Raw genomic sequence first — 71,702 nt, 5'->3', positions numbered from 1 at the left:
CAGTTCAGTGGTTAAGACTCTGCTCTTTCACTGCAGGGGGTGCAAAGGAGGAACTCAGATCCCACATATAGTGTGGCATGAGGTGAGGGCTGGGGGGGTATAGCCAAGTGTGAGTACTTATCGTTGGTATCATGAAGGGGATTTTACCAGACAGGGAGACATTTAAACCCTACCAAACATGGACCAGTTAAGGAGAAAAAAAAAATCGAGGAAGAGAAGTACTAAGTCACATGGGAGACTACAATTGCAGGGGCCTAAATTAATGTATATATTACATGTAATAATAGTTTCATTTAAAAATAGCCAAGTCTGAAGGATCCATCCACGTTGGATGTACTTATTTCATAGTAAGCACAGCACAATTTACTCTGGGGCTGTATACACGCTTCTAAATTTCTACAATGAATATGTACTGCTATAATACATTTTAAAGGATTTTTAAATAAACTGACAAAATTAAGGAATAGGCAAAATTTAAAAAGTAAATCCTAAGAGTATTTAAAGAAAATTTTAGGTTATAACCCAAGAGGCAGAAACAGGTATGTTTACCTAATCTGTAGAAATCATTAGAAATACTCATAGTCTAAATTCTTACAAATTAGTAAATCAAAAACACACCTATTCTTTACCCCAACAGTTCATAAGAAACTATCCCCAATGATAGTTTTAAGCAAATACAAAATGAAGAATTAATATAATTAATCAAAATAGAAAAGTGGCTCAGAACTCACCTTTGTCAATATGAACTTCTAAAATTTTCTTTTCTCGAACTATCTTCCTTCCGTTGCAGCTTTTACATCTATCTTTAGGACTGATCCGTTCCCCATGGCCCTGGCACTCCATGCAGACAGACTGAATTTGCTGAACCATTCCAGGTCCTATCTGATGAATTCTTATTTGCATTCCAGTACCTCGGCAATTGGGACAGCATTCTACCGCTCCTTTCTTACCACCTCGGCCTAAACAGTTTAAAAAGAATGTTTGAATTTAGTGTTGGACATAGTGATTAATGCTCTTGTGAGATAGTCCCTGAACACGCCACTTCATTAATACTGTCAAAGGCTGATGGAATGCTGCTTTAAAAAACTACAATTCAGGCTTTTTGATAAAATATCGCCACATCAGCTTATCATTATAAACATCCTGACTGCTATTTTTCTCAATGAACTATTTCAGTATTTTGGATTTTAAACATATGCTCCCAAAGCACAATTCTTAAGAGTACTTCAACTGTGAAATGAGAACATTTTAGTTTCCTTTCATTAGAAAACATTGCATTTTCAAAAAATAACTTGTATTTATTAAAAAAAAAAAAAAAACCTAAAGATTCACATCACAGCCAATAATTTCACAGTTGACTACCCCCAAAAGAGAATATTGCTAAGATTATGAAGCCACTGGAGTGCCTCAAGTTCTACAGGGGATAAGAAGTACTCATTTCTGAACAAAATTGAGTAGAAAGACACCAAATTACATCAATTCCACCCTGCATGCAAAACACAAAGATGAAAGTGCTGATAATTTGCTGTTATTTCTGAAAGAGGTTCAGGTGGTTTGCATATTTGTACAGTGCAGTATCTGCCAGTTTTATATATCCAGAAAGGTTTCAGTTCCATTTTGAACTATGAATGTTAAGACATACCTTCACATTTGTCACAAATCACATTCTTTTGCAGAGCTAGTTTTCTTGTTGCACCATTATATAAATCTTCTAAAGTTACTGTAAGTTGATGCACAACGTTTTTACCTATAACAAAACATTCCTCATTTAAAATACTACTAGCAAATAGCCCTTGCAGCAACGAAGACCCAGCACAGCCAAAAATAAGTAAAATTTTAGAAAGCTGCATCCTGTTTTCAATGCACTATAAAAACAGTAAACGAAAGGTGAGCCTTATGGGTTCACATATAATCTAACTGTGGTGTAACTTCAAATAAGGAAAATCAGGTGAGATTAAGTAACACATATGGATATAGTTGGGGCCCTCCTACATTTATGGCAACCAAAAACATTAACTGCAAAAATCACTTGAAAAAACTCACGTTATTTGAATAGACACGTTTCACAATAGTTTAACCCAAACTGTTTTTCTGTCCTAGTATATTCCTTGACTCATGTATTATATTGAGTGACATGACCAATTACATCATCCAAAAACTCTTCAGCGCACTAAAGTTCCAAAAACTAATCAAGTTTGGCCAGGAAGCCGATATAATTATTCAGTCTCCAAAGAATATCAATTCCTTGAAGTAGGAATAGCACATTTACTGCTGAGCTGACTGTGTAAAGGCTAGATTTCTCATTCTTTACCACAGTGCTTTCCAACAGAACTTTCTGCAGTAAGGGAGAAGTTTTATACCCTGTGCTAGCCAATACAATAGCCAGTAGTCACTCATGGTTACTGAGCATGTAAATATGGCTATTACAAACTAAATAACTGAATTTTCATTTTTCTTTGAAGAAATCTAAATTTTATATTGCTAGGAGCTACAAAGGAGTGGCATATGGGAAGTGGAAGGTGGAGATTATGTAAGAACAGAGGCTACCTAAATGTAGCGACCTGTCAATAGTTAATAAGTTCCTAGCTAGTGATTCTTTCACAATGACTTTATCCACCAGGAAATACTATCTTTCGGTTAAGTTAAAGAAGATCTTGAACTATCTCCACAATATGTATAATGAACATTTTTAGTTTCCAATCAAAAGTGAAGTACCATTAACTATAATCTTCTGCTCCTGGACCCACCTTTTGTTTCTGTTTCACAAATTCCATATAATTGGTTCTGCCATGCTAAAAGCTGCCCTTCTTCAGTGATTTATAGGCTTTAAAGTACAGGGAAGGAATAAAACTTCTGAAATTTAAGCAAATTTTTTTCAATATCATACTACAGAAAATGACCTTTCATCAATTTAGACATGTAGTAGTTCGCCAATTGACTTTGATTGGCAACTGTTTAAATTTCTTAAAAAAATACTAAAACATACCCCTTTTAAGAAAATCTGAATAACAATGTCCAGTCATGAGACTTCTCTGGTAGTCCAGAGGCCAAGATTCCGTGCTCCCAATGCAGGGGGCCTGGGTTTGATCACTGATCAGCAAAACTAGATCCTACAAGCCACAACTAAAAAAGATCCTTCATGCTGCAACTAACACCCTGTGCAGCATTAAAAACACACACACAATTCACAATCTTTCTGAATACAAAATCACTCAAAGAAGAAAATTTAATAGCCTGCCCATTCCTTCTAGAATGGCTCTACACATTAGTTTGTTTGTATAAACCACAGTGGGAACAGAGTAAGATGAACTCTGACCAGAACACTGTACTGCTATGAGCAGTATTTCTACAGTCCAGAAATCACATGTTAAAGGGACGTATTCTGATGTAATAAAACTGAAGAAAGATTAAACAGACAGCAGGCCATTTGGAGGCAATGAACCTGTGTTCCAGTGAAGACTGATGCATGGCTATATATGACCTTGATAAAAATTTAGAATTCTGACACATAATTTACTTTCGACAGAATAAAACCACTGCACTTCCCACTGGGGTTGAGGATCAAATAATATCTGTGAAAAAGGTTTTGAAAATTATGTTCTTATACTTCATGAAGCCGTATATACTCCCAACAACTTTAGATACACTTTTTAGTACTTGACTGGCTTAGTTATTTTTAGTTTCATCAATACTCATTTAAAAAAACTATTACCATAAGTTAGTGTACATTATACTAACAAGTAAACAAGCGTTTAATAGTTGAATTCTCAAGAATCTGCTTTAACTAAAAGGGCTAACTTTAGTTTGCTACATGTAGACTAGATTATTCTTACCTCTCCTCTCTCTCTGCATCCTGCCTCCTCCTCCGAAAAACATATCAAAGATGTCCATGGGGGAGCCAAAACCACCACCTGCTCCACCTTCTTTAATTGCCTGTTCTCCTCCTTTGTCATATAATTCCCTTTTCTTTGCATCAGAGAGCACTTCGTAAGCTTGAGAAATCTGTTTAAACTGAGAAAAAGGGGATAAATTTCACTCAAAAAGGACAGCTACTATATTACACATAATTTCACGCTGTAATTGAAATACTATACACCTGACAAGAAGGATTCAACTATGTTATGGGTGTACTACTTACCTTCTCGCCTTCATTTGGATTCTTATCAGGGTGGTACTTCAAGGCCAGTTTCCTGTAAGCCTTTTTCAATTCTTCTTGGGTGGCATTGGGTTTGACTCCCAAAACATCATAGTAAGTGGTTTCCTTCACCATTTTCTACAGCCTAAAACAAGAAAGCTCAATTTTAACCGACTTTCAACTCTTAATTAATAAAATCAAAGAGTTCAGGCAGAGAAGTCTGTTCTCTGACAAATCTGGTAAGACCACCACCTTCCTTAAGTTTCACAGAGAAAGTAACAATTCCTTTGGTAACTCACCGGTAAATCCTAACAGATTAAATATAACCTAACAATTATCAGGGAATAATTCAAAAACCTCCTGTAGTGCTGGTTTCCACCTGGAAGAGTCCATACTAAACTCGACTACTATCTGGATTCTGTTTCCCTTCCCAAGTAGCGAGAGAGGGCAGTACAGAAAAGGGGCATTAACAGGTTCAGTCCACTATTATTCTCTTTGGTAAACCTAATAAATCATACATTTCCAAGAAAAAACACTTGGGCACAAAGCGGGGGGTAGTGTTTTACGAAACTGGTAAAGAACACCAGCTCCCCTCCCCGCTCGGTCTCTTTCTCAATCACAGAAAAGAGTAGCTCCTCTGTTTTGACCGAACCCCTCTCGCCCCCATAAGCCAGCATAGTTTACACGTTGTTAGGTTTTCCCTTGCATTCAGGGCCGACCGTTACGGTTTCCTTCCTTTCCCCTTCCGGGATGGAAGGGGTGGGAGAAACCCAGCACTCAACAAAGAGGAGGAGGAGAGACCAGAGAAACGAAAGCCGCAGCCTCCGCCCGGCTCCTCCCGCAGCCCCTCGCCCCATGGGTCCTTTCGCGCGTGCGCGCAGGGTCGCCCCCCCCCCACTCCCCCCCACCCCACAGCGAGCGCCGGCTGAGGGGAAGCCGGAGGCGGCAGATCCTCGGAAACCTCAAGGAGGGGTGGAAAAGGCTTCAGGAAAGGTCTCGGGCCCACTCGCTGCGCTCCGGCAAGGGTTGCCGGGGCACCCCGCCCCCAGCCCTTGAGAAGGGGGACTCGAGCATACAGGAGCCGACAACCCTCCCGCCCACGCGGAGCCAACCGCCTCCCGACCGCGGCTCTATCGAGCTTCCCGGCGCCGCCTGTGGCGCCAGGCTTGGGACGAGGGAACGCGCGAGGGCTGAAACTCACCGGTGAGCGGGCCGATGCCGGTGTGGGGGAGCGGGAAGGAGCGGGTTGCTGTGCGCAGCTCGGGCAGCCGCCGCTCCTCCGCCTTTCACCGAGCGTTCTGGAAAGTTCCGGCCGGCGCACCGCAGCAGTCTCCTTTTGTAGCCGAGCCCAGGCGCGTCACCCGCCGGAAGTTCCGCCCCTCCCGCCGCTGCCACCGCCCCGCGGTTACCTGGGCAACGGCGCGGGGGGGGAGCTCGGGCGGGGAGGGGATGGGCGCAAGCCTGGGTTCGCAACGCTCGTGGAACTTTCTGGATCCCCTTCTTCCAGCTAGTGGGCCCGCGGGATCCGGGATTGCCCGGGAGCGGGGATTGCCCGGGAGCGCTGCAATTCTGTGTCAGCTCGGGATTCCCAGATCAGTGGGGCCGCCGCCGATGGCTAGAGCGCACAACACTTGGGAACAGGGCCCCGGGTAGGGGCCGTGTGCTGCAATGGAACCTCTCAGAACAAAGCCGTGTTGCTCCGCCTCCCCGCCAGCGCCTCATTAGTCTCTTTCCCCTCAAACCGGCTTAGTTTCTTAACCTTGAGGTTCTGGGAAACCGCCGGCATGAAATGCTAAGCAGGACGGGCTTGGGACCCCGAGCGATCAGCCGCGCAGTCTATGGCCTCGTAATTTGCGAAACGGCGAAGTTGAAGAGCTCTTAGTGCGAGTCTAGACCCCTGTATACACTTTATTTTCATATATCGGGGTATGTTTTCAACATACGTTGGGCTCAGTCAGCACTAAATGAGGAAACGTTTGCAATACTATGGTGCAAACCTTGGGCCATGGAGTTTCTGGCCTGTCGTTCCTCCGGTTTGGTTAGCCCAGGACACAGTAACACAAAAGAATGACTAGCAAGTGCCACCAGTCTGTGAATTTGGAAATACAGCCTGAAATGAGTCCTTGAGGCTTTCTAGTCTTGAGCGCAGGACACAGTGGAAATTGGGCTCTGTGCTTCAACAGCAAACATGGAATGACCTGGCACCGAGGAAGATGGAGATGCAAAGTTGAAAAAGCCCGCTTCATGTCGTTTTAGATGTTAGTAGGGAGACACGCACGGAGAAGACAATGGCAACCCACTCCAGTGTTCTTGCCTGGAGAATCCCAGGGACAGAGGAGCCTAGTGGGCTGCTGTCTATGGGGTCGCACAGAGTCGGACACGACTGAAGCGACTTAGCAGCAGTAGCAGCAGGGAGACACGCAAGTCAACGAACTGTAGGGGAACCCCAAGATAGAGGTCAGCATGGGAGAGGGCTGATGGGACGGAGGAAGCTGTGGGGAAGTCGCAGTAGAGTTGTGAAGAAAGGAGTGTTCCCAGCAAGGACGCAGTGCAGGGGAAGGCTGAGGTTAAGGTGTGAAAGAATATGATATTTTTAGGAAATTGCAGACACTTGAATATAGACAGGACTGATGCTAAAGCTGAAACTCCAATACTTTGGCCACCTCATGCGACGAGTTGACTCACTGGAAAAGACTGATGCTGGGAAAGGTTGGGGGCGGGAGGAGAAGGGGACGACCGCGAATGAGATGGCTGGATGGCATCACTGACTCTGTGGACATGAGTTTGAGTGAACTCCGGGAGTTGGTGATGGACAGGGAGGCCTGGCATGGGGTCGCGGAGAGTCGGACACGACTGAGCGACTGAACTGAACTGAACTCAACTGAACTTGCATCAAGAGGTCTTTGAGTTCCTCTTCACTTTCTTTCATAAGGGTGGTGTCATCTGCATATCTGAGGTTATTGATATTTCTCCCGGCAATCTTGATTCCAGTTGGTGCTTCTTCCAGCCCAGCGTTCCTCATGATGTACTCTGCTGCTGCTAAGTCACTTCAGTCGTGTCCGACTCTGTGTGACCCCATAGACGGAAGCCCACCAGGCTCCCCCCGTCCCTGGGATTCTCCAGGCAAGAACACTGGAGTGGGTTGCCATTTCCTTCTCCAATGTGTGAAAGTGAAAAGTGAAAGTGAAGTCGCTCAGTCTTGTCCAACCCTTAGCGACCCCACGGACTGCAGCCTACCAGGCTCCTCCATCCATGGGATTTTCCAGGCAAGAGTACTGGAGTGGCTTGCCATTGCCTTCTCCGGATGTACTCTGCATATAAGTTAAATAAGCAGGGTGACAATATACAACCTTGACGTACTCCTTTTCCTATTTGGAACCAGTCTGTTGTTCCATGACCAGTTCTAACTGTTGCTTCCTGACCTGCATACAGGTTTCTCAAGAGGCAGGTCAGGTGGTCTGGTATTCCCATGTCTTTCAGAATGTTCCACAGTTTATTGTGATTAGCATATTCAAATGTTTACTGACTCTTCTTCTGTCGTGTCTGTTCTTGTCATTTGACGGTTTTTCTGTGGTGTCCCTCCATTGTTTTAATGATATATGATAGCACTTTTATATTAAGAATAGTAGTGTTAATGTGTCATATGTGGCAGTTATTTTTTTGTAGCTTTTGACTTAGTACCTATATATACTTTGACCATGTAAAGTTTTTAAACTTTTTTGCCATGCCATACAGCTTGCAGGATCATAGTTCCCCAACCAGGGCTTGAACCTAGGCCCTATTCAGTGCAAGAGTGAAGTCCAAACCACTAGACTGCCAGGTAATTTCTTGAAGCATTTAATTTTTATGTAGGTAAGTTTCAATTCTTTCTTTTTGCCTTCTCATTTCTTTTCTTCTCTCTGCTTTTCCCCCTCATACTTCTCCTTCATTTCCTATGTTTAAAAGCCTTCACCAATCCAACCTTGTAAATATGTTCTCCCAGGTTTTCCTCTGGTACTTTTCATGGTTTCATTTTTCATATTTAAATCTTTATTCCATCTGGAAGTCCTTTTAATATAAGGACTGAGGATTATTTGTAATTAGCTGAACTTTGTTTTTCTCCAAATGGTGAACTGGTTTGTCTATTTTAATATTCCATTTCTCTTAATTCATGTGAAATGCCATTTTTATCATGTACTAAATTTCCTTAAAATACATTTTAGTGTCTGGTAGTCCTCTTTTCCCTCATTGCTCCTTTTTACAATTTTCCTGGCATTTTTTAATATTTTTTTCTTCTCCATGAGCTTAGGAATATTTCTGGCAGATTCCCCTAACATCCCAGTGTGATTTTGATTGTGATTATAGTGCTTTTAAATATCAGTCAGTTTGGAAAGAATTAACTTGTTCATAATGTTGAATCTTCCTCTCTGTAAACAAGATATCTTACTGTGTCTTCTGCATTGGTAGGTGGATTCTTTACCACTGAGCCACCAGGGAAGCCCTTGTTATAGTTTGATTTGCATTTATTAGTGATGTTGAACATCTTTTCATGTGCCTACTGGGCATTTATATGTCTTCTTTGGAGAAATGTCTAGTAACATCTTCTGCCCATTTTTCAATTGGGTTGTTTGTTTTGTTGTTGTTGTTGTTGTTGAGTTGTTTGAGCTGTTTATTTATTTTGAGAGTAAGCCCTTGTCAGTCACATCACTCACAAATATTTTTTCCCATTTTGTAGGTCTATTTCTTTTTATGGTTTTCTTTTCTGTGTAAAAGTTTGGAAGTTTGATTAGGTCCCATTTGTTTGTTTTTATTTCTATAGCTTTGGGAAACTGCCCTAAGAAAATATTTGTGTGATTTATGTCAGAGAATGTTATGCTTTCTTCTAGGAGTTTTATGGTACCACATCTTATGTTTAAGTCTTTAAGTAATTTTTGAGTTTATTTTTGAGCATGGTGTGAAAGTGTGTTGTAACTTCAGTGATTTGCACCCAGCTGTCCAACTTTCCCAGCACCACTTGCTTAAGAGATTCTCTTTTTCCCCTTTGCTATTGTTGCCTCCTTTGTCGAAGATTAATTGACCGTAGGTGTGTGGACTTATTTCTGGGCTCTTTTTTCTGTTCCAGAGATCCCTATGTCTATTTTTATACCAATACCACACTGTTTTGATTGCTGTATACTTAAAAAAAAAAACAGGTCCTGATCATTTCTTCTTAAAGGTGCTTTTTGTTGCTATCACAGATGAGTTGTATGAGCTTTTGGTCTCCTTTCTTACCATTATAATTTATTTCAGTAGTGTACTCTGTAACTCTCACCAGATCACAGGTATCCATGGAGATAGCTGGAAATAACTGGAGGCATGATAGGAGCCAGTTTCATAAGGGCTTGAGAATTACGCTAGAGTTTTTTCTTGAAAGCTCTTGAGAGATACTGGAAGAGTTTAGGGACAGGGTGTTATAACATCTAACAGCTAATTTTTCAGGGGGAGTGCCTGTTGAGGCACTGTGCTAAACTCTCTATAAATGTCATATTTTAGTCACAGCAACTTTGTTTTACGTATGATTTAATCATATTTACATTTTAGAACAACCATTTGGATGTTAATTTGGAGGATGGATTCATAGGAAGCTTTTATGATGAGAGATTAGATTAAAATTGGTAAGGCTGGAATTTCCCTGGTGGTCTAGTAGTTAGGACTCCATGCTGCTAATGCTGGGGGCACAGGTTCGATCCCTGGTTGGGAAACTAGGATCCTACAAGCTGTGCAGTGTAGGCAAAAAAAAAAAAGTAAGGTCTATATAGTAAAAATGGAGAGAGAGGGAAATATAAATATAAAGGTAGAATCTGCAGGTCATGGTGACAGGATGCTAAGTTGATGGAGAAGGAGTCATGGCTGACTTTCAGCTCTCTGTCCTGAGCAAGAGGATGGTTGGGGACGCCCTTTCTGAGATGGGGAGACCTAAAAGATGAGAAAGAGGAGACTGTGATGGGGTCAGAGTTGGAGGGGAGGAAAGATGAGGGGAGTTTTGGGTGTGTAGAATTACTGCTATACTTGTTTTCTTTGAAAAGGAAAAAAACATTTTATTAGAAAGCACAAAATGGAAAGTAAATTCTAGCTAAAATGCAATTTTAAATGCTTGTATGAATTAAATTAAGTTTCTTACAACACTTAGGTTTCAACTGACTGTGAGGCCTAGAGGGGTTGGAAAGTTTATTTTTTTTTGAGTGTCACTGATTTGTTCTGGTTTTCCTCTTTATCTCTAGGACTACACATGGCCTCAGTCTTCTTTATGAACTGTGCTCCCTCCCAGCCCCCAGGTCCCCAGTTGTTAGTTTGTAAATAAACTTTTAATTTTGAAACAGTTTTACATTTACAGAAATGTTGCCAGGATACCTGTATACCTAACACCCAGTGTTCCCTATTATTAATTAAAATGGTACAATTGTCTCAACTAACGATCTAACACTGTTATTGATACATTATTATTAACCAGAGCCCATTCTTTTTTTAAATTGAGACATAGTTGACATATTATATTAGTTTCAGGGGTATAACAGAATGTTTTTATAATTGTATACACTGAAAATTGATCACCATAGCATCACCATACAAAGTTAAAATTTTTCTTTTTTTTAAAAAAAAACATTTAGTTATCTATCTGCATCTGGTCTTAGTTATGGCACTCAAGACCTTTAATTTTGGCATGTGGGATCCAGTTCCCTGCTTGTGTGCCGTGCTAAGTCGCCTCAGTTCAGTTCAGTTCAGTTCAGTCGCTCAGTCGTGTCCGACTCTTTGCGACCCCATGGATCACAGCACGCCAGGCCTTCCTGTCCATCACCAACTCCCGGAGTTCACTCAGACTCATGTCCACAGAGTCGGTGATGCCATCCAGCCATCTCATTCTCTGTCGTCCCCTTCTCCTCCCGCCCCCAACCTTTCCCAGCATCAGAGTCTTTTCCAGTGAGTTAGCTCGTCTCATGAGGTGGCCAAAGTATTGCAGTTTCAGCTTTAGCATCAGTCCTTCCAATGAACACCCAGGATTGATCTCCTTTAGAATGGACTGGTTGGATCTCCTTGCAGTCCAAGGGACTCTCAAGAGTCTTCTCCAGCACCACAGTTCAAAAGCATCAATTCTTTGGTGATCAGCTTTCTTCACAGTCCAACTCTCACATCCATACATGACCACTGGAAAAACCATAGCCTTGACTAGATGGACCTTTGTTGGCAAAGTAATGTCTCTGCTTTTTCATGGCCAATTCTGTGATTCTAAGTACTGTAACCAGTCAGGCTCCCCTGTCCATGAGATTCTCCAGGCAAGAATACTGGAGTGGGTTGCCATTCCCTCCTATAGAGGATCTTCCAGACCCAGGGATGGAGCTCGCATCTCTTACACCTCCTGTGTTGGCAGTTGGGTTCTTTACCACTAAAGTCAACTGGGAAGCCTCCAGTTCCCTGACCAGGGATAAAACCTGGGCCCCCAGGTTCACTCCCTGATTGGGGAACTAAAATACTACAAGCCGCAATGCATGGTTGGTAAAAAATAATTGAGAATTTCAGGATAGTGACAGCAGAGCATTAAACCAAGCATGAGGCCCTTCTGAGCATGAGACCCTGTGTGACAGCACATCATACAGCATGTAACTGGCCCTGAGTAGAAGTAGTAAGTAAAGAGGGCCAATATTAAAGCAGTGGAAGTGGGATTGGAGACTAGAGAGCTGTAATGCAAGATACTAAAGAGTTAAGCCTAAGGAATTGATTGATGATTAGATGTGGCAGGTGAGTAGGTGGATAAAATATGGAATGTTAAGTTTCAGATGGGATAATGCTATTCACTGACAAGGAAATCAGAGAACCAGGTTAGCTTTGAGGGGAAAATAATGAGTTCAGTTTTAAACATAGTAATATTTAATATACAAGTATCTATAGAAAAAGAACAGGAGAATACAATTGGAACTGACAGTACTTACTTATCTCTGATGTTGAGGACCAGGTAAGAGGTGGTCCTTGGTTGGGGATGTTAGCCTTTTAAAGAAAGAGTCCATGTGCTTCTTGTATAATTAAGAAATAATACTTTTATTAATGAAAATCGAGTCACAAAGTATTATCATGTTTGTAAGAGAAATGGGTTGAGTCTGAAAGCAAAAGTTTATAAAAGTTTGTAGTAAAAGAAAGGCATTTATGATAGAAATAGATTTATAACCACGTATTTTCTGTTTCCAGTAATACACAAAATTCAAAATAGGCTGTTAGTGTCCTGTTCTGTAATTTATTTACTGAGCGCCTACAGTCTATGAGTTGCTCTACAGGGTGTATAATTTTAAAAATTTACATTAAATTTTTCTCTTACATTGTATCTCTGTGTGATCTTGGGAAAATCACCAAGTTTCTCTGAGTATAGTTTCCTTATTGGTAAAATGGAGGTGAAACTAACTTTACTGGGAATGTGAGACTTAAATAGGACTATAAGAAAAAGTTCTTTGTAAACTGTAAATTTTGTAAATTCATAGTATGTAGCTCTGCACCCTTCTTATGAGTCTCCTATCTCCTTCCCAGTTTCATCTCCCACAGCCTTCCTTCTCAAGCTGGTTTTCTTACCACTTCCTGAACATGCCTTGGCACCTCACCCCCCTCAAGGCTTTGTTTAAATCTCACCTTCTCAGTGAGGTCTACAATGTGTACCTTATTCAAAACCGCAGTCTGCTCTTCCTCTTTAGCTCTTCATCCCCAATCCCACTTAACTTTTACTCACCTTCACACTCATAACAGATTCCTTACCTGTTGTCTCTTCCTCCTCTACCCCCTTCCCAATAGAAAGGAGATTTCATTTGGGTAGAGATCTTTTTCTGTTTCTTTTATGATGTATCCCAGGCTTCCCTGGTGGCTCAGATGATAAAAGAATCTGCCTCCAGTGTGGGAGACCCAGGTTCGATTCCTGGGTTGGGAAGATCCCTTGGAGAAGAGAATGGCTACCCACTCCAGTATTCTTACCAGAGAATTCCATGGACAGAGGAGCCTGGCAGTCTATAGGCCATGCGGTCACAAAGAGTCGTGATGTGACTGAGCGACTAAGCACAGCCCAGCAGCAATCGATTGTCACTTTACTTTTTTCAGGCATATAGACCACTGCCTGGTACAGATTAGGTACTTAATGCATATTTATTGAATGAATGAATGCATGAATATGCATTGTACCAGACTTTAAGCCAGGCACCAGGTAGATGTGAAAAAGCAAAGATGGTTCCTGCCCTCATGGAATATCCAGCGTAGCACTATAGTGGTTTTTCTGCCTGTCTGGGCTGCCCTCCTGCAGGAAATGTCAGAGTGACTAATTGCTGAGTTCAGAGCAGGCTTTCCTCTCATCAGTAAGCATTTTTCAGATAATTTTGCTTTTAAGTTGTTTTTTTGTTTGTTTGTTTAATTCTAATAGGAAGAGGAGGGAAAAAGAAATGTCTTCTCTTTGTGTTAGTCGCTCAGTCGTGTCCGACTCTTTGTGATCCATGGACTATAGCCCACCAGGCTTCTCTGTCCATGGGATTTCCCAGGCAAGAATGCTGGAGTGAGTAGCCATTTCATTCTCCAGGGGATAGTCCCAACCCAGGGATCAAACCCGAGTCTCCTGCATTGCAGGTAGATTATTTACCATTCAGTTCAGTTCAGTTCAGTCCCTCAGTCGTGTCCAACTCTTTGCGACCCCATGAATCACAGCACGCCAGGCCTCCCTGTCCATCACCAACTCCCAGAGTTCACTCAGATCTAAATTAAAAGTCAACAATTTCCCCCAATGCAAGGCAGAATAGTATCCAGGCCTTATAAATAAATTTCAATAGACCTTGAAAGAGGTCATGGAGTAGAGCTGGTTTACTTTTTTGTTCTTTTTTTTTCAACCTGAATATAAAAGGTGGTTGTAATTTTTCATGCTATTGAAGAATGAAAAGATATGCAGTAAACATGTTTATTGGGGCTCCCCAAATGGCTAAGTGGTAAAGAATCTGCCTGCTAATGCAGGAGCTGCAGGAGACCCAGGTTTGATTCCTGGGTTGGGAAGAGTCCCTGTAGGAGGAAATGGCAACCCACTCCAGTATTCTTGCCTGGGAAATCTCATGAACAGAAGAGGCTGGTGGGCTACAGTCTATGGGTTGCAAAGAGTCGACTAAAACTGAGCATGTATGCACAAACATGTTTATTGCTGTCTTTTTTTAAATTACGAAATGCTTCATCTATGAGATCCTGACCTATTTCCTAAGGTCCCCTATATGTAGTTGGTCAATATGAGTTTTTATATTGCTCGAAATCTTTTTTTAAGAAAAGAGGGAAAAAAGAGCTCAAACTGAGTGTATTTAAAAATAATCTGCGGATCCAGCACACTTAAAACAATATGCCAGCAACTATTGTTTCTCTCACCCTTTTCTCATTCAGGTAACCACAATCCAGGGAAAGTCCAATGCTGGGTGTCTGCCTGCAAGATGGAATAAAGAATTAAGGAAGAACACTGCTGCACAGGTATGCAACTGAAATAAATGATTTTTAATAGCCCTTCCAAATGGAGACTATTGACTTTGATAATTTAAATTCTTAAATCCTGTTTATCCTCATTTATTTGAATAATCCAGTTGATAACATTTTGTGTATATATGTCTTCTAGATAACTATTTTAATTCTTCACCTTACTTTGCTATAAAATATCTTCTAACTTGAGTTTGACATTCCATCTTAATTTCTTTGTCTGTAAGTAAATTTTGATATAAGCATTATAAGCATGAATTATTTTTCCCATGATCTTTTTGTCAGAAAAAAAATGAGAGGAAGCTCTTGTGGAAGTAGCCTTGATCTCTTGTCAACAATTTCTATGGTGCCCCATAAACTGATGATATGATGTAGAAATTTACTGTGCAAGATTTTAGTGTTATCTTATACTAGGTAATAACTTAATTTTGTTTAACAGTTGTCATATTGTGAATAAATTCTACAATATCCTCAACAAACCAAAGAGCAATACAAAAGAGAAACTCCAGAAATGACCCCTCTGCAAAGTCTTCTTTAATGCTCTTGATGATTTATAAGCCCTCCTGTTTGTCAGCATCACCCTGTAGACCCAATTCTATCATAGCATTTATATAAATTTGTATAATGTATTATAAATATTGATGCCAATGTCTTCTTTTAGAAAGGGTTCACAGCCAATTCCAAGGATACAAGAAAAACCTCCAGAACAAAAAATTGCGTGCACACACACACATACACACAATACATGATGCCATAAATTAAAAGTGCAAAAAAAAAAAGTGCAGAGAATGAATAAATAAAAACATGGTTTTCAGGAAGAATGAAGAAATAAAAACAAGACAAAATAGAGCCAGGGACAAAGCTAAAAATATAGATAGGAATGACCTTCACATTTGCTACATCTGGGCCATGAATTTGTCTCTAAGCTGACAGCCTCTTTGGTCCCACAATTCATGGTGTCCATAGATAAGAAAACAAACCCGTTACTCTGGAGAAGTAAAACTTCCCAGAATTGAGGTCAGACTGGACTGTCTCCCAGGGATGCTCAAGAAGAGAACATTGTGTTGGATGAGGAGCAGTGTCCTTGACAGCATCCCTGAGAGGGTGTCTAGTTCACAAGGGTGTCTCTTACAGCCTGATGGCAGCACACCAAAAAGTGATTCCTTGAGTTAAAGCGCTATTTCTGAGGTGGAGCATTCTCAGTGATCATCTGCCCAGTACAGTTACTGGCATATAGCAGGTGTCAAAAAGTATTTGTTGAGTGAATGTCAAGTACAGAAGACGAAGCTCAAAGACTCCTTGTAAAAGGCCCCACTAATTACCAAGACTTAAAATTTTGCTTCCCAACTCTGCACTCCTTTTGTAGCTATCAAGCAATGTTGTCATGAAATATTTCTTCTACTGTTGGGGTAAATTGCCATTTCAGTTGGGCTGGAGCATTTGTGTGTGGGTGTACACACTTGTGGTGATAGTGATAGTTTTGGGTTAAGAAAGTACTGTACTCATCAAACTGGGAGGTCAGATTGCTGGCGACCTTCACATCGTTACTGGCTTAGATCCAGACTCCCACATCTAGGCTGTTCTTCAGAGCAGAGGCAGGGCCGGTGATGGTACTGCAATGGGCCTTTGTCATTGGTCTCTGTGCTGAGCATGAGGAAGACCCAGTAACAAGTCACAGAAGCACTGGCATTAAAAGGGACTCAGTGGTGAGCTAGCAGGTCCTGAATCAGGGTTTCCTATAGTCCTATTTCAGTATCCTATTCTTTGGCAATGCCAAAGAATGCTCAAACTATCGCACAACTGCACTCATCTCACATGCTAGTAAAGTCATGCTCAAAATTCTCCAAGCCAAGCTTCAGCAATATGTGAACCGTGAACTTCCAGATGTTCAAGCAGGTTTTAGAAAAGGCAGAGGCACCAGAGATCAAATTGCCAACATCTGCTGGATCATGGAGAAAGCAAGAGAGTTCCAGAAAAACATCTATTTCTGCTTCATTGACTATGCCAAAGCCTTTGACTGTGTGGATCACAATAAACTGTGGAAAATTCTGAAAGAAAGGGGAATACCAGACCACCTGACCTACCTCTTGGGAAACCTGTATGCAGGTCAGGAAGCAACAGTCAGAGCTGGACATGGAACAACAGACTGGTTCCAAATAGGAAAAGGAGTGCGTCAAGGTTGTATATTGTCACCCTGCTTATTTAACTTCTATGCAGAGTACATCATGAGGAACGCTGGGCTGGAAGAAGCACAATCTGGAATCAAGATTGCTGGGAGAAATATCAATAACTTCAGATATGCAGATGACACCACCCTTATGGCAGGAAGTGAAGAGGAACTAAAAAGCCTCTTGGTGAAAGTGAAAGAGGAGAGTGAAAAGGTTGTCTTGAAGCTCAACATTCAGAAAACAAAGATCATGGCATCTGGTCCCATCACTTCATGGGAAATAGATGGGGTAACAGTGGAAACAGTGTCAGACTTTATTTTTATGGGCTCCAGAATCTCTGCGGATGCTGATTGCAGCCATGAAATTAATAGATGCTTACTCCTTGGAAGGAAAGTTATGACCAACCTAGATAGCATATTAAAAAGCAGAGACGTTACTTTGCCAACGAAGGTCCATTTAGTCAGGGCTATGGTTTTTCCTGTGGTCATGTATGGATGTGAGAGTTGGACTGTGAAGAAAGCTGATCGCCAAAGAATTGATGCTTTTGAACTGTGGTGCTGGAGAAGACCCTTGAGAGTCCCTTGGACTGCAAGGAGATCCAACCAGTCCATTCTAAAGGAGATCAGTCCTGGGTGTTCAATGGAAGGCTTGATGCTAAAGCTGAAACTCCAATACTTTGGCCACCTCATGCGACGAGCTGACTCACTGGAAAAGACTCTGATGCTGGGAGGGATTGGGGGCAGGAGGAGAAGGGGACGACAGAGAATGAGATGGCTGGATGGAATCACCGACTCGATGGACATGAGTTTGAGTGAAGTCTGGGAATTGGTGATGGACAGGGAGGCCTGGCATGCTGTGATTCATGGGGTCGCAAAGAGTCGGACACAACTGAGAGACTGAACTGAACTGAACTGATAGTCCTATAGGGTGACTGGGATTGAATTGAGCTCCCAGGTTGGGGTTCAGTCTTTTAGCTGGCAGAGTTAGAGGCTTAGGGTAGCGCTTGTATAAGGGTCTTTCTTCCTGGTGTATGTCACCATCTCTCATTCCTGAATGTCATCTTCTTGTCATTGATGTTGTAAAGGTGTTTTAGGGAAGGAATGTGGTCCCTGTGTGCAACTTTCCACCTGTATAATTACAATGGTGTCTTCATCATGGTGAAGATATTCATCTTCTGGTGTGTGCTGCTGCTGCTGCTGCTGCTAAGTCACTTCAGTCGTGTCCGACTCTGTGCAACCCCATAGACGGAAGTCCACCAGGCTCCCCCGTCCCTGGGATTCTCCAGGCAAGAACACTGGAGTGGGTTGCCATTTCCTTCTCCAATGTGTGAAAGTGAAAAGTGAAAGTGAAGTCGCTCCATCGTGTCCGACCCTTAGCGATTCCACGGACTACAGCCCACCAGACTCCTCCATCCATGGGATTTTCTAGGCAATAGTACTGGAGTGGCTTGCCATTGCCTTCTCCGCTTCTGGTGTGTAACCTTACCTTATTCTTGCTTCAATAGCAAAGCACTGCCAGACCTAGAACAGGAAACTGAGAGAGAGAGTAAAGTCGCAAAGAATATGGATTCTGGAAACTCACTCCCTGGGTTTGAATCCTGGCCCTATAACAAGCAAGTTACTTATTCTTCTTGTTCCTCAGTTTCCTAATTTGTAAAAAGGAATAGTAATAGTACCTAGCTCATAGGGTTATTGTGAGGACTAAATTAGTTAATACCTGTAAATTGCTTAGAATTGTCTGTATGTAAATATTATATAATAATGTTTGCTAATAATAAAATAAATAATACTGTCATATTTGAACAGAAGAACTAACATAGCTAGTACATCAGCATAATATTGATTTATTAAAATATTGATTGAATGCCTACTATGTGCTAGGGTCTTTTCTAGGTCCTTGAAACAATGTTGACCATGATAGACATAATCCCTTTCCTCATAGAACTTATAGATGAATGGGAGTACCGACATTAAACTAACAATTACAGCAGTATAATTGTGCACCGGCATCTCTCTTATTACGGAAGTTGACCCTTGACCCAAGGTTCAAACCTTGACCCAAAATTCAGGCATTTTAGTGTTAAGAATTCCAGTATACATTAGGAACAGTGCCTCTTTTGTTTTTATTTTTGTAAAGTAGTTGTTCTAGTTTTCTAATGCTATATGACAAAATGCCCTCCACCCCCCACCAAACTGGTGGCTTTAAATAGAAACAGTAAAAAAAAAAAAAAAGTAGAAACAGTCACTTATTTGCTCAAAACTCTGCATTTAAAGCAAGGTTTATCAGAGATAGCTCGTGTTTGTTCTGTGTGGTGACTACTAAGATTGCTCAACTAGGGATGGCGGGTTCATCCACGCTAGATCACTCACATGCTGTCTGCTGGCTGGGAGCTTAGCTGGGGCTGTTCATCAGGACCCCTGTGCTCCTTCATGTGATCTCTCCACATGGCTAAGTTGGGCTTCTCACAGCGTGGCAGCTGGATTCTGAAGAGGAGCACCCCGAAAGGATAAGCCACAATGTGCAAACACTTATTAAGGCTCTGCTCAGATTCTACTTCGTAATGTCCCATCAGCTAAAGCTAGTTCCACGTCCAAGTCCAAAGTCAGTGTGGGAGGGAAGTATACAAGGGCAAGGATTCTGAGACGTAAGAATCAATAGGGCCTAGAAGAGTAATAGATTGCCATAGAGTTCAGTTCAGTTCAGTCACTCAGTCGTGTCTGACTCTTTGCCACCCCATGAACCGCAGCATGCCGGGCCTCCCTGTCCATCACTAACTCCCGGATTCCACCCAAACGCATGTCCATCGAGTTGATGAACTGCCATAGAGACAAAGGCTAAATCTCTATTTTCTAAAAGAATCATTTGTCCCTTTTTTCCCTCCTCAATCACATATGCTATACCCCCTATCTGTGAGATCTCCCCTATTTGAAGAGTGGTTAAAAACTTCTGTTACCATATAATTTAGGCCAATGTTATTCTATGATAAGTAGATGTTTTACTCTCACTGAAAATACGGTGAAGAGTAAATTTAACTAAACTCTGTTATTTTGATATGCAGAGCTGGATCTTTATTAGTGAAGAGTAATAAGGTAGGAGGGTCCCAGGGTTGTCGGAATAGTATAAAAGTGTAGACATACAAATTTGTTGTGTATGCATGCTTGCTAAGTTTCTTCAATGGTGTCTGACTGTTTGTGACTCCGTGGACTGTAGCCTGCCAGGCTCCTCTGTCTATGGGATTCTCCAGGGAAGAATACTGGAGTGGGTTGCCATGCTCTCAACCATGGGATCTTTCTGACCCAGGGATCAAACCCGCATCTCTTATGTCTCCTTCATTGGCAGATGGGTTCTTTACCACTAGCACCATCTGGGAATCCCAAATTTGTTGTCAAGAGGAGTAAACTAAACATGGTCAGGAAAATGCCACTGGGCATCCGGTCTGAATCATAGTGAGAAAGACAAAATGGGAGATATTACAGCTAGGTCAATTTCACTGACTTACCTTTGAGAGTAGAAGAGCTCAAAGGTAAGTCAGTGAAAGGTGAATGTAGGCTGGAACTGAACTCTCCACACTGACAGTCCATTAAAGGGAGGGGCTGGCTCTGGCTTGTTGCCTTGTCTGTCTTTAACACCTAACTCACTGCCTAATACAGAGAAGGCACTCCAAGTGGTTGTTGAATGGATATAGACATTGAGGTTTGAAGAAATTGCAGGTTGTAAACCGTTCCCTCTCTTTAATATCCTGGTGTCACAAAATAATTAGAATGACCTTTTAAAAATACATACCATTAAAAAAAAAATTTGTCACTCTGGAAGTCATTGGTGGTACCGGGGCTCAAAAAGCACTCCTCTTATTAAAATCCCTTTATGGCTTCCCATCCCACCTAGATATCCACATGGCTTCCTTCTTTTAAGTCTGTGCTAAAAAAAAAAAAAAGGGCCTTCCACAATATACAAAATATCCTCACCACTTTCTAACCTGCTTTTTCTTTTTAAAAAATATTTATTTGGGCTTGCCTGGTGTCTCAGCCATAAAGAATTCCCCTGCAATGCAGGAGACACAGGAGTGTCAATCCCTGGGTTGGGAAGATTCCCTGGAGGAGGGCATGGCAACCCAGTCTAGCATTCTTGCCTTGAGAATCCCATGGACAGGAGTCTGGCGGGCTACAGTCCATAGTGTCGCTAGTTCAGTTCAGTTCAGTTGCTCAGTCATGTTCGACTCTTTGCGACCTCATGAATCACAGCACGCCAGGCCTCCCTGTCCATCACCAACTCCCGGAGTTCACTCAAACTCATGTCCATCGAGTCGGTGATGCCATCCAGCCATCTCATTCTCTGTCGTCCCCTTCTCCTCCTGCCCCCAATCCCTCCCAGCATCAGAGTCTTTTCCAGTGAGTCAGCTCATCGCATGAGGTGGCCAAAGTATTGGAGTTTCAGCTTTAGCATCAAGCCTTCCATTGAACACCCAGGACTGATCTCCTTTAGAATGGACTGGTTGGATCTCCTTGCAGTCCAAGGGACTCTCAAGAGTCTTCTCCAGCACCACAGTTTAAAAGCATCAATTCTTCGGCAATCAGCTTTCTTCACAGTCCAACTCTCACATCCATACATGACCACGGGAAAAACCATAGCCTTGACTAGACGGACCTTTGTTGGCAAAGTAATGTCTCTGCTTTTTAATACACTATCCAGGTTGGTCATAACCTTCCTTCCAAGGAGTAATCGTCTTTTAATTTCCTGGCTGCAATCAGCATCTGCAGTGATTTTGGAGCCCCCAAAAATAAAGTCTGACACTGTTTCCACTGTTTCCCCATCTATTTCCCATGAAGTGATGGGACCAGATGCCATGATCTTCGTTTTCTGAAAGTTGAGCTTCAATCCAACCTTTTCACTCTCCTCTTTCACTTTCATCAAGAGGCTTTTGAGTTCCTCTTCACTTTCTGCCATAAGGGTGGTGTCATCTGCATATCTGAGGTTATTGACATTTCTCCTGGAAATCTTGATTCCAGCTTGTGCTTCTTCCAGCCCAGCATTCCTCATGATGTACTCTGCATAGAAGTTAAATAAGCAGGGTGACAGTATACAACCTTGACGTACTCCTTTTCCTATTTGGAACCAGTCTGTTGTTCCATGTCCAGTTCTAACTGTTGCTTCCTGACCTGCATACAGGTTTCTCAAGAGGTAGGTCAGGTGGTCTGGTATTCCCATCTCTTTCAGAATTTTCCACAGTTTATTGTGATCCACACAGTCAAAGGCTTTGGCATAGTCAATGAAGCAGAAATAGTTGTTTTTCTGGAACTCTCTTGCTTTCTCCATGATCCAGCAGATGTTGGCAATTTGATCTCTGGTGCCTCTGCCTTTTCTAAAACCTGCTTGAACATTTGGAAGTTCACGGTTCACATATTGCTGAAGCCTGGCTTGGAGAATTTTGAGCATGACTTTACTAGCGTGTGAGATGAGTGCAATTGTGCGGTACTTTGAGCATTCTTTGGCATTGCCTCTCTTTGGGATTGGAATGAAGACTGACCTTTTCCAGTCCTGTGGCCACTGCTGAGTTTTCAGAATTTGCTGGCATATTGAGTGCAGCACTTTCACAGCATCATCTTTCAGGATTTGAAATAGCTCAACTGGAATTCCATCACCTCCACTAGCTTTGTTTGTAGTGATGCTTTCTAAGGCTCACTTTACTTCACATTCCAAGATGTCTGGCTCTAGGTGAGTGATCACGCCATCGTGATTATCTTGGTTGTGAAGATCTTTTTTGTACAGTTCTTCTGTGTATTCTTGCCACCTCTTCTTAATATCTTCTGCTTCTGTTAGGTCCATACCATTTCTGTCCTTTATCGAGCCCATCTTTGCATGAAATGTTCCCTTGGTATCTCTAATTTTCTTGAAGAGATCTCTAGTCTTTCCCCTTCTGTTGTTTTCCTCTATTTCTTTGCATTGATAGCTGAGGAAGGTTTTCTTATCTCTTCTTGCAGTTCTTTGGAACTCTGCATTCAGATGCTTATATCTTTCCTTTTCTCCTTCGCTTTTCCCTTCTCTTCTTTTCACAGCTATTTGTAAGGCCTCCTCAGACAGCCATTTTGCTTTTTTGCATTTCTTTTCCATGGGGATGGTCTTGGTCCCTGTCTTCTGTACAATGTCACGAACCTCCGTCCAGAGTTCATCAGGCACTCTGTCTATCAGATCTAGTCCCTTAAATCTATTTCTCACTTCCACTGTATAATCATAAGGGATTTGATTTAGGTCATATCTGAATGGTCTAGTGGTTTTCCCTACTTTCTTCAATTTCAGTCTGAATTTGGCAATAAGGAGTTCATGATCTGAGCCACAGTCAGCTCCTGGTCTTGTTTTTGCTAACTGTATACAGCTTCTCCATCTTTGGCTGCAAAGAATATAATCAATCTGATTTCGGTGTTGACCATCTGGTGATGTCCATGTGTAGAGTCTTATCTTGTGTTGTTAGAAGAGGATGTTTGCTATGACCAGTGCGTTCTCTTGGCAAAACTCTATTAGCCTTTGCCCTGCTTCATTCCGTGCTCCAAGGCCAAATTTGCCTGTTACTCCAGGTGTTTCTTGACTTCCTACTTTTGCATTTCAGTCCCCTGTAATGAAAAGGACATCTTTTTTGGGTGTTAGTTCTAAAAGGTCTTGTAGGTCTTCATAGAACCGTTCAACTTCGGCTTCTTCAGCGTTACTGGTCGCTAAGAGTTGGACATAACTGAAGCCACTGAGCAGGAGCAGGAGGGGGTTAGTTGTGGCATGCAGGATCTTTCATTGTGGCATGCAGGGACTCTCTAGTTTCATCACACAGGCTTAGTTTCTCTGTGGCATCTGGTATCTTTGTTTCCTGAACTGGGATTGAGCCCATGTTCCCTGCAGTGGAAGGTAGATCTTAACCACTGAACCACCAGGGAAGTCCCTATCCTGCTTTTTCTTTATAACGTTTATCCCTACATGACCTGTATTTCTTTTTTATGGTCTGCTTCTCCCCACTAGATTATAAGCTCCTTGAAAGCAGAAGCTTTGTTTTGTTCACTTTTGTATAGGCCCCAACACCTAAAACAATGCCTGACATGTCAAAAGTGCTAAAAATTACTTGTTGAATGAATGAATAATGTACCAAGTCATGGAAGGCTAGGCTTCACTGATTTCCTCCGGCCAGAGGCCAACACCCTGGAGATTGTGGAATGCAGGTATCTATGTGGGCTTCTACAGCCACGTCCCTCCTACTTGACCAGTGGGAAGAACTCATCTTGACTGCGTCAGGACCCCAGGCCCTCCTGTTTGGAGTTACTGTTAACTGTCGGTAATTGTGAGGTTGAGGGCCTAGGTAGTGCAGGATTCATATGGCTTGGGAATGGTACCAAGGGCAGGCCTATCAATCTTTAAGTTAGTTTTTCAGCTTCCAATCAGAGAACCTTGACTGAGGGCGTTCAAAAAATGGAAAGAAAGTCCTTGTGTTGGGTATGTGGCTAGGTAAGTAAAAAGTGGTAGATAGGATTATGAGAGAGAGAGAATATCTCATTTAAAAGTAGACACATACTGAGTTTAATCAGGTCTGTGTTTTGAAATATTTTCTCTAGTTACATGCAGATGGATTGGAGGAGGCTGAAGTGAATTAGGGAGAAAATAAAGAAGAACATTCCAGAGAAAATAGCATGAGCATCTGGGAACACAGTGGAGTATTGCAGTTAGGCCAGGGCTTCATAGGGATATCTCATCCATCTCTCTAGAGTGCTGGGGAGGAGCGGTGGAAGGGTAGGAAGTTCAGGATTGTTGGTACAAGGCTGGCAATGAAGAGATAGTAGAAGGTAAGCATTGGAAGGACTGATACTAAAGCTGAAACTCCAATACTTTGGCCACCTCATGCGACGAGTTGACTCATTGGAAAAGACTCTGATGCTAGGAGGGATTGGGGGTAGGAGGAGAAGGGGACGACAGAGAATGAGATGGCTGGATGGCATCACCGACTCGATGGACATGAGTTTGAGTGAACTCCAGGAGTTGGTGATGGACAGGGAGGCCTGGCGTGCTGTGATTCATGGGGTTGCAAAGAGTCGGACACGACTGAGCAACTGAACTGAACTGAACTGAAGCAGGATAAGTTAGAAGGGCTTCCTGTGACTTTCTTCTTTTTATGAGACATTCAGAAGAGATCACCAGGACATCTGCAATTTATACAAAAGAATTTCTGAATTGATATAAAAGTTCTAACAGGAACCATATGAATGCTAGTACTTGGGATTACAATGATGATGCCATAAAGTCTTGGAAAGTTAGATTCTTGAGAGAGTTAAGCTATGAAATCAATACAGAGTGGGAGAGGTTAACCAGTACAGAAAGTAGAAGTTGAAAACAATAAGGTTTAAATTTTAGGTGGAAGGTTTTAAAGTAAATTGCAGGGTATAGTTTACAGATACCTTAGCATGTTTATACTGTGATGAATAGAACAGAACTTCTCTACTGGTGTGCCAATTATAGGTGTGACTCTAAGAATTTAAAAATATAATTATAAACTTAATCAGAAATTACATAGCTATTTCACCATGAAGCCTAGTGTCAGAAAGGTAATATTCACAGAAACACAGTCAAGTTTCTCATAAAAGTAAAAAAAAAAATCTATTTGGATATTTAGCCAAAATCAATACTATTTCCTCAAGTAGTCTATTTAAAATTATTATTGCATGTAATTACAAAGAAAATAGTTTTTCCCACCAAGTTCCTCATAGAACTTAAGATAACCCCAATATGCTCTGCATACATAATTTTATCTTTATGCCACGACATCAATAAATTGGAAAGCAGTGGGAGTTATTTATTAACTTACCTAAAAAGAGAATACAAAATATCATTAGAAGTATTCATTACTTATTTCTAATAAAATGTCATTAGAAAATATTCAGGAAGTGTTTAGGTTGGATTCCCTCAGAGGCAGACACTGAGGCAAGTCTTTGAGTGCAGTTTATTTTGGAGATGATTCCAGGAAGCACGAGTAGGGGAGTGGAGAACTGAGACAGGGCTGGGAGGGCAGGTACAGGTGGGTTAACTAGGGTGGGAGAGCCTCTTGGAGTCAAGTAGTATATGCTTCAAAGCTGTTTCACCCCACGGATGTGGAGACAAGTTACCCTTCCACTTCTTTACATCATTCTCACTACTACTCCCAGAGGTGTAAATCCCCTCCCTTCTGGCCTGTATGCAGTTCAGAGAAGGCTCTTGGGCCAGAGGAAGCCAGCAGGCAGTCACAGGTATGCACAGTGACAAATTTTTAGATATGTGAAAGATGCAACTACATTTATGGCTCACTAGGTTTTGATGCTTAGAGAAGAATATGTTTTGTCTTGTCCAGTTGATGCTGCTTCCAAAATAACTCTTAAATCATCCCACTTCTATATTCTTGTCCAGGCTGCCATCCTCCTTTGTACTACATCAGTAAACTAAGTGCTCTCAGCTATTCTCTTCTCATCCTCCCCTCAAATCCATTCTTCGTCTCAGCAGCCACAGTGATCTTCATAAAATGAAAATCAAATAACATCACTCCTAGGGTTTTTTCACTGACTATAGGATGAGCCCACAGACGGTTCCTAAATGGTTTACTAGCTGACCTCTGCTCAGATCTCACCATTTTCCTTTTACTGTCTAAGCTTCAGCTCCACTGGACTTCTGTCATGCCTAAAAGAATGCTAAAGGCCCTTTGGTAGGGCTTTTGTACATGCTCTTTCCTCAGGCTAGCTCATAGTATTCTTCTACCAAGTCTTCACTTGTCTGTTTGTTTCATTTTCATCTTTCTGGACTCGATTTAATTGTCCTTTCCTTAGATAGGTCTTTCCTGTGTGTGAGTTCAGTCGCTCAGTTGTGTCCAACTTTTTGTGACCCTTGGACTGTAGCCTGCCAGGCTCCTCTGTCCATGTGATTTTTCAGGCAAGAATACATTGCTGACACTCTTCTATAGTTCCACACACCATACTCTCTCTCCTGCTTCGAACAAACACACTTTCCTAGCTATATTTCCTCTCAGAACTCTATATTTTTCCTTTTGAGAAAATCTCTGAATTAGATCACTGCAGCCTTCCCAGGTAAATCCTCTGGCTCCAACTGCCTTTCCCTTAGGTCAGGAGTCTCAAAGTCTAAAAGAAAGAGGGGCCTTCAGGGGGCCAGACAGGTTACAGAAAAGAGTGGGTGGAGACAATGGTAACTTGAGAGCACTTTGCAGCCACTCACAATTCCAGCTATTTGTTGCCCAAATTTGCTGAATTTCTTGATTTTTTTTCCTAAGAGACCAAGAATCCTGATTTTCATGCAAGATCTTCTAATGCCTAACCGTTGGAATTTAAAAAAGTTACCCTCTGCCAAGCAAAATAGCTAAAACAGTCTTGGGATGGGGGGAAGGAAAGTCTCACACCCCCTGATTTAAAAAGTTATTACAAAGCTACAGTAATCAAGACAGGGTGGTACTGGATCAATGGAATACAATAGAAAACCAAGAAATAAACCATTACATGCGTGGTCAAATGATTTTTAACAAGTATTCCAAGACCATTTAGTGGAGAAAACACAGTGTTTTTAGAAAATGGTGCTGGGAAAACTGGATATCCAAATGCAAAAGGGTGACATTGGATGCTTACTTTACACCATATAAAAAATGAATGCAATCCCACTACTGGGCGTATACCCTGAGAAAATCATTCTAAAAGACACATGAACCCCAGTGTTCATTGCAGCACTATTTACAATAGCCAGGACATGGAAACAACCTAGATGCCTAACCACAGATGAATGGGTAAAGAAGTTGTGGTACCCATATGCAATGGAATATTAGTCAGTCATAAAAGGAACAAAGTTGAGTCAGTTCTAGTGAGGTGGATGAACCTAGAGCCTGTTATACAGTGAAGTCAGTCAGAAAAACAAATATTACATATTACTGAATATATATGGAATCTATAAAAATGGTACTGATGAACCTATGTGCAGGGCAGGAATAGAGATGAAACATAGAGAACAGACTTGTGCATACAAGTCCGCAAGACTTGTGGATGGAGAGGGTGGGACGAATTGAGAGAGTAGCACTGAAACATATATACAGGACCATGTGTAAAATGGATAGCCAGTGGGAATTTGCTGTATGACACAGGGAGCTCAACCTTGTGCTCTGTGACAACCTAGAAAGGTGGGATGGGATGGGAGGTGGGAGAGAGGTTCAAAAGGGAGGGGACATATGGATACCTACAGTTGATGCATTTTGATGTATGGCAGAAACAAACCCAACATTGTAAAGCAGTTAATCCCCAATTAAAAATAAATAAATTAAAAAAATGAACTCAAAATGGATCAAAGACCTAAATGTAAGACCTAAAACTGTAATACACAGGGGAAAAGTTTCCAATAATTTCTTTGCTATAATTCCAAAAGCACAGATGGCAAGAGTAAAAATAGATACATTGGACTACATCAAAATTAAAAACTTCTTTGTGCAGGGCACAGTTGACAAGAGTGAAAAGGCAACCTATGAAATGGGAAAATATATTTCTAGGTCATATATTTGATAAGGGGTTAACATCCAGAAGATTAAAAGAACTTCTACAATGCAACAACAACAAAATAATATGATAAAAAATTGGGCAAAAGACTTCAATGGACATTTCTCCAAAGAAGATATACAAATGGCCAACAAACATATGGAAAGTTGCTCAACATCACTAATCACTAGAGAAATGCAAAATCAAAGCCACAGTGAGTTATTACCTCCTCTCACATCCAAAAAACCCAAATCAAAAAATATAAGCATTGGCAAGAATGTGGAGAAATTGGAAACCTTGTGCTCTGTTGGTGGGAATGTAAAATGGTCCAGCCACTATGGAAAACAGGTGGTTCCTTAAAATATTAAAAACAGAATTATGAGTTAGCAATCCCACTTTTGGGTATATAGTCAAAAGATCTAAAGGCAAGATCTCAAAGAGATATTTGTATAACCATGTTCATAGCAGTGTTATTCCTAATAGCCAAAAAGTGGAAGCAGAGGAATAGTGTAGTGTATGCATGCAATGGAATGACTTTTAGCCTTGAAGTTTTGACACAAGTGAATTAACTTAGAGAATATTATGCTAAGAAGTAAGCCAGTCACAAAAAGACAAATACTGTATGATTTCACTTATATGAGGTATGTGGAGTAGTCAGACTCATGGAAACTGAAAGCAGAATGGTGGCTTCCAGGGGCAGGGGTAGGAGGAACTAGGGAGTTGTTTGAATTCCAGTTTTGCAAGATTAAAAAGTTCTAGAAATAGATTTCATTACAGTGTGAATGTTCTTAAAAAAATTTTTTTTTTTGGGCTGCACCATGCAACTCATGGAATCTTTGTTTCCCAACTTGTGTTCCCCGCATTGCAAGCTTGGAGTCTTATTCACTGGACCACGAGGGTCAGATTAAGAATATTCTTAACACTACTGAACTGTACACTACTTAAAAGTGGTTAAGGGTGAGTTTTATGTTATTTGTATTTTCCACAAGTAAAAATCGAAAAAAATTTTATAAAAAAAGAAGGAAAAAACCCCAAAGCCCTGAGCATACTAACAAAACACATTTATCATGGGTTATGGCATGCTGCAGTCCATGGGGTCACAAAGAATCGGACACAACTGAGCGACTCAACTGATGGCTTGATGCTTTTACCTTCCATCAGTGAATTTCAAATTTAAGCACCTATTAGGAAAACCTGCTGGACTTGTTAAATATATTGCTGGGCTCTGCCAGCAATTTCTAAGTCAGTAAGCCTAGTGTGAGAATTGAATTTGCATTTCTAATAAGTTCCTAAGTGTTTTGAGGCTTCTGCTGTTGATCCAATGATTACACTTTTAGGGCTACTGCATTAGATAATCTGGAGTGGGTTGCCATGCCCTTCTCCAGGGGATCTTCCCTACCCAGGGATCCAACCGTCTCCTGCATTGGCAGTCCAGTTCTTTATCACTAGCGCCACCTGGGAAGCCCAGCACATACGCAGCACACGCATTAGATAATACCACAGGCTTATTCGCTATTAATTTTCTATATATGTGTTTGTGATAAATCTTTGGTTCTGGAGGCCTTGAAAATTTTAAGTGCCCCCCCCCCATACCCTTAAGCTGTGCATTTCCTGGGCCAATAATATGCTATAGAGAAAGGGCTAGACCTAATAGGCTGGACATTTTTGCACAATATACTTTGAATGACCAATTAGAATAATTCAATCCAATTTTGAATGCAAGACACATACAGGCAGGTCAGGTATTTATACAAGCAAAGGCTAAGAGAAGCTTCTGTGTGTGAGTGTGGTGCTCAGTCATGCCCAACTCTTTTCTACCCCAAGGACTATAGTCCGCCAGGCTCCTCTATCCATGGGATTTTCCAAGCAGGAATACTGGAATGGGTTGCAATTTCCTTCTCCAGGAGATCTTCCCAACCAGGGATCAAACTTGCGTCTTCTGCATTGGCTCTTCTGCATTGGCGGGCGGATTCTTTACCACTGTGATGCTTGGAAAATGCTTAATTCTGAGGGAACAATAAAACCGGCCAGGTCACCAGAACAGCCTCTCTTTACCTGGGACAATGTGAACCACATTCCACTGCCATGAGGCCTGTACAGCCGCTGAGCTGCTCCCTGTGCTCCCGCACTTCCTGGTGTGACCTTAATATAAACCTGCATCTTTTCTGCTAACAAGGGCTGCTGCTGCTGCTGCTGCCAAGTCACTTCAGTCGTGTCCGACTCTGTGTGACCCCATAGACGGCAGCCCACCAGGCTCCCCCATCCCTGGGATTCTCCAGGCAAGAACACTGGAGTGGGTTGCCATTTCCTTCTCCAATGTGTGAAAGTGGAAAGTGAAAAGTGAAAGTGAAGTCGCTCAGTCGTGTCCGACCCTTAGCGACCCCACGGACTGCAGCCTACCAGGCTCCTCCATCCATGGGATTTTCTAGGCAATAGTACTGGAGTGGCTTGCCATTGCCTTCTCCGGCTAACAAGGGCAGCTCTCCTTTGTTTCCTGGAAGATCCTCCTATTCTGTTTTGATAGCTGATATCTTCATCCTACCACTAAATCCCTCCTATGTAAGGAAACGATATTCGAAAAGAGATACAATTTTTCCATCTGCCAGAAGGCCTTCGAATTCTTGCAGTTCATGACTCTTAGGGAACATCCTGGAACTGTCATAAAAATCAGTAAACATCTCATTCCAACATCCTGCTTTTCTCTTCCCTGACAGCCCCTCAGCCAGTTCATTCAATGAAGACAGCATTAAAAAAATCTTAGCAGGTTTCTCCACTTCTGGCCCCTTCAGACCTTTCTCACTCAGAAAAGGAGAAAGCCAATTGTAGCTTCGAAAGGGCGTGGGAAAACAATGCCACAAGCAGGTACTGTCAACAGCGGAAACGGTGGCTTTAAAAGTAGTGAGCTTTTCCTTATGAAGGGAAAATCAAGATGCTGCATGTCTGCCTAGAAGCGGCCACCGACAGGATAGCTGCCTGAAGTGTCTCCCAATTCAGAGATTAAGAGGTGGTGACTGGGGAGCGGCTCTCGTTTAGAGAGGAACTGGGAGAACTCGTCGTTTTTTGGTTAACTGCCAGGAAGGAACCAAACTTGGACTGCGGCCCAGTTCGGGAACAGATGGGGCGGGCATTTCCCTATCCGGGCATCTGGCGAGATCCGCAGTCTTCCGACAGGCACTGGGAACGTCATAGCTTGCGCTCCAGTTTGTCTTGCAACGTCATCCCGCAGCGCCGGAAGTGGAGGAGTAACGTGAGCTTGTCGGCTTCAGCCGTCTCGAGGTAAGGCGGTGGTCGGCCTACCTCGTCTGCCTGCCATGTTGAGAGCCGTGAGTGTGGGCCTCATTCGAGTCCGCTGCTACCCTAGAGTAATGTTCCTTGAATAACGCTCTCACGGCTCTTTCCCGGCAGGTCAGCAGGCGTTGCTCCATTCTCGCGCTCTAAGGCCCTGGGCTTCCCATTTCCCTCCTGCCGTGTTTCGGCGGCTGGCGGCGCTCGTGTTGGTCTCCACTGCACTTCGCGTTGGTTCACCTCTGCTCCTGACACCTGAACCTAGCTTAGTCGGAACACAAGCAGAAGAAGGATTAGAGAGTGGGCACTGTCTGATCCAAGGAGGCTTCGCAGCCTGTCAGGAGGGACTTTGTTTTCTCCAGAAACGCTCCTTGAGAGGAACTTGAGGGCCCTTCACAGCATCCACAGCTGGCCTTGTAGGAAGACCGGAAGAATCAAGCCTTTTCTCATGCAGACCAGTGATAGCGGTTCAACAAAGCAAGGCTATATAATTTCCTTGTAGAATTAATGTGGTCCAGGTTTGGAGCCTTTTGAGAATTTGATATATATCGGGAGCCATTAGAACACTGGGGACAGGACTCCTCTCTTCGGGGAGACAGAACATTTGTGTCCTGTCACCTTCGTTGCAAGCAGTGTTGTCGGATGATCTTTTTAACATTTCCTTGTAGCGCCTGTTTTCATCCTACCTTCACTGTTAAGGAGAGTGGTAATGGTGTTGAATGCTGGTTTTTTGCCGGATGCTGAACTTTTTACTTAATTTAGCTCTTGTGACAACAGTGTGGTGTAGAGCCGTAATTAATATCGTTTTCCAGCTGAAGAGATAAAAGCTTAAATAACTGGCCTCAAATTATGCAGTGAGTAGTGGTGGAGGGCCCTTGCCTAGAAAATTCAATGAATGGAGGAGCCTGGTAGGCTGCAATCCGTGGGGTCGCTAGGGGTCGGACACGACTGAGCGACTTCACTTTCACTTTTCACTTTCACACATTGGAGAAGGAAATGGCAACCCACTCCAGTGTTCTTGCCTGGAGAGTCCCAGGGATGGGGGAGCCTGGTGGGCTTCTGTCTATGCGGTCACACAGAGTGGGACACGATTGAAGTGACTTAGCAGCAGCAGTGGTGGAGGGAGGATTTGAATGCGAGCAGTTGCATTTCAGTGGTCTGGATGTTGTCCACTAATTTACATCGATTGCCTTCAGCTGTTTCTCAAGTGCCCAGACTCCTTACTCTGTTGTTATCTGCTATTTTAGGGAGAAAATTGAGTTCATCCGATGTGCTTTCCCTCAAATTTCTACCCTTGCTTTCTCTTCGTACACTCATCAAGGTTGATACCACCTATCTATACCTTTCCTTCAGTGTCAGAGAATGAGCTGTCTTCTGATCAAAACAAATTTCTTTACCTTTGCTTCTGACTTTTCTTTTATATTTTCACCTATGAAACCTGGCTTTCCTTTGTCTTTTCTTCCCTTGTCTATGTCCCAGTCATGTATAAACAAGGTCGGGTTACTCAGATCCCTGCTCCTTATCCCCCAAGCCAAAAAGAAAAAGTTCCTGGTGATCCATCTTCCTTTAGCTCGCATACAGTAACTCCCGTCTCCTTATCCAGACTTTTTAAAGAATGTTCTAAATTCTGTATCCAATTCCTCACCTCTTGTTCCCTTCTGTGGTCCAGCTTTCAGATCTGTTATTCCCCTAAAATTTTATACAGTCGTCACTGGTGACTTATTATCAAACCAAATATACATTCTTTAATCAATACGCTTCCCTGGTGGCTCAGACGATAAAGAATCTGCCTGCAGTGCAGGAGACCAGGGTTCGATCCCTGGGTTGGGAAGATCCACTGGAGAAGGGAATGGCAACCCATTTCAGTATTCTTGCTTGGAGAATTCTGTGGACAGAGGAGGCTGGTGGATCACAATAGGGTCACAAAGAGTTGGACATGTCTGAGTGACTAACACTTTCGATCACTACTCGATCCTTTTGCTGCAAACGTGGTGATACTTTTTATGCCTTTGCTTTTCAAGACAGTACACTAAGCTGATTTATTCAACAAACATTTATTGTGATATACAGATGAACACGTCAAAGTGCCTCCTTCCCTTGAAGAGCTTACATTTTAGCTTTTTTTCCCCTGAGTGTTTCCTTCATCAGTAATTTCTCCTGTGGATAATCTTCCCTCCTTGTCTAAAATGTTGGGTGTTTCCAAGGCTTGTGACTTTTGGCCCACTGTTCTTTTTATGCTGTACACACTGCTTGAATGAGCACATCAACTAGCATGGCTTTAACCCCTTCCTGTATGCTCCCAAATTAAAGTGTCAGCTTAGACCTCTGCTGAGTTTCATTCTCACCTCTGGCTACCCTGCTGGATACCTCTGCCAGCTAGTCCCACAGACTGTTCAAATATTGTCTTCTCTGCACTTATTCTTAGCACATCCATCACTGTCTTGTTGATTTTACTAAGTATTTCTCAAATCTATGTTCTTTTCTTGTCTGTATATATGTCTTACTTTGAACCTTCTTTCACCTGAAATATGATGGCCTTCTAACTGGTTTCCCTGCCTCTAGGTCAATTCCCTGCATAGCTATTCTTTACACTACCTACCATCCTCCCCCAAATGATCCTTGAAAACATATCTGAGTCAAAGTCCTGCTTAATAATATTTAAAGATCTGTCCTTTCATTCATCCTATCTTTTCTGTCATTAAGCAAATATTTATTGTTTTCTAAATTGCAAAATCCATTAGAGCTTCTAAAGTTTGAGCTTCTCAACCCATCACCCGGGGCTCTGCTTCATCTGCATCTCCAGCCTTGTATTGACCTCGTACTTTAGGTTGCAGCAGCCCTGAACTGCTTCTTCATGTGTGTGCACTGTCCTGTTCCTTTTGACTGGAATCTTTGATTCCTTCCTCCACTTCCTGCTCCTCGGCTAATTAGGCTGCCCACTTTCACCTGATTAACCCAGTTCATATATAAGTCTCATTTTAGGCCCATCTCTTATAGGAAGCCTTCCTTGACACCATTCTCCAAGACTAGGTTGGGTATTCCAGCTTTGTGCTCCCACAACACCCTTTGCATAGACCAGTCATTATACTTTTCACATTTGTTGCAGTTGTTTTTGAATCTCTGTCCTCCACAAGACTCTGAGAGTCTCAAAGGCAGGTATGATGTATTATACCTGCATCATACAGTACAGTGAGGCTTTCGCTGTCATAGAGCTGGCAGTTTATGGGGTTTTACTGGATGGGTTATATTGACAATTCAGCAACAGTCATCTTTCTGTGCTCCCCATATTCTAAAATACTTCGTTCCTAGAAGTTGGAACTGTAGGCTGAAATAGATCAAGATACTGCTTAAGGTTAGTTATATAAACATTGTGTCGTCACTGCTTCAGCCTCTCAAGGAGTAGTAAATGGGAGCATTATAACGTCAGAACTTTAGGGAGACTGAAGCACATGAGTGTGTGTGTCGGGCAGGAGGGGGAGTTCCTCTTATCCTACAAAAGTCAGCTGTGCTCTCAGCTGCCCATTGGATTCCCTCCTGTCCTTGCTCTTCAGCTACTCTCTCTTCAGGCTCCTTTTATTATTCCTTTGAGTCGTCAGTCACCACATGACTTATTTCCCAATGCTTAACGAAGACATGCTTCACTGCTCATTCATCAATTTCCATCAAATGCAAACAGAGATCCCTCTGAGCACATAGCATTTAAAAGTGGGGCTTGCCTGTAGCACTATCATCACTTGACGCTCTGGGTCAAGGATTTTAGGTTTACAGCTGACTCTTCATGCTCTTGCATCAGCTTCTTCACAGAGGAGCTGCCTCTTAGACCTAACACTGGCCCACATTATGTTAACAGCCTCCTGATTGATCGCTGACTCTAGATTTCTCCACTCCGGCCTGCCTACACCCAGCGTCATTTCATCTCACTGTGCAGCTCAGGCCCTGGCAGTGGTTTCCTATGGATTTTAAATCTCATGGCCTACTTACTGTTTTCAACAACTTTGCCTTTTTTTGGTGACTCTCTGGGACAGTTCCTCTGGGTCAGCCAGCTAAGATCTGCTTCTCACCCTTCACCCATGGGTTGTCACTATTGAAATCTGTATGGTCACTTGTGCTTTTTGAAATGGAATGTCCACTCCCACTCCTTTTCTTCCTTATCAGTCCCCTTGGCTCTTGGCCTTTTCTACTGCACAGTTTCTGAAGCCTTCCCTGACTGATCCAGTTTCTGTGACTGCATGTCCTCAGCACTCATTTACTCACTCTGACTCGCATTATCCTATCTTTGTAGATGGTAATGAAACTCCGATGTTTAAAAATATGGTTTATTTTCCCTACCCTTTGGATACAAAGCTCGTGCAGAGGGGCTGATTAAGTGCTGCCTTGCCTGCAAGAGGCATTTCTCAGAGAGAGGACATTAGAGGCTTGAGCATTGGTAAGCTTCTGGAACTGAGGGAAGCGTCCCAAAGATCTAGTCCTGTCCCTCTCAGTTCCCTGATCTGCCTCCCTGGGTGATCTCATCCTCTTTTATCCTAAATTCTATGACATATTGATGCCTCTCAAATATATACATTGAATTAAAGACAAATATTTCCTTTTTGTGTCAGAGCTGGTTATAATTCTTACAACTTTAACAACTTTTGCCTTTATAAGCCTCTGATTCTTTCTTTTCCTTGAAACACTTTCAGGTTTACTTGAAACTGTCTCCTGAATTGCAATTCCTAAGACTCCAAATAAAACACTTTGTAGTCTAAAAAAAAATTATCCCCCCAGTCCCATCCCCTCTTTGAGCTTTTTACTATATATCCCAGCATGACTCTAGCATCTTCCACAGACAACTTAATCTAATTGTGTTTCAATCTGAAATCATCCTTTCTTCACTTATCTTTTAACCCCAAATTATGTCTACTGTGTGTTCCTCATTTTGGTTAATGAGTATTTCCAAATTAAACAACTTGGTTGGTGTCTCCCTTGTTATTCCCCAAGAGCAGTCAGGAGTAAGTCACCTTCACAGTTTTTCCTGGCTTTTTCCTCTTCATCGTCTTTGTTCAGGCCTCTTCCCTCTCCCAAATTTCTTCCCTTTCTCTTCTACTGATAACTCTATGTGACCATGAAAGTTGTTTTACAAAAATATCAGCACCTATAGTAGTGTCAGTGCAGGTTGTGTATTGAATAAAGGTGCTATAATCACACTTTAGAACTAGTAGGTTTGTATATTTATTATGACAATCTTCTGGCAGATGGCAGTACAATGTATTGTTTCAACATCGGTATATTATGACAGTTAAGGACTAGAAACCTTGATGCCTGTGGAGAACATCCTCTGTTCTTATGTCCTCAGTTCTCTGTCAGGCAAACTTCTTGTCCTTTAAAACCAAGTGTAAATATACCTTCCTCATGAAGCTTTTTTTTGACACTTCCTACAGTAGTCAGTCATTCCTTTCCCAGGGCTAAGGCCATATTGCTGCTCCCTCCTTGTAGTAGGCATTGCATTATGTTGTAATAATTGGTATATGAGTCTGCCCCATTGTACTCTAGGCCCCTGAAGGATAGGGACAGTGTTTCATCATTCTTTGATCCTCAGCAGGTAGCTTAATGTCCAGCATGTAGAGTATATCAATAAACATAACAAATATTTGATTGCATAACATGATTGAGGCGCAGAAGTAAATATTTTACCCACTTTATCTTCTTTAATCCTCACAACACCTTCATGAGTCCTGTTGTTATCACATTTTATAGGTGAGGAAATTCAGACTAGGGAGGTGAAGCCACTTGCCTCGAGAGTGAGCAGCTGGTAAATGGCATGTGTGGTGGTGCTGGGGTGTGGCCCTGGAGGACATGTACTAGTTTTTCCAGTGCTTCTCTTGTGTTTTATCACTCAGAGTAATGATGCGGGCCTGCTGGTTGGTGAGACAGGACAACCGGCACCAGCGAATCAAACTTCCACATTTGGAAGCAGTCATAGTTGGGCGCAGCCCAGAGACCAAGATCACCGACAAGAAGTGTTCTCGACAGCAAGGTAATTGGTCACAGGATTGTGGAGATTACCGTGTTTGGTTCCTTCAGATAGTGATAATCAAAGATGCACCTTTCCTGAATGCTACTGATGAAAACCTTTTCTGTGCCAAATCAAAACTCAGCAACTGAGCTCTTCTGGCTGATGACAGGGCTCTGTGCACTCCTGATTCCACCCTCTGAGAGTGGGTTCATATTCAGTGTTGGGAGCAGGCAGGTTCCATCCTGTACTATGGGGTGGTGGAGCTGAGTCCTTGCTCCGCTTTGCCCAGGGAGGTTTCTTGTTGGGCAAGGAGACAGCTGATTTCTGGGATTTCCAGGTTGAAACCATGTCTGAGAAGTGATGGTTTCGTCCTTTACACTTTGCCATACACAGAGGGAGCTATCTTTAAAAGGTGATGGCACCTGGCTCTTGGAATGTCTTTTCTGGAATTTAATGAAATGAAATCCTTAGGAAGAATCTTTACCGTGTGCCTCTTTTTCTTTAACCTGTAAACTCCAGACGTGCTCGCTGCTGCCAGGCCCCCCTGTGGTGTGTCCCCGTGGCAGGGATTCTTGAGACCTGGAGTCTGCAGCGGTGATTCCAGTTTCCCCATGTGTTAATATAAATGGGCCGAAGATGCCGCTTCTTGCTCTCTGTGCCCCTTGTCACGACAGCAGCTGTAGGGCTGTGTACGTCAGCCCATCCTCTGCCTGTTCTCCCTGGAGAGAAGCGAGGGTGTCTCTCCTTTGCTCCCTGTCTCTTGCCAGAATTTTTTTGTTCACATATCTGAACCCAAATGTTTGGTGTTACTTCTTCCCACACGTGCTAAGACTGTTCTGTTCCAGCAGTCCTCTTTCTAGAATAGTCTCTGCACTCCTCCTACCCAAGGCCAGCTGAACTTCAGTTTCCTATGAGTGTATCTTTTACCTCTTTCTCTATTGAAGGTTTCTGATCGTGTCATGTAATAGAAGTCTTGATTTGATCCTGAGCTATAAGAGCTTATGAGGAAATTGGGTTCCATTCCCTGATTTCAGAGCCTATAATCCTGGGTGGGTCAAGGGCTCTGAATTAGGGAGACTTGTGAGGATTCAGTGATTCTGCCTTATAGAGATACTAGCAGCGCTTGAGGGAGCATGTGCACTGTTGGGTACTGTGTGGAAGGACCTGGAGCCTAGTCCCCTGAATAATGAAGGATTTTGCTCATGGGTCTTTGAGGAAACCCTTGTAACATTGCTTCCTAGAGGGAGGCTTCATTGTCTTGTAGGGATAATAGGAGCAAGTTGCTGGTTCTTCATGGCATTTGGGTTTACCTTTCTTCAATCTCTTTTCAGTACAGTTGAAAGCAGAGTGTAACAAAGGATATGTCAAGGTAAAGCAGGTATGTCTAGTTGTATCTTGGATTTCCATGTTGTACTTGATGATTGTCTTACACTGTTGACTTTAGAGTGTCTGTGCCAGCCAGTAAAGGCTCCTTGGTCACGTGTGGAAGTGACGGAATAACAGAAGTGAATATTAAGCATAGTACTGGGCATGTAGTAAGTGGTGAACATAGGATTAGCTGTATTACTCATGATGTTACTGCTATTATAATTATTTTCTGATTATTCCATAGGTAGGGGTCAATCCCACCAGCATTGACTCAGTCATAATTGGGAAGGACCAGGAGGTGAAGCTGCAGCCTGGCCAGGTCCTCTACCTGGTGAATGAACTTTATCCGTATATTATAGAGTTTGAGGAAGAGACAAAGAGCCCTGGCCTGGAGACACACAGGAAGAGAAAGAGGTCAGGCAGTAGTGATCCTCCAGAAAGGGATGCTACCCCGGAAACTGAGCCCAGCACAGGACTGGAACCTGGGAGCAACCCTCGCCAGTGCTCTGTGCCTCCAAAGAAGGAGAAAGATGCATCCACCAAAAAGGTGAGGGACGAGTGCTAGATAGGTGGCATGGAGAGTAAATAAAATGTAATATTGCTTAATTGTTTTGTATACAGTCGAGCCCAGACACGCGTGAGGGATTATTATGAGAGAGTCACTTGTTTATGTCACCAGTCACTGGGATGAATATCCCTTTGTGTACTTTTCTCTTGAGTTCCTGAGGTAAGCCACTTGAAGGTAGGGTGATAATGGCAGTGTGCTTCACACTGAGCTACTAAAATAGGTCAGTCACCTGTCTCTCTATACAAAGTTAACATTGCAACACTTTTCATAGATCCCGTGATTCATATCCTGATGTCAAAGTGGAAACTTAGGCTGTAGATGAAGTAGGAGAGGGGAAAGAAGATGCAGTTCACACTCTGGTGTGTCCAGCCTCTGTCTAGACATGCAGCTCTGAATATGGGAAGAGAATGGGAGTAGCTTATGGTTTATAAAGGAAAAGATTGAGGTAAAGGGATTAATTTAATTCTTAAAGACTGACCTTATTTCCAAGTTTGGTTGGACTTTGCTGACATCCAGTGTTAACTAATGCCAAATTTAACCATCTTGTTTGCAATTTACAGTGTATTTTTTTGTTGTTGTTTTAGGAATTCTTGGGTCATTGGAGTCAAGGCTTGAAGATATCTATGGAGGACCCCAAAATGCAGGTCAGAATAAAATTTTGGCATCGAAATACTTTTCACATTGTAAATGATCACTCCACAGAGGTCATAGCTACAAATGAAATCAAAGGAAATCAGTCCTTCTGAATGAGATTTGTTTTATAAGGCTATTTTTGTGAGATCAAGTGGCTTTTCTCATTGTCAGTAAGTTACAACTGGAATTCTTTAGAGAGAAAGATAAATTTTTCAAATGAGTATCTTCTCTGCATTATTCCTCCTTAACTTCTGGGTACTATTATGGGATGTTGTGTTAAACTTAGTGTGGTCCCTTTCAACAAAAGTGTCAGTTACTGAATGGTGACTATAGTTATGGCTGCCCTGGGATTAATAGACATCATCCTGGGAGCTGTCTGAGTTCTTAAATTACATCCTAGTGACAGGGGGCAAGATCTGATAGGGCTTCTTGGAACACATGTGTGTGAGTCATGTGGTCTGCTGGGCTAGCGTGGAGAAGAGTGCATTTGAATTCAGACCTGCAGGGGATTTGCATCAGTTCTTCAGGAACTGTTTTGTAGTGTGCCTCTTTTCTGTGCTCTATGTGTTATGGTGACTGAAAACACAGACAACTGTGGTCTGTGTTGGCATTCTAGACTTCCCATTTGGTAACTGTGTGACCTGGCACATGACACAGCTTATCTGAGTCTCTGTGCTCTCATCTGCAAAATTGTGATCTTAAGACCTCCTTCACAGGATTGTGGCGGGAATTAAGTACGTTAGTGAACCTGACAGTACCTGGCACACACAAGATGTCCAGCTGACGTCTATTTCCTTCTCTTGTGCCCCTCTGCTAGGTTTACAAAGATGAGCAGGTGGTGGTGATAAAGGATAAATACCCCAAGGCTCGTTTCCACTGGCTGGTCTTACCTTGGGCCTCCATTTCCAGTCTGAAGGCTGTGACCAGAGAACATTTTGAACTCCTCAGGCACATGCACACTGTTGGGGAAAAAGTGATTGCTGACTTCGCTGGGTCCAGCAAACTCCGCTTCCGATTGGGCTACCATGCCATTCCCAGCATGAGGTAAGCCTTGTGGGGAGTGCTGGTGTGTTCTGGTTCCATCCTGGCAGATAGATGAATTCAGCCTGGGTCTGCTGAGTGTGCTGGTTACCCCGAAGTTCAGGGGATTGGGTGGGGTGTTTCCAAGGCAGGTGGGCTGAAACTTGCATGCTTTTGCCTGACTTGCTTGCAAGCCTTGAGTTCCTACTTCTGCTTATAATTTGATAACATACAGTTCTTTCTTCTTCTCAAATGTAAATTGAGAGCCTAACTTACAAACCAGATGAAGCAGCTTTATTACCTTAAGGTGAAGAACTGTCACCTGAAGGTAATAGTGACTTTTATCAGATTTTTCAGAATTATCAGTAACCTCTGAATGATTAGGGACCATTGCTTTGAAGGAGACAAACGTCACTGACTTCTTTCATGACAGCTTAGATCTCAGATTTAAGATAAAATGAGAAAAAAGGTGTAGAGACTGTTATCCTTTGGCTCATACCTGGAAGGATTCAGAAAGGAATGATTGATACTTTTCAAAGAATGCAAGCAAGGCAGATCTCCAATTCTTTTGAGTTAAGCAACAAGATAAGTGGACTAATGGAATTTATGAGTTTTTATTTTGGGGTGTTTTTCTTGGGGGGGTGTAAAATATACATAATATAAAATTTACTATTGTAACAGTTGTTGCATTAAGTACATTCACATTGTTGTGCAACCATCACCACCATCTATTTCTAAAACTTTTTTTCATCTTCCTCATCTACCCCTCAGACCCCTTTCCCCCAGCCCCTGGCAACCACCATCCTACTTTCTGTTTCCATGAACTTGACTACCCTTCACTTTCACTTCAGGTACCTTGTGTAAATGGAATTATATAGTATCTGTTGTTTTGTGGCTGGCTTGTTTCACTTAGGATAGTGTCATCAAGGTTCAATACTGTAGCATGTGTCGATTTCTTTAGTTTTATTTAACCACCCAACATTCTTTACATTTTATTAGGTGGATAATTGTGACTTAGGTTACTGGCCACTTTAACACGTGAAATTTTTGTGCTACATTTTTTCCCATCCATACGCTTTGTTTTAAATCAAGGCATAACTTACATCCAATAAAATGCACAGTAAGATCTGTAGTTTAATCAGTCTTGACAAATGTATATGCCATATAGCTATGACTGTGATCAAGATAAAGAACACAGAACATTTCTATTATCTCCCAGGAAGTTCTTTTGTTCTCCTTTTTCTTTAATCCTCCCCTTAACCTCCAAATGCTGTTCTCTTTTTTTCCAGCATAGATTAGTTTTCTCTGTTCCAGAACGTCATATAAATGAAATGTCTGCTCTTTTTCTGTCTGGCTTTTTTTTTTTTTTTTGAGGGTATTAAATCTTTTATTGATTACACATGATAATGGATGATACACAAGCTTCATTCCCATCTATAACTTTATCTGGTACCATAATTCAATTTAGATATATTGCATAGGATGTGCCAACAATCATTAATAACCAAAAAGAAAAAAAAAAAAAACCTCCATGACTTTGCATGGGTGACCCTTTTAATGGTGAACTCCAGGTCACAACATAGTAACTGTCAGTTCAACTACACCAAGGTTCTGAAGACAACAGCTTCTCCACCAAGCAGGTTGTAAATAAATTTCAAATGGAACCTGGCATCACCCTGAAGGAATTCTAACTTCACACTGTTGGGGTAGTTTACCAAAATGGCTTCAGAGTAGACTAACTTTACACAGCACATTAAAAAAAAAAAGACATTTATTCAGCGTCATGATCAGACTATTACATTTAGCAATCAACAGCATGGGTGCAAAAAAAAATCTACATTAAAACCCTTTGTTGGAATGCTTTACACTTTCCACAGAACAGAAACTAAAATAACCTGTTATACAATTAGTCACAAATACAGTCCTCGAGTTTTTTGCCCATACACATGAGTATTGTCTAAAACATGTCTTCTTTGTAGCAGCTAGGCCCTGCCACCACTGTGCTTGGCTGAGTTCACAAATCTGTTGTAACCTGTAGCTTCCCTGTCACTTCTCTGGCTCTCCTCTCCTGCTAAGCTTTGTTTCCTGGCAGTAATTAAAACCTTCTGCCACTGCCATAGTTACTGCTGCTGCTGGAACCACCATAGCCACCTTGGTTTCGTGGTTTAGCAAAATATTGGCCTCCACCACCATAGGGGCCAGAACTTCTGCCTCCAAAGTTTCCTCCTTTCATGGGTCCAAAATTTGAAGATTGATTGTTGTAATTGCCAAAATCATTGTAGCTTCCGCCACCTCCAAAATTGCTTCCATCATTACCAAATCCATTATAGCCATCCCCACTGCCACCATATCCGCCACCACCACGGCTGCCACCAAAGCCACCTCGACCACTGAAGTTTCCTCCACGACCAAAGTTGTCATTCCCACCGAAACCACCTCCACGACTGCCACCAAAGTTTCCAGAACCACTTCGACCTCTCTGGCTGGATGAAGCACTAGCCATCTCTTGCTTAGACAGGGCTTTTCTCACTTCACAGTTGTGGCCGTTCACAGTGTGGTATTTCTGAATGACAATCTTGTCTACGGAGTCATGGTCATCAAAGGTTACAAAAGCAAAGCCTCTCTTTTTACCACTGCCTCGGTCAGTCATGATTTCAATTACTTCAATTTTCCCATACTGTTCAAAATAATCTCTCAGGTGATGTTCTTCAGTGTCTTCTTTAATGCCACCAACAAAAATCTTTTTCACAGTTAAGTGGGCACCAGGTCTTTGAGAATCTTCTCTTGAGACGGCCCTCTTTGGTTCCACAACTCTTCCGTCCACCTTGTGTGGCCTTGCATTCATGGCCGCATCCACCTCCTCCACCGTGGTGTATGTGACAAACCCGAAGCCTCTGGAGCACTTGGTGTTTGGATCCCTCATTACCACACAGTCTGTGAGCGTTCCCCATTGCTCAAAATGGCTCCTCAGACTCTCATCGGTTGTTTCAAAGCTCAGTCCTCCGATGAAGAGCTTCCGCAGCTGTTCGGGCTCTTTGGGAGACTCTGATTTAGACATGACGGCAGTGGAGGCGGGGAAGACTTTAACGATGCTTTCTCGGCGGCGTCCACGGGCAGAAAGGAGTAACCTCACGAACGTATCTCTGTCTGGCTTTTTTTGGTCAGCGTGATAGATTTTGAGATTCATGCATGTTGTTATGTGTATCATGGATATACTTCATTTTCTTGTTCTTGTGTAAATACCTAGAAGTGGATTTGCTAGGTCCCAGGGTGGAAATATGTTGTATCTCATTTAAAAAATATTTTTAAATTGTTAAAACCTTATTCACAAATATAGGGCAGAAAGTCACGCATGATCCTATTCCCCTAATGCTGCATACCTCATGACGACAGCCCTTGACCACAGAACCCTTTTCACAAAGCAGTCGTGGTGTACATACCTTTCTCATATAATGGATGCTGTTGTGCTAAGGAGAATGCTAAAGGCAAGAGCTGCAACTGGTGTGAGTGGGAAGCAAAATGAGCAGTAAGTTGTCAGGCACATATCCTTTTATGATCACTTTTTAGAAGTTTGAATAAATTAAATCTAGGAAGGAAAAAGTAACATTTTTTCTATTGTAAAAGTAATATATTTTCAATTTAGAAAATATAAAGTATGAAGCAGAACAAAGATCTTCCGTAATATCACCACTAATTAAACTCTAGACCTTATTTGAATTTCAGCCATTATTCTTTCCATTTTTCTTCGCTCCAGGATCCCACATTGCATTTATTTGTTGTCTCGGCTTAGTCTCCCTGATCTGTGACAGTTCCTCCTCCTGTTCTGGTTTTCATGACCTTGACACTTTTGATGAGGACTGGCTAGTTGTTTCATGGGATGGCTCTCAATTACAGTTTGTTTGGTGTTTTTTCATGGTTAGATTGAGGTGTTTTTTTTTTTTTTTTTTTTTGCCACAATACCCCAGAAATGATACTGTGTCTTCTCAGTGCATCATATCAAGGAGTGCATGATGTTGATCGAGACAGTTTGTTGCTCCTGATGTTCACCTTGTCACTTTAGTAAGGTGGTGTCTGCCAGGTTTTTCTACTCAAAGTTGCTATTTTTCCCTTGTAATTAATCAGTATCTTGTGGGGAGATGTTCTAAGATTATGCTACTAAATTTTTTTCTCTTCAGACTTTCGCCCAGTGATTTTTAACATCTACTGGTGGATCTTGCCTGCAACAGTTATTATTGTAGTGTTTACTTCATGGTAACTTTATGTTTCCCTCATTCCTTATAATTTATTGATCAGAATTTTTCTGTGTGGAAAAGTTGTCCTTTCTCCCCCATTATGTATTTATTCAATACAAGTATGGACTCATGGATGTTTATTTTATTATATAGGTTTTAATTTAATCTGTCTCTTTTCATTTTCTTGCTCATGTTGTTCCAGCCTTGATCATTTTAAATTCCTTTAGGTTGGTTCCTGTATCACTTTGATATGCCCCAAACGTTTTTTGAGCACATCCTTTTTTTCTGGCCCCTTACTTTTTGTAACAAGGTATTCTAGGCTTATCTTATATTTTTCCTGTTCTAGCTCTGGAATGAACCACTTCTCCAAAGAGCCATAGTTCCTTTTATTGGAGTATGACATAAACCAAGACTAGATCACGAGGTTCCTATAGAGAGAAATGGTTGGTTCCAGAGTGTCTTTGCTTCTAGGTTCTCTCAGCAGATGGAACTAGGAAATACATGCATGAATCCAACCCACACAGATACATACACCTCTCTATTTATTTCTCTGTTTACCTACCTGTGCATGTGTATGAAAAATGTGAGTTCATGCTGATACTTCTGATCCAGTCCTGTTCCACAGGTTCATTCTTGTCTTCCCCTTTCCTTTTTTGTGATTTCTTTCTCCAGTAGTGAGAAATTTGGCTCTCATTGCTGCTGCTAATTCACTTCAGTCGTGTCCGACTCTGTGTGACCCTATAAACGGAAGCCTACCAGGCTCCCCCGTCCCTGGGATTCTCCAGGCAAGAACACTGGAGTGGGTTGCCATTTCCTTCTCCAGTGTGTGAAAGTGAAAAGTGAAAGTGAAGTCGCTCAGTCATGTCTGACCCTTAGCGACCCCACAGACTGCAGCCTACCAGGCTCCTCCATCCATGGGATTTTCTAGGCAAGAGTACTGGAGTGGCTTGCCATTGCCTTCTCCGGCAAGGCTCTCATTAGCTACAGTTAATTCACTTATGTATTCATTCCCAGTTGCAGAATTGCTTATCGACACTCACATGAGAAAGACATTTACTCACTAGAGTACAGTATTTGTATAGCGTTCTTTTTGTCTTTACATAATCAAGTCAAAATACTGATTTCCAAACTTAATTAGGTTAGTTATTTTCTTCCTGACCTCCTTCAGTGTGGTTCCCTTTTTATTTGTAATACAGTTAGGTTTATTTGTATTCCATTTATTTATTCTACTTGTATTCCATTTTAAATTCCCACAAGATACTGGTTGGTTTTGATGATTTATTGGGGGAATGTGAAATATTACTGATTCTGAGTTAAAGCTTTACAAAAAGTCATCCTTCTTGGTTTAACAAGTCCTAAAGAGAACTGTTGGTTTTCTACCTAAAACCTGTTTTTCCCTTAAGCTTCTTCATCCCAGCAAGTGGAACCTCCCCAAACCCACATCAGATCCATTAATTGTTCCTGTTGGTTTTGTTCCAAAATATATTTTAAATTGGATTCCTTCTTGTCATCTCCACCTGTATAGCTCCTGTCTGAAACATGATTATCTTTGGTTTGGACTGCTGTGGTAGCCTAACTTCTCTCTATATCCATCCTTACCCTTCCTACAGTCCTTTTCCACATAGTAGCCAGAGTAATCTTTTAAAGTATCAAGCAGATAATAGCACATGTGTGTGTGCCAAGTAACTTCAGTTGTGTCCAACTCTATGCAACCTCATGGCCTGCAGCCTACCAGGCTCCTTTGTCCATGGGATTCTCCAGGCAAGAATACTGGAGTGGGTTGCCATGCCCTCCTCCAGGGGATCTTCCTGACCCAGGGGTTGAACCCACATCTCTTATGTCTCCTGCCCTTGGCATGCAGGTTCTTTACTACTAGCACCACCTAGAAAGCCCAGATAATAGCACTCCCCTGGTTAAAATCCTTCAGTATAGTCAGAATAAAATTCAAACCCTCTTCCAACCTATAAGACCCTTTATGATCCAGCTTCTCCCTAGTGCCTGCTCCTTGTTTCCAGCCATTATTTTCTTTCTGCCACTCAGTTGCACCAAGCTCTTTTTCATACCAGGGCCTTCACACGTAGTCTCTCCACTCCCTGAAACTCTCTTTCAGATCTTTGCTTTCTCAGTTCAAATCTCTGCCTGGGAGAGGTTTTCTGTGAACATCGTAGCTACTTGAAGAGACTACCCCCTAGGCACTCTATCCCATCTCCTTGTTTTGTTTTTTCTTAGCATTGTTGCAGTAACATTTTGAATTTTCCTTGTTTATTTGTTTACTTATTGTTTATCTCCCTTCATTGCAGTATAATTTCTAGAAGGACATAGACATTTCCCATTTTGTTCGCTGCTAAATTCCCAGTGTTAGAACAATGCTTGGCCCTAGTAGGTACTTCATGAGCAGTGAATATTCTTAAGTGAATAGATGAATGAATGGCGTTAAGTGGAAACACTGTCAATATTTTGCATACTCATACTTTTACTTTTTGGCATTTTGATTAAGCTAGCTTTAATGGTAAATCTTTGTTTCCTCTCAACTAGCCATGTACACCTCCATGTGATCAGCCAGGATTTTGATTCTCCTTGCCTTAAAAACAAAAAACACTGGAATTCTTTCAATACTGAATACTTCCTTGAATCACAAGGTAAACAGTATTTTTTAATTTTTACATTTGTTTTAGTTTCTCAGCTGTTCTTATACTTGATTCAGTTGTTTCCCTAAATAATAACTTGGCTTCGAAAACTCTCATACAACTTTGTGTTGCCTATACAGAGAACCCCATTAACAGAAACTGGATTATTTGGATTTTAGTAGGATTGCCACTTTGCTGTGAGCAGCCTTCTTGGGGGATGTAGAATGCTGTTATGTCAGAGTCAGAAAAAATTCAATGGGGGGCTTAAAAGGTTGTCCAGAGAATTATTGGAGTTCATGGATCTGAAAGGTCTAAACAGTTTTTTCTTTTGCCAGCAGCTGGGAGGAGCTTGGTGGCTGCCTTCTGTCAAGAGTGGCTATTTAACAGGGGAAACCTGTCTATATGTAGAAGGGAAGAATTTTCCATCGTGCATACTGTGGAACTTAAGTATGCTGGAATGTTAATGATGACCATGGGCTAACTAGTGGTAAAGCCCTGTGATAATAAGCCTTTGACATAGTAACATGGAATGCTTAGAATGTATCCTAAAGGAATGTAATTATCTCAGAAATAGGTTGCTCAGGGAACTCCTTGGTGGTCTAGTGGTTGGAACGCCATGCTTTCACTGCTGAGGACCCGGGTTCAGTCCCTGTTTGGGGAACTAAGATCTCACAAGCTGTGTGGTGCTGCCGAAAAATGAAACAAACAAAACCCATTGCTCAGATTTAGAATCTGACCAAGCATATTTTCCCAACAGTTACTGTAACCTCAAGTTTACTCGCTTTAAGGATACTTGGCATATTTGGAATCAGGTTTTCCTTTTTTTTTTTTTTTTTTATATCTTGGCTTTCCAGAGAAGCTGGACTCTGAACATTTTTCCCTTGCAGCTGTGATTGAGATGGTGCAAGAGGCTGGCAGAGTGACCGTCCGAGACGGGATGTCCGAGCTCCTGAAGCTGCCTCTCCGTTGTCACGAGTGCCAGCAGCTGCTGCCTTCCATCCCTCAGCTGAAGGAGCACCTCAGGAAGCATTGGTCCAAGTGATTCTGCGTAGCCTGACCTTCTGCAGCACGTGTGCCTGATTGTTTAGAGCAAATTCTTGGCACCTGTTCTGTATTGCATGTGAACTTTCATTTCTTGAATTAAAACAGGCGTTTTTTTCTTTTTTTACAAAGTTTGTTGTATTTCTGAGTGGCCACAATATGGCATGACCTGAAATAGTTCAGGAATTAGGAATTTGGGTTTGTCATGGGCGTGTTCTCTGCTGAAGGTGGCAGGGGTAGGCCTGGCCCACCATCTCCAGGAGTCATGTCAGGTCTGACTAATGGGGGGCAAAGCCTTGTTTAAGCTGACCAAACACAGGATACGGAAGCAGAGAGCTGCTTATAAAGTCCTGTTCTTTACATTTATTCTCTCTCCTCAGAGGTAGGCGGTGCCATTTTATCAGAGCAGACATAATGATTTCTTGTTTACCCCGAAGGCATTGACTGTTCTCTGATCCTAATCTGGTCTGTAATATTCTCTCTCTTTCCCTCTTTCATAGGGGAGACTTTGTTTCTTCTGTCCCCTTCATTCCTTTCCATCATCCAAATGCTTCTTTCTCAGGAAGCCTGTCTTATCAGTTCTCCTTCACTCTGAGCAAACAGGCTGGTGACGAGGTACAGGGATGGAATTTTCTTCTCATATCAGGAGTACTTGGATGGTAAGGAAATACTCAGCAATATGTTTGTTCCATTTCAGCGGTGAAGTCTTCTTGGTTGGCCTGCTTGGATCTGTTGTCTGATTAGGTAATTGAAAACTATCAGGAATTCAGCTAATAGTCACAGAGTCAGTTCTGATGCACATAAAAGTAGTTTTTGAATGAAAAATTTGGATAGAACCTCATGGTTTCACTTTTCCCTCAGAACAAATTTGGGTGGAACAGTTGGATTAAGTTGATTTTTGGTTAACATCAGAACTAAAGGTGAAGGGAAATCTAAAACATTATTTTTGATCAATTATTGATCTATTTGGTGATGTGACTTTTTTGCTCTTGTTTGTAAAAAAAACAACAACTCCCACCCCCGTAAAAAAAAAATCTTAATAACTTCTCTATGAAAAGAGGAAAACCTCAGTCCATGGAGACCACATTTGACCTTGGTTTCTTTCACAAATAAACAAAATACCATAGTGGTTTTTTGGTGAGTATGAATACAGTTATAATTAATAGTAATTAATGATTACAGCAGCTAACACTTGTTCAATTTCTTTGTTTCTGGTATTATGCTAAGTACCTTTATCCAGATCTTCTCACGGTGTGTAATTCTGGGGTAGGACCTATTGTTATGCCCCTTTAGAGGATGAAGATCTAAGTATCAATAAAAGACCCTGGGCTCCATGGTTGGTCTTGATTCTAGTGCACAGAACTCATTACATTCCCCTTCAACTGAACAGTAAAATGTAGTACCTACCAGCAGGTGTCATAGACCTGCAGGGGCCTTGGACCTGTGCTGATCAAAACTTGCCATGACTTTTGTTGATTTCTCTGAGGCCGGTCAGTTCCTTTGAAGCCCTGTTTGTCCAACATTCTTCATCTATGTCCTCTGTTCCTCTTGCATTCCAGGAGTGTAGTCCTTACCTTGTCAGCCCAACTTATCCTTAGTTCCTTCTGTCTGGCTCAGCTCTGGACCTTTGAACCTGTGCAGTTGTCCTCTCCTGCACTGCTGCTTCCTTACCTTGTGGTCCATGGCTTCCCCTGACTCAGCTGTGGAAGGGATGTAGCTTCATAGCTTTTCCTTCAGCATCATCAGGTTATTAGGCACTATAATGCTTGTTGGTTAAGAACAGACTCTGGATTCAGATCTGGGTCCCAAACCTGGCTCAGGTACTCAGAGCTGAGGGATCTTAGGCAAGTGACTTACTTTCCCTGAACTTCAGGGTGATAAGGATTAAATAAAATAATCCATGTAGAAGACTTAGCATAATATTTGGCACAGAGAAGGTAACTGGAAGCCTCTGCTTTTATTTTGTTGAGGGGAGTGGTGGGGATGAGGAAGAGGTTCACTTGATCTAGCCCCGTCTCTACATCTGAAGCCTTTAAGTCCAGAGAAACTGTTTGTAAAGGTATAGAGTATACCTTCTATGGACTCCTGAGATCACAATTACTAGTTTCTTTGGGTTTTACCCCAGAAGTATTGGATCACAGTCCCCTGGGCCTAGGGATCTGCACTATATAACAAACATTTAAACTCATAATAAAGTTTGAGAACCAGAGTATAAAGAGCCCTTGGCTTCAAAGTATCTTCCATGTCTGAAGCTTCCAGATTAGGCTGTGCCCTACCAGGACACAAACTGCATTTTCCAGTGGGTTTTCTGGGCCAGTTGTGGGCCTTGCTTCCTTCTGCAGGGTCAGTATTATTTCAGGATCCAGGAAGCCCTTGGGCGTTAGATGAGGGAGAGTGACTGGCTGTAGCGACCAGCCCTCCCTTTCTGCAGGGGTTGGAGGGAGCCCCTCTGGCCTGGGGTCTTAGGGGCCAGGTTGAGATGATGACTGCTCCTCTTCAGTGGCTGTCACTCCCCTCTTTCTGCCCAGAGGTCAGTCCTGGAGGCTTGGCTTGGAACCTTGATGAATATAGCTAGCTGGAGACTCAGAGCATTTATGTTTTTCCTCTTCTGAGTTTGTCTCTTTGATATCCAGGGGCAAATAGTCCCTTCAAGGACCAGACCATACTTGGGATGATCTTTAAGAGTCTCTACAAGTTCAGGGACATCTCTTGGAGCTTGGCATCTGGATGCCCATCACATACATTGGATATGGCTAGGTTTCGGAGATTCAGGGCTTATCTGTGACAGAACTGGCCTAATTGTGTCTCTCTGTTCCCGTAATACCTACTTGGAGACTTCCACAGAGCTCTTCCATAGATGGGATTTTAAAAAAATATAGGAAGTTCCCTAGTGGCCCAGTGGTTAGGACTCTGCGCTTTCACTGTGGCGGCCCTCCCCAGGATAATGTATATATACACATTTTATATAAATTAATAGTTTATAAAATTCCTGAAGTGCTTCCATAGACTCCCTCAGGGTGGTGAAAAGGGTCATCATCACGTGTCTGGGATATCAGGAGGTATCTGGGATCGCTGTGGAGGACCAGGGGCCAGACCCCATCTCTAGGAGGTTCCTGGGATACTCCCTTGGCTGTCAGTGCTCCTCCCTCAGCCCTTTGGTACATGCACATCCTGGGGGCCTCTGGCCAGAGATGGAACTGGGGCCCAGGAGCTGCTGGCTCAGTTTAGCCACCACACTTCTGCAGGAGTCCTGGGAAACAGGGAAATTCTCAGTGGGTCTGAGGGGTTTGGAAACCTTGGCTGCTAGGCTCATCATAAACTGTCTAAAAGCATTGAATGTACTTTACCACAATCAATGTCCAAGGGAAAACTACTGATCATCTGCACAAATGGATCCGCTTCATCATGATTGTATCTGAAGACAGTGGGAGTGGCAGTATTTCTTATGTACAGTCTGTTAACAGTACAAACTGTACTGAAGACCCAGTATAGCTTGTAGCAGCTTTTACTGTTAAAACCAAGGCAGAGATTCTACTGGGGCCCCAGCCAGTGCACTTAGAATTAAGGGAACATTTAACTAAATGTCAAAGTGCCCAGTGAACTTTAAAAATAAAGATATTGCAGAAGCATACAATTTAATTTTCTGCCTAATCAATAATGTTAGCATATCAGTATTAAAATCAAGATGAGAAATCTGGTAAACTGCAACCAAGGAGAGACTGCGTCTCTCACAGTATAACATGTGAGGTATGATGAAGGAAAATTGGAAGTGAGGTGACCACCTCTAAATTCTCTGTTCAGCCAGGCTACTCGGTGAGCTTGAGTAATAGTTCTTTTAGAAGAACAAATATAAATAATGACTTGTAAAGGCCAAAAAAGAATGCAAAATATTGAGGTGTAGAAGTCCCATGTCACTCCCTCCCGCAGGTGGGCTATTGTTGATACTATCACTAGAAGAAAATTACCTTTCTTTGTCTCTTTAACCCAGATTTATCACTGCGTTGCAATTGGGTGGAGTCTTCTCAAGGTACAGGGCATATTGGCATGAAAAAAATAGACCAAAAGCATGTAAGTCACATTTGTGATGCCAGATCTTAGTATTTTCTCCCTTAGGAATGTTCTCTTTTATCTTGATCCTATTATAGCCAGACAAGGCAAAAGTTTTGTTAAAGCAGTTGAATATGGATGGATCCTTACTAGTCAAGAAGTCACATTTATAATGAGTTCTTCTGTTGCTGTAAGAGAAGGTAGGTAAGATATGATAGAGCCGAACTGGAACCTGAAACAGCAATTGAATGTCTTACATGAGAGTCTGAAGAATAGGCCTTAAACCAATTTAAGTCGTACCCTGAGGAAAGGGCTCTCAAAGTCCTTTAGCCTCTCTGAAAGGGAGTAATCTATTATTCATATCTTAATCTGTTTTTTTTTTTTTTTTAAAGCAAACAAGCTATCACCAAGGAATGAGCTTTGGGTCTTAGAGTCTCCTAATTATTAGGGTTCTGATGCTTTCAATTCAGGGAGGAGCTGGAAAGTGAGCATTATGTAAGCAATTATCAAATGACTCATCAAATCAGTGACATCCTCAAATGCCTGCCAATTCCTCTGTTGGCAGCTGCTTTCTACCCAGACCTCAGGGAAGGAAACAGCCTGGGCCCCAGGCAGTGGCAAAGGAGTTCTAGGATTCTGGGCCACTCACTACTCAATTCCTTTTTCCTGTTCCATTTTGCAAATTTATTTTGAGACCATCTATTTCAACTTTGTCATTTTTTAGAAGGCTGCTGGGACCTGGAGGTTTAAAGGGCTCATTTAGCAGTTTAAACCAGATCTTGGCCTGTATTGGAAGTCTTGATTTTTCCCAGATGCTCTCAAGTTACTGACATCTTATTTAAGAATAAGGAATGGCATCAGGGCTAAATCCCACTTGCTTCTTGTCTTACCTCATAATATTTTCTTTATCCAAAGGTAGAGTAGTAATAAAGGGATTTAGGCTTATATTGGAAGCTCAGCTCTGTTCCACTTAGCTGTGTGATGCTGGGGTAGTTATTTACCTTCTCTGGTTAGAATTTTATCATCTGTGAAACTGAGCTAGAAAGTGTAATCCCAGGTTGACTGTGAGGATTAAACAAGTATCAGTATGAAAGGCTCAGGTACTCTGATGGTCTAGCACTCATCCTAGTTTTCTCTACTAAACTCTGACCCCCATCTGACCTGCGAGGCCGTAACGAGTATTCTCTTGAGTAACTTCTTTTTCCCTTCTGGTTTGGTTTCTCATATTTAAAATGAGAGCCTTGGGCTGGATAATACCTAAAGTCCCTCTTAAGAGGGACTTACAACTTTTTAATTTTCATTTTTTAAGGTTTTTAAAATAACATTTATTTCTGAAAGCTGACATGTGCATAATAAGGAAACAAACAAAACAGGAAGTAAAAAAAGTCATCCTTAATCACAAGCAATTTAGCATTTGCTGTGTGAGGGCCTTACAGCTTGCTCCTGTTGCTGTGTCCACAAGGTCTCCTTTTTTTCCAAGACCAAAATTGGCAGATGAATTTTCTACAGCACAGAGATTCTTTACATCCCTGCCTTGACCCTAAAGGAAGTTTTAAAAGAAGTCTACATCTGCCTCACTTTATGCTGATTCTGGACCCATGGTGGGGAGCACAGGGAATAGCCTAATCTAGGGGCTTAAATGACATCATTAGAACTTTGCATTGCTTGGTTCTGCTTTCCTGTGTTGACTCTTTCCAGAGGGCAACAAAAGTAGCCATGGGCCTCAGAGAGAGAGCACAGTGCTTTCCCCTGACATTTCTGCCAAAGTAGAGAAAGGACCCTGACTCTCCTTCTTAGGTCACATACTTGTCTCTGGACTAACCACTGTGTCTCTTAGGAGGATGACACACTCTGGTCATCTTGAGGAACAAGGCCATCTTGAAGCGTGAGAGGTGGAGGGCTCTAGGACTGATGGCCCCTCTAGACTTACATGGAACAGGGAAGAACAGTTTACAAAACAGTATATATTTACCACTCACATGGGCTGCACACATCATCCCAACACACTTATAGCTCCCTTCACCCCATGCCATCGTCTTGGGATCTGAGACTAAAAAGAAGGCGCAGTCCTGGGCTTCTGGCAGCCACAAATTCAGAGTTGATACAACCCCCTGCTTCCATCCCTGGCTTGTACTGTTTGTCTTGATTGGAGGAAAAACTATCATATTCAAGTTGAATAGTTACTAGCCAAGGACCTTTTGCAGAAACTTTTCTAGAAGCTGTAGGATGTACTCTTAACACTGGCTAGAGTTGCCAGGGTCCTGAGTCACTTCCATGTCCTGGCTCCCCAGTTAGACCACTGGCTTCTGCTGCTCTTTCATTGGTTGTATTCTGGGGTAGGAGGCCAGGGTCAGGGCAGAGGAAGGGGCTTTGGGAGTTGCCTAAAAAGTCAGTAGAGCAGCTGGATTTTTATCTGCATTTCCATTCTTGTTAACAAATTCTCTAGGTTAGCAAATACCCAGAGGATTGCTTAGTGACTAGGGACTAGAAAAACCTTTACTTTTGCTTTTAAGAAACCCTGAAGGGGAAAATATTCGTGACAGAACAAGGGGAGGAAATAGGTCACATACTAAAGAGTGATCCCTCCAACTTGTCAGGCATAAGGGAAGAGACCCAAGATTTTGAAGAGAGGTCCCAATAGGCACCACTATCTGAATATCCCACCTGAGAAGCTATTTAGTGTATGTCTCACATGAATGAAAAATGTGCCCTCTGCAAATGAAAGGTTTTAACTCACAGCCACCCCTGACTCTGGGGCTCATGTAGGTCACAGATGTGCAGCCTAACAGGGTGGGGACCTTGTTTCTCACCAGAACATGAGGTTGTCTAGCACAGATTCTATTTCTTTAGTTCTCTGTTATGTACCCAATAAAATTCAGTGTACCTGCATCTTAACAGGATCCCAATAAAATTGGGATGAAGGAGTGAAACCATGTGTCATATTCTGAAAAACACAGAGGAGACAACTGCTGCTGCAGCTGGGTTTAATGGTCAAGTATGTGGTCTATTGAGACTGCATCTGGCTTTTGGAAATGTTCTGATATATCCTGCTGCCAGTCTGTTCGCATAGTAGATCACATGGATCATAATAAGCAACATAAACATGTTAATGTTTTCTCTTATAATGTTCAGTTCAGTCATTATTATTCTTTGCTAACCAAAAAGGAATTGAGGCTCTTAGGGTCTTCCAGATCTTTTCTATGAAGGGTTGTTTTCTTAGAGGGTTTATTATCTTTGGCCACCAGAGGGCAGTCTTTGAACAGTAAATTTTTAATTTGTCCTTTATTCCAAATCTTTTTGGGAAAGAAGTTTTATGTAATTCTTTTATACTTTATGTTTGCTTTTATTTCTGTTTTTATTTTATTTAAAATTTTTTTATTTTATTCTGTTTTTCTGTAATTCTTTTGTATTTTAGAATCAGTGTTTTAAAATAAAATATAGAGGAGTTTTAAAAATAGACTTATGTGTGTTTAACTGATTTCCTATTTAAGATAGAAGTTTGACAGAAAACCACGGTACAGGTAAGAATATAAAACGCACATGATTGATAGGGGAGACCATTTGGTTTGGGGTTAACTAGACTAAAATTGGCTAGAGTCAGGGTTGAGGTCTGATTCTGGCACTTATCAGATAGGGATCTTGGACATGTCAAGTGCATGGTAGACACTGAAAAATACGCTAGTTCATTTCCTCCCATTTCTTAAGTTGATCCCAAGGTTAGTAACTCTTGTTCCTATCACATATATACCAGGAAGCAGCACTGGAAACAGACACTCATCTGGGCATATCTTGGAAAAGTGTCTTTATTTTTATTTATTTATTTATTTCAAATTGAAAGATAATTTCTTTATACTATTGTGTAAGTTTCTACCATACATCAACATGAATCAGCCATAGGGTACATGTATTCCCCCACTCTTGAACCTCTCTCCCACCTCCTACCCTATCCCACCCCTCTAGATTGTCACAGAGCCCTGGTTTGAGTTCCTTAAGTCATACAGCAAATTCCTACTGGCTGTCTGTTTTACATATGGTAGTGTATAGGTTTCCATCTACTCTCTCCATTCATCCCATGCTCTCCTCCCCATCCCGCTATGTCCATAAGTCTGTTCTTTATGTCTCCATCTCTGCTGCCCTTCAGGTAGGTTCATCAGTACCATCTTTCTAGATTCCATATATATGCATTAATATATATTTTTTTCTGTTTATGACTTACTTCATTCTGTATAATAGGTTCTAGTTTCATCTACCTCATTAGCATGGACTCAAATGTGTTCCTTTTTATGGCTGAGTAATATTCCATTGGAAAAGACTGTAATGCTGGGAAAGATTGAGGGCAAGGGGAGAAGGGGATGACGGGATAATATGGTTGGATGACATCACTGACTCAATGGGCATGAGTTTGCACAAACTCAGGGACCTAATGAAGGACAGGGAAGCCTGGTGTTCTGCATTTCATGGGGTCACAAAGAGTTAGACATGACTTAGCAACTAACAACAATAATATTCTATTGTATATATGTACCACAGCTTCTTTATCCATTTATTTGTCTATGGACATCGAGATTGCTTCCATGTCCTAGCTATTGTAAATAGTGTTGCAGTGAACATTGGAGTACAGGTGTATTTTTCAATTATGGTTTTCTTAGGATATATGCCCAGTAGTGGGATTGTTGCGTCATATGGTAGTTTTGGGCTTCCCTGGTGGCTCAGACAATAAAGAATCCACATGTAATGTGGGAGACCTCGGTTCAATCCCTGAATTGGAAAGATCCCCTGGAGGAGGGCATGGCAACACACTCTAGTGTTCTAGCCTGGAGAATCCCCATGGACAGAGGAGCCTGGCATGCTATAGTCCATGGTGTTGCAAAGAATCAGACACAACTGAGCAACTAAGCACACACAGTAGTTTTATTCCTAATTTTTTAAGGAATCTCCATAAAGTGGCATTATGTTTACAGTGATGTTAATTCTCTGATGGTTCAGTATTAGAGGAAGCATTGTCAAAGTGAGATGAATGATCCAGAGAAGATGAAGGGCTATGTGTGCATTTTTCACAGGCTAGTTTCCTTCAAAGCCTCTTTCTGATAAATTAACCTAGCTTCCTCTCTGTCCTCCAGCTCTTCCATTACTTCTATCTTTTAAGCAGGCAAAATAAGTGCCCCAATCTCAAATAATACCAAAATGTTAGAGCTGGAAAGAACTTGACAAACCAGGGCTCCTGAAACTTTGATGGAGTCACGAATTCTGAGAATTTGATGAAAGCTATGGATCTTCTCCATATATGTACTTTTTATACAAATCAATAATATTTGGATTTCCTAGGGTAGAGGTTCTCAGCTGGGATGTGTGTGTGTGTGTGTATGTGTGTGTGTGTACATTCCTTAGGCCCTCAGCTGGGGTGTGTGTATGTGTGTATCTCTTAGACCCTCAGCTGGGGTGTGTGTGTTTGTGTGTATATTCCTTAGATTGTTTTGAACCATCTGGTAGGGTGTTTTTCCAAACCACATACAGAAATTCATTTTGTTACTAATGGGAAAACATCTAATACTCCTGTATTTTGGAAGCAGACAAATGTTTAATCTCTTACCTTAAGAAGTTATTAAAATTCTTTAGTCTAGTAGCCTCTGATATCCCATTGATTTGTTTGGGACACAGAAGTTATTGTTTTAACACCAGTGACAAACTTAAGTCTTTATAAATACCAAGAATGCTGCTTTTGTTTTTTTTTGAGGCCACTCAGCTTGTGGGATTTTAGTTCCCCAACAAGGGATTGAACCTGGGCCCTCAGCAGTGATGGCACAGAGTCTCAAGCACTGGACCTCCAGGGAATTCTCTAAACACCAAGAATACTTATATTCCTAAACTCACATTGAGACAATATATACTAAAATATTAATTGGCAATCTTCTCTGGATGTTGAGGATGTGAGTAACTTAAATTTCATTATGTTGTGCATATTTCTAATTAGCTACTGTGAATATGTATTTGAGGATGTGAGAAAAACCAACTTTTATTAAGAGTCATAGATCACAGGGGAATGCAATCAACATTTAGTTATTTATATTAATAGCTGGTAAAGCCAAACATGGCCAATAATTTTAACAAGTCATATCAGTTCTTTGGGCCTCTACAGACTGAAAAACATCCTGCAAGGCCACATTCCAAGCCTTTAACAGGTTCACTTGGGCCTTCAGTTCAGTTCAGTCGCTCAGTCGTGTCTGACTCTTTACGACCCCATGAATCACAGCACGCCAAGCCTCCCTGTCCATAACCAAATCCCGGAGTTCACTCAAACTCATGTCCATCGAGTCAGTGATGCCACTTGGGCCTTAGAATGACACAGATGAAGGTAATTCATGTTCTGGATCTGATTTCTCTATCACTAGGTCTAGAAAAGTAGATCTTCTCTGTTTGTACACAACCACAATCGCTTTTTGCAGAGATATCAACTATATTTTGTTCGGAATTGTTGTACACAGCAACTTCCTTTTTGTATTTACAAATGTCTTTCAGACGCCGTTGAAGTCCCATGATCTCTCTTGTGTGTTATGTCGATGTGGCACATTATAATATATTAAGTTTCCAAATATTGAACCATCCTTGAGTTTTGGGAATGAATCCTTTTGGTTCCTAAGGGCTACTTTTAGTGTTGACTTGGACTCAAGGAGACATTTTTGATGGTGTGGGAATGGGTGATAAGGTTTATAGATTAGTTCATGTGTGAGTGCTTTGTGGCCTGGAAACCAAACTTCAGACATAAAGTATCATGAGAAGTGGAGAAGCAAATTAGACCTGAACATCAGGAGGAGAATGGTCAAGATTTTGGTTTTAGATATCCGTTGTGGCGAAGAGTTCAAGTAATGAGAGAAGTGGAGAGGTCACAAAAGGGAGTCAGAGAAGCTAAACCAATCTACTTAATGAGAAGGTGAACATTTGGGGAGGACCAGCCCATGGATGGAGGAGCCTGGTGGGCTGCAGTCCATGGGGTCGCTAGGAGTCAGACACGACTGAGTGACTTCACTTTCACTTTTCACTTTCATGCATTGGAGAAGGAAATGGCAGCCCACTCCAGTATTCTTGCCTGGAGAATCCCAGGGACAGGGGAGCCTGGTGGGCTGCTGTCTATGGGGTTGCACAGAGTTGGACACGACTGAAGCGACTTAGCAGCAGCAGCAGCTCAGATGATAAATAATCTACCTGCAATGCTGCAGCCAGCCAGCATATATGTTATTGGCTCTTATACAGTTACTCTTCCAGATGAACCTTCCCTCCAACTTGTCAGATTTTATTTAAAAAATATCATTAGGCTTTTGACTTTGATGGTTTTAATTTATCATTTAAAGGGAGGCATATTAACCATATTGGATAGTCAGAATGGATTCTGATGACAGGAGCTAGTTCTCTAGTGGATATTATGGGTGTGTGTGTATGTGTGTATAGAATGATGGTGGTGGTGGGAGATAAAACATGGAAGACTTTCCCTTATAGTGTCATTTCAATAGGCATTTTAGAGGAAAAAGCAAATTTAATTGGTGAGTCAGCTCTAATGAATTTTATGAGACAATATATATTTAAAAAGGAGTCAAGGCCCGGCTCCCAGCGGCGCAGACGCGAGAGACGCCCGGCTCCCGGCGCAACCGACCACGTGCAGAATCGTGGCTGAGAGGAGCTGCCCCGCACCCAGGGTTAGGGCGGTGGCCGAGAGGAGCTGTACCACGTCCAGGAGGCGGTGGCTGCTTGGGCACCGGAGGGCCGAGAGGAGCTGATCCACATTCAAAGCAGGAGGGGCGGCCTTGAGGAGATACCCCTCGTCCGAGGTAAGGTACAGCGGCTGCGCCTTGCTGGAGCAGCTGGGAAGAGGTACTCCACGATCAAGTGGAATATAAGAATCCAGTGTTCTGGGGAGGAAGGAACAAGATGGCGGAGGGATAAGATGGCGAGACCACTTTCTTCCCCACAAATTCATCAAAAGAACATTTGAATGCGGAGTAAAGTCCACAAAACAACTTCTGAATACTGGCAGAGGACATCAGGCTCCCAGAAAAGCAGCCATTGTCTTCTAAAGGAAAGAGAAGAAATCAAGCTCCACCCACCAGAACACTGACACATGCCTCCCTAACCAGGGAACCCGGACAAGTCACCCGTCCAACCCCACACACAGCGAAGAAACTACATAATAAAGAGAACTCCACAAACTGCAAGAAGAGGGAAAGGCCACCCCAAGCAAAGCAATATAAGCAAGATGAAGAGGCAGAGAAATACCCAGCAAGTAAAGGAACAAGATAATTGCCCACCAAGACAAACAAAAGAAGAAGATATAGGGAATCTACCTGATAAAGAATTTCAAATTTTGATGGTGAAAATGATTCAAAATCTTGAAAGCAAAATGGAGTTACAGATAAATAACCTGGAGAAAAGGATTGAGAAGATGGAAGAAAGATTTAATAAGGACTTAGAAGAAATAAAAAAGAGTCAATATACAATGAATAATGCAATAGATGAGATCAGAAACACTCTGGAGGGAACAAACAATAGAATAACAGAGGCAGAAGACAGGATTAGCGAACTAGAAGATAAAATTGTAGAAATAAATGAAAGAGAGGAAAAAAGAAAAACGAATTAAAAGAAATGAGGACAATATTAGAGCCCTCTGGGACAATGTTAAACGCTCCAACATTCGAATCATAGGAGTCCCAGAAGAAGAAGACAAAAAGAAAGACCATGAGAGAATACTTGAGGAGATAATAGTTGAAAACTTCCCTAAAATAGGGAAAGAAATAATCACCCAAGTCCAAGAAACCCAGAGAGTCCCCAACAGGATAAACCCAAGGCGAAATACTCCAAGACACATATTAATCAAATTAACAAAGATCAAACACAAAGAACAAACATTAAAAGCAGCAAGGGAAAAGCAGCAAATAACACATAAGGGGATTCCCATAAGGATAACAGCTGATCTTTCAACAGAAACTCTTCAGGCCAGAAGGGAGTGGCAAGACATACTTAAAGTGATGAAAGAAAATACCCTACAGCCCAGATTACTATACCCAGCAAGGATCTCATTCAAATATGAAGGAGAAATCAAAAGCTTTACAGACAAGCAAAAGCTGAGGGAATTCAGCATCACCAAACCAGCTCTCCAACAAATGCTAAAGGATCTTCTCTAGACAGGATACACAGAAAGAGTGTATAAACTTGAACCCAAAGTAATAAAGAAAATGGCTACGGGATCGTACTTATCAATAATTACCTTAAACGTAAATGGGTTGAAATTTTCAAAAAGGCTAGGAAACAATTCTCATAGCCATCAATAGTTCAGTGTTGAGTTCATGAATAGTTTTTAAAGTTTGGGACAAACTGTAGTATTTGCTATTTGAAGTACTATTTGTAATTGGCATATTACGATGTAACATTGGTCTTCATTTCCAACTTAAAACGCCTAAAAATGCCTAACAGATTTTTAGATTTGTGAATTTTAGTTGAAATGTATTTTACGATGTTACTAAACCTGCAGAAATATTGAAATATTTCAGAGAACTTATTCACTGTACATTTAATTTATTTTATTTATAAAAGTTATGAACTGTAGAAAGTTTTACTTGTTGGGTCAAATGCTTGTTGCTTCAAATGCTTGTTGCATTTGAAGTGCTAGTTACAAGAAAATCAAATACCTTCAATGTATAAATGCTATTAAGTTTTTAAAGGACTCTGGAGTATAAGTAAGTTTGTTTAAAGAAATTTAGTCTATTCAACCTGAATCAGCTCTGTCAAACATTAATTAAAAGCCTCATTTTAAAAAAATAAATAAATAAATAAATAATGGTGGTGGGAGGGAGGGTTGGGAAGCTGGCTGGAGGTGGAGGTGGTGAAGTTTATAAATCTAATTAAAAATGAAGTTGCATTTCCATTTTCCAAATCCACCCATCCACCAGCGTACTGTGTCACTAGACATTATGTACGATTTTACTTTGCGACAGAAACCATTACATTTAAAAATTCATTACAGCAAGGTGAGTTAGACACATGATGGATGCAGCTTTAATTCTGCCATATATTATTACAGTTAAAATGTAAATGATGAAAAATATTTTGTGCTTATCAGCATTTATGTGGAAATGTGTTTTACAGTGATATATGATGTTATATTTCTATTATTGTGATGAAAAAAAAAAGCAATACAAAAAGACGAAGTGTTTATTAAAACATGAAAAAAAAAAAAAGAAATGGTTTTGCAGCACTGAAGAGATTATAGAAAGTAAATAAGCTAGATCAGACCTGTTTTATGTAGTAATTTTATAGTTTATTTTAATTATTTCAGTTGTAAAATATTGTTATACTGTTAATTAGTTCTGATTGTTCATATTAAACTATTGTAATGCAAAAAAATAAATAAATAAATAAAATTACAACAAGAAAAAAAATAAAATAAAAATAAAAAGGAGTCAAGGCCAAATGAGCCAATATAGTTTGATTTACATTAAAGTGTTAATATATTATAAAATCACTGAATGCACATTGAAGAGTTGCCATAGTAACAGTGATGTTCATGAAATGATTTTAGATACTAGATTCTTGAATAATGGCATGCCTTTTTATTTACTTCAAGGCATCTTTAGTGCTCTCTCCTTCTCTCCCTTGTCTCAGAGGATAGAATACAGGACAGGGACCTGTACCTGGTACAATTCTTTGATTTCAATTATTTGATTAAAAATTTGAAATCAATTTAAATTCATTTAAGCAAAAAAAGCATATTTATTGATAGGATCAAAGGAAGGTTCACAGAGTTGAAGGAATGTGAAAGAGGGGGTCCTCAGTGGAGTCAGGATTATAGAGCAACTCTAAGAACCTGGGAAGCAGTAATCATGACATAGCCTCATCAGGGCAGCCAGAAAGAGGAGTGAACTTGTATTGTTTTTGGTTTTGTATCCCTTTGTTCAAGGCTCAAATTCTAGGAAGTTTCTGTTCTGCCTGGTTTACAAAAAATGTGTACACCGCCCCCTCAACATTTGTTTTTCTTGTAGAAAGTATTCTTACAGAGAGATTCTCATAGTGGTTTACAACCTTTTTCAGATTATAAATCATGAGCCACCGGTAATAGACCAAAGATGGTCATATAAGAAATGTCAGTTTCAAATGGAGAAACACCTTGTGCTTGAACAGTTTTGCTTCTATATGCAGATTTCTTAAAACTTGTCCTTCTGTGGGATTTTCTTTCACACTCACATATCTATGTTTTCTTGCTGTCTTGTCTTGTTTTTCTTCACTTCTGAATTTTCACTAGTGAATTTCATTCATGAGGGTGTTCTGTTATGTTTTCTTCCAGAGACCTCCATTGTGGCACCTCCCCCAGCCCTTCCTCCCTCATGGACAGTGTCCAGAATGCTATATATTTTTGGACCCCACTTTCCCCCTTTCGTTCTGTTCTGTTTCCTTAGTGTATTCTTTTTAAGTCTGGATAAATATGAAAACTCTTCCCAGAAGAATGATGGCATGTGGAGCATAATTGCTCCCCCATAGCACACACCCACAGCATGAGGCTGAGCTGTCCCATCCCACCTGCAGACTTATGAATGTGAGAATAAATGCTTCTTGTTGCATGCCTCTCTGTTTTGGGTCAATCTGTTAAGCAGCATTTTAGGGGCAATAGTTAACTGTTACATAACTTTTTTAGCAGATATATTTTCGTTTAAACTGGAGTATTCTGGAGTTCATACCTTCATCTTTGTGCATATTTTATAGAGTCTGTTGCAGGGTAGGGGCTTCCCTGGTGGCTCAGACAGTAAAGAATCTGCCTGCAGTGTGGGAGACCTGGGTTCTATCCCTGGGTTGGGAACATCCCCTGGAAAAAGGAATGGCTACCCACTCCAGTATTCTGGCCTGGAGAATTCCATGGACAGAGGAACCTGGCAGGCTACAGTCCATGGGGTCACAAAGAGTTGGACGTGACTGAGTGACTTTCGCTTTTGGGCTTCTCTGATGACTCAGCTGGTAAAGAATCTGCCTGTAATGCAGGAGACCTGGGTTCGATCCCTGGATTGGGAAGATCCCCTGGAGAAGGCAACAGCTACCTACTCCAGTATTCTGGCCTGGAGAATTCAATGGGCTGTATGGTCCACGGGGTTGCAAAGAGGTGGACATGACTGAGCAGCTTTCACTTTCACTTTGCAGGATAGGCAAAAATTGCTGAGCAGAAGGTATTTTCTGGGGTCCTCTCAGTATATACCAAGGGGCAAAAACCTACTATGTGCGTGCTGGTTTCACACACTAAATAATCAGTATTTTTGTTAGAGAAGTGAAGCAGATTCTGGAAGGTCTTTATACACCATGTAATTATCCAGAGTTTTTCCCTGCTGAGTACATTGTCATCATGACTCTTGTATAATCATGATGATTCTAGTATAATCTAGTATAGGTTGAACTGTGGCTCTGGTTAGTATAAGCTCCCTTAATGAGCTCTTGAAACTTTGCTTAATATACTTTCCAGCTGATTTCCAGGCAGAAGTATTCCAAGGGGAAAGTCATCAGCACTTTCCTGGAATTGTCCTGTCTATGAGGTCAACTCTGAGTTCAAAACTCTGGTTTGTTTGTGTATTATGTCTATAAAAAAATTAGTGTTTATTAAGAATCCCCTTATTTGTGGCAGCAGATAGTATACAGAGGAGTGCTTATCTATCATCCATGGCTTCCCTTGTGGGTCAGATGGTAAAGCGTCTGCCTACAATGTGGAAGACCCGGGTTCAGTCCCTGGGTCAGGAAGTTCCCCTGGAGAAGGAAATGGCAACCCACTCCAGTATTCTTGCCTGGAGAATTCCATGGACGGAGGAGCCCAGTAGGCTACAGTCCGTGGGGTCGCAAAGAGTCGGACACGATTGAGTGATTCACTTCACCTCACTTCACTTCACATGTCTTCCAGGAGCTCATTCTTTGAGAAGACAGCATGAACTTTATTTTAACATCGTTATTGTTTTTTATGCTTATAAAAAATCTGCTTCTTATAGTCAAACACATAAGTAAATGACATTGAAAGTAAAAGTCTCAGCAGTCCTACAACTTCGGAAAATGATTCCTGATTCCTTAAGACTTTTTTCTAGGCATAAGCAAAAATATGCTTTTTTCTTTTCTTTTTTTTACAAAAATGGGATTACACTATAAATGCCATTTTACAGCTGGTTTTTTCTACCTTACAATATATTTCAGATCTCTTTCTTGTTAGCTATTATTCTAGTTTTGTTATTTTAAAATTTTATTAAAATGTTTAATTTTCTTCACAGAACTATTTGTAAAGTGATTTTCTTTGAGGCATAATTTTGTTTTCTTTTCAAGGATTGTATCCTAAAGCAACATAATTGGTTTCTTGCAACTGCTGAAAGCAGTAAAAACTTGGAAGAAAAAATTTTAAAAAAATGTTGGATAACCAAAGTCAGTGCTAGCAGGTCCAGGCGATAGAAATTCACAATCTTTACTCAGGAATGGACCTTAGTCTGAGCCAATTTTTTCTTTTACTTCACACTCAATTTTTTTACCTTACTATAAGCCCTTAGTTGAAGTGAGAGGGGAGATGAATTGCTAGAAGCCTGTGTGATGAGGGCAGCAAGAAGTGACAGGTGCCATTCCGTTTGGAGGAAGAATTCAGAAAGAGACATTTTATCCAACAGTTTGAAAAAAAAAAGTCATCTAGAGGATTTTATTGATAGTACAGAGAGAAAGTATCAGTTGTTTTTCAGAGTTCCTGATGGCAGTCCTAGGAAGAGAGCTTATATTCATCAAACTCCTGAGCCACAGGAAATGTTTCATTATTGATCTTTCTGTTGAAACAGGAAAATTATTATGTATAAATATGTGTAAAATTAAAAACTTAAGTGTTTAAAGGGTAAGCTCCCATTATAGGAAGAAGTAAATAGGGAAGTTCTTTCTTTGCCTATTGAATAAACCCAATCGTCTGTTCTTTTTGTCAGGGTGGGGAAGCAACGTGAGCCCCCTTCCCAGTCTTCCTTGCAGTTAGGTTGGCCTTGAGACTGAGCTGTATCAAGGGAATGTGAGCAGAAGTAAAGGGCACCTCGATCAGATCTGGCTCATAAACAACATCCTTCTTCATTTTCTCTCGTTTGCTGGTGGGACTCTGATGTTCAGGGCAACCTGAAAAGCCAAGTGGTGTAGATGGCAAGGGCCTCCATCAACCTGGCTTTTCTTCTTTCTGCTTATCCCAGGTTGATTGAACTTCCAAATAAGCAAGAAAGTAGTTTTCATTTTGTTCAGCTATTGAGAAAATAGGTTTCTCTTTCTTTACAAATGCATTACTTCCACTTATATAGAGGAAATAGTCCTACCCCAGGGAATCTGGAAATCTGTGGAGATAGTCCAGCTCCACTTGATTATGTTTGTGTGTGTGTGAAATCTGATTACTATTAAAATGTGGTGACAGATGGACCTGGTGATACCTTTGACACAGTGTCTTCCCCATTGTCCAATCCAATTACTGATGACTAGAATCCTGCAGGAAGCCCAGTTTTCTAGGTTTGGGCATCACTAAGTCACTGGTTTGGGTCTTGAATGCGGTCTCAGATGTCCTGGCAAACTTCAGTCTTACAACTCTTGCAATTCCTGGAAATAGTCTGATTCACATCTTCCTTGATGACTTCCAATATAGTTTTGTAACTTTCAATCTATACCCTCCATATTTCTTCTTAACTTTATTCCTAGTGGTTATTCTTTATATGTAAAGATATTCTGTTGGCAATAGGAGTGTGATTTATATTTTTCATATGTTGCTAATATAAAGTTAGTAACTTGTTTCATAACTAGCTCCTTAGTGAACAGTCAGATTAATTCTAATTAGTTCTGATTGATTTTCCAAAGTTTTTAGACAGACTGTCATATGTTAATTCTCTCTTCTCTCTGATAGTAATACTTTTGTTTTTCATTGCCTTCTTCTCACTTGCATTTGTCAAAATAGTCAAGGCAGTGTTAAATGATAGGTGTAATATTGGATATCCCTGTCTTCACCCTAAAACATATCTATATTTGTAACAGGTTTGATTTCTCATTTTCTGTTTTTCTATTCAGGGATATATGAGTTTTGTTAAATGAAGGGAAATTGTTCTCTAAGTTTAATGCTCTATAATGGATTACAGAACATGGAAATTATCTGTACCTTGAAAATGTGTTATTTTCAAATTACGTCTACTGGGGTGTTAGGAAATCACATAGATCTTCTTTAGGAAAAAAGAAAATTGTAAGAACAGAATTAGGATTTTCCCCTTTAAGAACGGAAGTCAGCTTAACAGTAAAGTGCTCGTTAGCTAGATATGAAAGGTTCAAGAAAAGTCTCCAAGACAAGTGCATTTGCTTTGATTGAAGTATTCTCCAGCTTATGCCCCAAGGAGAAGATAAGAATTTCTAGTCCTAAAAAAGTCCTGTTAGTTCTTTTCCTGTAGCTCACAATAAAGCCTTTGTTTCATCATTATCTCTGGCACCTATGAACTATTCTTTAGAAAATTATATTGTTATTATTATATTATTTTAAACTCATGTTTCTTTTTTTAAAGATTTTTTTTGATGTGGACTTTTTTATTAAAAAAAACCAGTCTTTGTTGAATTTGTTACAATATTGCTTCTGTTTCATAACTAGCCCTTAGTGAACAGTCTGATTAGTTCTAACTAGTGGTTTTTGGTTTTTTGGCCATGAGACATGTCGGGGAGGCCTATGGGATCTTAGCTCCCCAACCAGGGATCAAACCCACACCCCCAGCATTGTAAGGCAAAGTCTTAACCACTGGACTGGCAAGGAAGTCTCAGAAAATTTTATTATTTGTTAGTGGTTTTTATGAAGAGAAATAATGAATGGCTCAAACGTTGTTCAGTGTTGTAATGATTCACAGAGCTTCCTTAAAGGTGAATTGTAACCAATAAAAACACATACCTGATTCCTTCTTCAATAGCAGATTAAAAAAAAAAATCTTTGCCCCCTGAAACTTAAACACAATGCAATAAATAATAGAGTGAATAATTGCATGCTCATAGACAACCCCAAGTTGAGATGTAAACTGAACTCGTTAAGTCAGTGTACAAAATGGATTTAGTATAAGCTTATTTGTCTCACGTTACATTGAGAACTAGGTGCACACTTCTTAGTTATGCGCATCACCCACTTCCCTCAGTCCTGTGCTCTGCCTGCCCCCTTCACTCCACACCTCCTTTTTGAGAAACTCACTTGCAGAGAAACCCACTCAACCTCATCTAGCGTTAATTAACTTCCTTAACTTTCTTTTCCATCATTTGCCCTCCCCTGGGCTAAGCTGGACATGGAACAACAGACTGGTTCCAAATAGGAAAAGGAGTACGTCAAGGCTATATATTGTCACCCTGCTTATTTAACTTCTGTGCAGAGTACATGAGGAACGCTGAGCTGGAAGAAGCACAAGCTGGAATCAAGATTGCTGGGAGAAATATCAATAACCTCAATATGCAGATGACACCACCCTTATGGCAGAAAGTGAAGAGGAACTAAAAAGCCTCTTGATGAAAGTGAAAGAGGAGAGTGAAAAAGTTGGCTTAAAGCCCAACATTCAGAAAACTAAGATCATGGCATCTGGTCCCATCACTTCATGGGAAATAGATAGGGAAACAGTGGAAACAGTGTCAGACTTTATTTTTTTGGGCTCCAAAATCATTGCGGATGCTGATTGCAGCCATGAAATTAAAAGACACTTACTCCTTGGAAGGAAAGTTATGACCAACCTAGATAGCATATTAAAAAACAGAGACATTACTTTGCCAACGAAGGTCTGTCTAGTCAAGGCTATGGTTTTTCCTGTGGTCATGTATGGATGTGAGAGTTGGACTGTGAAGAAAGCTGAGTGCCGAAGAATTGATGCGTTTGAACTGTGGTGTTGGAGAAGACTCTTGAGAGTCCCTTGGACTGCAAGGAGATCCAACCAGTCCATCCTAAGGGAGATCAGTCCTGGGTGTTCATTGCAAGGACTGATGCTAAAGCTGAAACTCCAATACTTTGGCCACCTCATGCGAAGAGTTGACTCACTGGAAAAGACTCTGATGCTGGGAGGGATTGGGGGCAGGAGGAGACAGGGATGACAGAGAATGAGATGGCTGGATGGCATCACCGACTCGATGGACGTGAGTTTGAGTGAACTCCGGGAGTTGGTGATGGACATGGAGGCCTGCATGCTGTGATTCATGGGGTCGTGAAGAGTCTAACACGACTGAGCGGCTGAACTGAACTGTACTGAACTGGGCTAAGCTTGAAGGCAGGTGAGGTCACTTGTCTTTAGCCTTAGGTTTTTAATTAGGAGAATAAAAGAAATAGAGGATAGTCTGTTAGGTTTAAGAGAGTGTTCAGTGGACAAAGGGAGTGTAGCTCAGGGCAAGTTGAAAAATCTTTTTTTCCCACTGGTGTGTTCTGTAGTTCTTCTTGACTCTGTGAGAATACTTTTTTTTTAGCCTGATGTGGGCACTTGAAGGAGCCCCAAGTTAGTGAAGGGTGGAAAAGGCTTGTCTCACCCCAACAGCCTCTTTCCCATCATTGAAATTCTCCTCATGTATTAGACTGGTTATTTTCTTTTGTATTTTCACAAGGCATCTATGGCATGAGTCACAGTAAGAGGCTCATTATAAGGATGTGCCAGATTACAAAATATTTTCCCCCTCTAATGGAAGATTCAAAAATTTAAAATTGCAGTGACTCAATAAGCTTTAGAGCATGATTTTTGAAGCCCTGTACCTATTTTTTGCTAATGTAAACTGGAGTTTTTACTATAAAATTAATTAAAATTGTTATTTAATTCAAGCATTCTCAAATTTAAAACAATTGTCCCTACAGAGTTGTACTCTTCAAACTGAAATGAAAGGCACCATAAATGGATGCTAAAAGGGAATCGCAAACACAGGTGCTGCTTTACTAGTAGTGTGTGGAATATGTGGAATGTGTATGCATGTGTGTGTGTAATTTGTGTGGCGAGGGTGTCTTGTAGTATATGTGTATTTATGTGGTGGGTGTGTGATTTGCGTGTTGGGTATATATGTGTTATGTATATGTGGATTGTACATGTGTGTGTATTTATGTTGTATTTTTGATGATGAGTGTGTATCATTTGGTTTAACTGCTTGGTTTGTGTAGTATGTGTATGTGATGAATATAGTGTGTGTGTGTGTGTGTGTGTGTTTGTGTGGTCTTCAGGGAGCTGAGACCCTGAGCTAAGAGTTTTTATTTTAAAAGTATCTTTGCATTGAGATCAATTGGTAAAATCTTTTCAAATGTTTCATTTCCCCAGAAATCATTTGGAAGGTGTTTTCTTAAGAACAAATGTTTATTTTTCAGGAAGAAACTTCAAATGTTATTGACTGCTTTAAGTGAAAATGATTGCTGCAGTACTTTAGTCTCAGCAGACCCTGTAGTTTAATTTAGCAATCAAAGGCACTTGCATTCAGAGTTATTATGCCCAGAGCTTCCAGAGGTCCCATCTCCTCTGCTTATGACATGAGCTCCATTTCCCCTTTTCTGTCGCAACCGTTTCTTTCTCTCCAGAGGCAGTTGTGGGGGACGAGGTGCTTATTTTGGCATCTGTCCTCACT

At 41.4% G+C, this 71,702-nt stretch overlaps 2 protein-coding genes and 1 pseudogene across 11 annotated transcripts in view; 1 reads left to right on the top strand and 2 right to left on the bottom strand.

The window, feature by feature from the left end:
- The window catches only part of DNAJA1 (DnaJ heat shock protein family (Hsp40) member A1), a 9,567-nt gene extending 4,074 nt beyond the window's left edge, over window positions 1-5,493 (bottom strand). Inside the window, exons 1-5 of the mRNA XM_055427277.2 lie at window positions 5,337-5,493; window positions 4,139-4,280; window positions 3,834-4,011; window positions 1,643-1,747; window positions 732-959 (exon numbers count right to left, since the gene is read on the bottom strand). Of these exons, the coding sequence (XP_055283252.1) occupies window positions 732-959; window positions 1,643-1,747; window positions 3,834-4,011; window positions 4,139-4,270 (643 nt within the window). The 5' untranslated portion in view covers window positions 4,271-4,280; window positions 5,337-5,493. The remainder of the gene's footprint in view (window positions 1-731; window positions 960-1,642; window positions 1,748-3,833; window positions 4,012-4,138; window positions 4,281-5,336) is intronic.
- A 9,042-nt stretch (window positions 5,494-14,535) lies between these two features.
- Window positions 14,536-49,195, top strand: APTX (aprataxin). 10 transcript variants are annotated; one of them, XM_088838054.1, is made up of 9 exons: window positions 31,459-31,574; window positions 31,704-32,101; window positions 37,460-37,596; window positions 38,907-38,953; window positions 39,188-39,490; window positions 40,096-40,155; window positions 40,962-41,188; window positions 47,932-48,035; window positions 48,878-49,195. In XM_088838054.1, the coding sequence occupies exons 2-9, from the start codon at window positions 32,091-32,093 to the stop codon at window positions 49,063-49,065; spliced, it is 1,077 nt and encodes a 358-aa protein (XP_088694180.1). In that variant the 5' UTR covers window positions 31,459-31,574; window positions 31,704-32,090; the 3' UTR covers window positions 49,066-49,195. The 10 variants fall into 10 exon arrangements, with proteins under 10 accessions (XP_088694184.1, XP_088694180.1, XP_088694188.1 ...); XM_088838058.1 differs by lacking the exons at window positions 31,459-31,574; window positions 31,704-32,101 and adding an exon at window positions 14,536-14,611; XM_088838062.1 differs by lacking the exon at window positions 31,704-32,101 and having other exon boundaries at window positions 31,515-31,574; window positions 48,911-49,195.
- LOC129560336 (heterogeneous nuclear ribonucleoprotein A1-like) lies at window positions 42,539-44,292 on the bottom strand (annotated as a pseudogene).
- Window positions 49,196-71,702: the final 22,507 nt, after the last annotated feature.

Source organism: Moschus berezovskii, chromosome 7, assembly GCF_049115385.1.
Source record: "Moschus berezovskii isolate FMDL1 chromosome 7, NW_MosBer_1.0, whole genome shotgun sequence".
Taxonomy (NCBI): Eukaryota; Metazoa; Chordata; class Mammalia; order Artiodactyla; family Moschidae; genus Moschus; species Moschus berezovskii.
The sequence above is the reverse complement of the archived record's forward strand: the minus strand, read 5'-3'. Positions and strand labels throughout refer to the sequence as shown.

Coding starts and splice junctions, on each gene's coding strand:
- APTX (XM_088838054.1), top strand. Junction 38,954..39,187: donor GATATGTCAAGGTAAAGCAG/GTATGTCTAGTT, acceptor ATTATTCCATAG/GTAGGGGTCAATCCCACCAG. Junction 41,189..47,931: donor CATGCCATTCCCAGCATGAG/GTAAGCCTTGTG, acceptor CCTCTCAACTAG/CCATGTACACCTCCATGTGA.